The following is a 72,089-nucleotide window of genomic DNA, read 5'->3' on the forward strand; positions in this document are numbered from 1 at the left end:
TAATTCAACAAGATTGATACGATTTATGTGATATTTCACTGTACCTGAACGGTTCGATGCGTGTTTACGTGTGATGTATATCTGTGTGTAAGGTGTGAATCGGGCACCACTAATCGGGTATAGAGAGAGAGGTACTAAACCGCCTCGGTGCCCCCGAGTGGGCCACCACGAAGTGGTATGATACTGCTTTGACATTGGGTCTCGTCTATCTGGCCGAAAGTTTCCATCCGTCGTGGAATCCGCCGAGGGGCGGTGCGTTCCCGTTTGGCTTGGGGTTTCTTGATGTTCGCTCGAATCCGCTGGCCTTCGAGGCACCCTAGTTCGGCTGCGGACAAAGTGGAGCCATCCCCCACCCCCTCCGCGCGGCTGTAGATAGCGGCTGCAGATAGTGGCTGCTGATTAGCGGCGGCAATCCAATTAAGGTATTGGGTTGTACTATTAAAGGCGAAGCTTAAGCGTCCTCCAAGTTTTTCCCGCAGAGTACAAGCAAAGAGGAGAGGGTGGGGGCCTGGAGAGAGGCACCTTGAGCGTCCGGTACTCACTTGAGGGAACGAGTGTTCAAGCTTCAGTGTATGTGATAGTGGCGGAGCGAGTGGACAAGTGCGATGCGTACAGTCTTTGCGAATGTATCTTAGCCCCGTTTTCTAGACACTGAAGCTTACACACCCCGCGGTAATAGCGGACGAGCAGCGGCGACTCCATTGCCAGAACCCGTTTTGGATCGCTTCACCTAAGGAAAGACGAGCACGTAGGCCACAACAACGTCAGCCCACATCGATGGCAGACTAAACCCCATGTGTGTTGTCCTTTCTCTGCAAAGTGATAAATAAGCCCGTTGGCATGCAATATTTGCGGCGGTGGTCACCTACGGCGACAACGAAATGACATCTTCAACGAAGAAATCGCAGGATCCTTGAGTTTAAAACATAGTGACTGGCTAGTTGGTTCTGCATACTGGAAAATTGCAGCGCAGCAGTAACAAGGACGTGACAAGAAGGACGCAAACACAAGCGCTGACTAACAACTGTGTTTTATTGCTCGGAGCCAGCCTATATAAGAACTAGGTACAAAACAACAAAACAAAACAACAAAAAGGTACAAAACAACAAAACGAAAGGAAACTACGTTTCCTTTCGTTTTGAGTCTCATATTAACTGGTTGTTTTCCTTGATTATAATTCACTAGCTTTCTACATTATTCGCATCCGACAAGAAATTCTGACGAAAATAAGTAATCTGCCCACCCAGTGCACGGCAGTGCGAATCAAGTATGACAGCTCTGGTCATACCCCAATAAAGTGTGCGTATTACCCTTTGGAGGGCTGAATGGGGGGTAAATCCGACAAGAGGTGCGGAGAAATGGCTAGGCCGTGTTCGCAAGACGTAGCATTTTCGCGCGAACTGCCGGTCAGTGCGTTCTGTTGAGTGCGCACTTTAGCTGACGTCCGATATAAAGGGCCATTCAAAGAACATCTGCTCCTGAAGCGGAATGAAGAGCTGTGCGAAATTGGTTGGATTTTGTATAGCTTTTGACTTCGTGCTCCTACTGCCTTCCAGTTCAAAGACCAAGCCGGATGCTGCAGAAGAACCGGGATAATGTGCTGCCCCTGTGCCGAACAGAAGACAGGACTATAGGTCTGCCAACACAGTCTGTACGGCGTAATTATCACATCAAATTTCTCTGCATTGTATTTTTTGGCCAACGCAATGCATCAAATGTTTGGTTTCAACTCTATCACCTTTTCTAAAGCCCATGCCGCCATGGCACCAAGTATAATGAGCGGAAGAGGCGAGGTCCGTCAGCAAAAATTACTTTTCTTTTGCGTCTAGGTGCTTCAGGGAACACTATGTTAGTTTTAAAAATAGGATTTTTGGGGTAAAAATACGACTTCGAATACGGAAAGCTGTTCAATCGTACTAAGTTATGAGCTGGTTAAATAATTTCGACTAATGAACTTTTTAACTATAGCAGCTTGGCAACTGGCTGCAAATAAAGATTCGTAGCCGGTCGATGCTAATATCTTTAAGAGTTTTTAGAATTTTGAAAACGTCATTATCCTCGGCGCTGTGGCTCGACAAAATCTGGCTACATCACAAGAAAATACATACGCCTTCGAAAAGCATACAGCCAAAGCAACCTTTTCAGTGCACGTAACTAATCAAAAAAGCCAAAATTTGTTTAGCCACAGCGCCAACGGCAATCGCATTTTCAAACTTATGAAAACTCATATGGCTGTTACTAACGACCGCCTACAAATAGCTAATCGCAACTAGGTGCCTAACCGTTATAGTTAACTGTTAATTAATTAATTAATTAACCAGCTAACTACTCATATAGAATCGCAGGATCTCTGGTGTCCTCCAACACTGACTGTGCTGCAAAAGCCACATTTTTACCTTAAAAAGCTCAATTTTGTTCCCTGAAACACCGGGTATATACAAGTCAAAGCCCCGCAATGTTTCAGTGGCAGCCGTGAAATCATCATCATCCCAGCAACGTCCACTTCAGGACAACGGCCTCTCACATTCCAGAATAAACACCGTCTTGCGCCCCGCAAAGTTCCTAATCGGATCTCTCCCCGTGGCTGTGCCACATCGAGCTACGTTCGCCTTCTTTTGGAATCCACTCCTTCACATTAAGGGTTCGTCGGATTTTGAGCTCTCCTTACGAGATGCTTTCCCCTGCCCACTTCACCTTAATCTCATCTAGGCTATAATTAGCACGCATCTGTCCGCTTGGCCACTCTGCTCTCTCTGTGCCTCTTATTTCCTCTTTCTGGTTCATTTCCATAGTCGGCTGCACTCGCCTTTAGCCGCCATGTTTCTTTCCATAGGTGAGTCATGACAAGATACAGCCATTGAATTCTTTCCTCGTGAGCTGTGCTTTTGGGGGGTGCCGGTAAGATGCTGTTCATGGTCTGTGCCTACCAAGTCCACTCAAGCCTTTATTTATCCATGGTTAACGAGCGCAAAGAAGACGAAGACGATGAGAAGAAGGCGAGAACACGACGCAAGCGTCACGAAGAGCGCTTGTGTCGTGTTGTCGCCTTCTTCTCTCCGTCTTCGTTTTTTTTTGCGCTCGTTAAACATGACTACGTACCAACTAGCCTATCTTCTTACGTGAACGCATGGTTACTATCCTGTTTGCATCAGGGATCCGGATCTACAGCCTCTGTTTACCCTGGTCGTCATGTATACCGCATATACCAGTGCACTTAGGGCTACGCATTCATCCTGTGACATGTTGCTTGGTTATTTGAGATCAGCTCGCGAGCACCCTGCATGGAAGTAACAGTGGGACTCCCTCCCCCCACTGTGTTGTCATGAAGCCAGGCATGCCTCACCAGACATTGCAACTGCATAGCATTTCGGCTATCGTTTTCTCCAGGTGGCGAGTTTTGTGCTCGGTTGTGCGAGGAACGCTGCAACGAGGAGCAGTAAGCGGGCGTCTGTGAGGCGCAACTTACGGCAGCGACTGGCAGGAGCGGCAGCATCCCCTCGGCAAGGCGCACTGCGAGCTGATCGGCTCAGCCGTCATGGTGAAGACGACGACTGTCTTGGCAGCTGCCCAAGGAGTAACCGCCAAATTTTCCGAGTACTGCGTCGCTGCCTGCGCCCGAGAAGACGTGCACAAGAGTATTCACGCAAACGAAAAGACGCAAGGAATGCCGGTTTGTACACGCGCGCGCACGCACGCGCGCACGCACGCACGCACGCACGCACACACACACACACACACACACACACACACAGACGCACGCACGCACGCACGCACACCCACACAAACACACACACACGCACACACACACACACTCGCACGCACGCACACGCACGCACACACACACACACACACATATGCACACACAAGCACACACACGCGCACACGCACGCGCACACACACACTGTCTCTCTCTCTCGCACGCACGCACGCGCGCATACACACACACACACACACGCTCGCAAGTTCGCGCACGCACACACACACGCGCTCGCGCGCGCCGAACATTCGGCCGTCATATGTGGGTCAGCAATTACGCGATGATCAGAAGGTGGATGCACATAGAATTTGTGAGTTACAAAAGCTATCCTAGTCTTTGCATTGAAATTTACAACCTGCTAAAAGTAAGTGCTGATGGGTGATCCTCGAATTAAGGACACCTCTAAGTGCCCTTAACTGTACTATCCCGGTGTTAATGTAGTAATGCCTGCGGACTCAAAGTAAGATTTTGAACTCTGTCGTGATTGCACAAATTATTTCGATTAAAATGGGAAATAATGGAGAAGCAAAAGCTGTCGTCTATCTCCGGACCAAGTATAATAGTAATGAATGAATACATTGGCGGATACAAGGCCGACGGCCACACCGGTGAACATTCCGTCAAGGTTAGTTTATATACTGAAACATAAGCACCCATGAAGGGAGAAAATCGGACAGAGGCACTCATAGCTCAGTTTGTAAAACACCGCATACAGCAGGCGGAGGCCGTAGCCAGGATCCCAAAGGTTGCCATGGAGTTCTTTTTTGGTCTACTTTCCAATCAATTATAATTCAGGCAAAAAATTGCTTGATCTAATAACCCAGTGATCAAACAGCAATTAAAATAAGGAACATTCTCCAACGCTTCCCTTGCTTTAAGTGAGTGCGTTGTTGAGGCGTGCACGCGCGGTTCTATTTACGTAATCTTTTTTTATGTTGTTATTTCTACATTTTTAATGCAGGTCCATCTGTCCAATGGGCTTACATTCGCATATGCTAATCAACGTCCTAATATCCTAATCACCCAATATGACTTGAAGTTCACAGCTGGCCTGAAAAGCTGCGTACAAATTGCTGTCTCAAGTGGAAAACTCAGTTACCAGAGGAATTCTCGCTCGACTAAAGCGCCTACAGTCTCGCAGTGCGGGGCGAATGTTGCCTGAAGGCTGCCGGCTTTAAGCCGGAGGTACAAACTTTCTGTCGTATAACGTCAGTCCTACAGTCATCGTACCGTTATTTTGAGTACTAGCAGGGAGCAACCCGACTGTATTGCCTCGAGTGTCTTTTGATATCTAGTGTGGTAATATTGAACGACGATTTCCGACCTGTTGCAGTCAACACAACAAGAACAGCGGGCCTACTAAAAAGGACAGTGCATAGCTTGAGCCGCAATGAGAAAAGATTTCCCGCTCTTTGCCTCATTACCCATTTTGTAAATACAGAGGATTTTTTTCGCCCATATCACTACTCGTAGACGTTTCCCAGTGGAATTTACCGGAAAGCACTGCTTTCCCAGAAAGAAGAAACCGGCGGGAAACATCTGCCCAGTTTTCTCAAAAAAAAAAAAATGGAAAGTTAAGGTATGCGTCACCGACAACACAAGCACAAGGAGGTCAGTTTGATCCCATTTCGTTTTAAAACTGGGCACTGACCTAGCGCTGCGCCGTGATGGAAGTCAGGGCACCAATAGACAGTGGTGTGTACCACGAGAGACGCACGCCTTATTCGTATATATCGTTGGTCTGCATCATGGAGTGCCATTTTCGTGAATTCCTTCCAACCTTAGTACAGCGCCTGCTTGAACGAAGATAATTACACTGTAATTCCCAGTATAGTCTGATTTTTGTAGCTTAGACTACGGTGCTAGATTAGTCCAGACCCTCCCTGGGATTTGATGTAAGGGAAAGCGCATAATTGGCTCACTTTGCAGATGTACACCTCAGCAGCGCCGTAAGAAGAAAACACCAACGCTAGCTGGAAACAAACATTTAGTTGGCGTTCGTGTTTTTCTCTCACGGTAGGTAGAGGTGTCCACCAGAAACTGAGCCAGTTATAGGCCTTTCCTGAAATCTATGAGAGCGTCTAGGCAGCGAAAAAGGCTAGACTGGGAACTAGGCTGCCTAACCTTATTCGCGGTTTGAACACTCTTTTCTTCCCAGGTGTTCAGTTAAACCGCGCAGTGCGAAAAAAAAAAAGATTTCCTTCTTGTGCTGCTACCCCTTATAGACCGCCTTACGCGTGTGATGCTGATGCGTTACACGGCTGCCCTTGTACGTCCTATCTTGTATTCGGCTTGAGCAAAGCTATTTCAGCTTTCGCTGTAAAACCCTGGAAAGTCCACGGCCTAGTTACGAGTAAAGTACCTCTTGCTATTTGAAACGAGGAGACGGCTGCTGCCACCAGCAGCCCGCCGGACCTAACGACCAACTAGGAGGTTTTCCTCTGCATGCTATGTTCTGAAAAACTGCCTGCAAGGTGCTGGTTCCGAGCCCAAGTCGTGAAAATAAAACGTTGCCCATGAACGCTATCCGTAGTAGATTACAATATCAATAATTCTTACCTAGTGCAGGTAGGAACTGTGCGGCAGCCCGCTCAATCGTTTAGAAAACGTGCATTAATTGATTACCTTGAATAGAAAGTTCGGAGAAGAAGCTTACAGGGAAGCCCAACCAGTGCACTAAAGCAACCCGCCAGAGAAGGCCTAGAAGTAACCTCACCTCGCAGGTCGGTGGGGTGACGGCTGCTTGCTGTGCCCGGCTGGCTGTGCTCCGGCGCAAGCCTTTCTTGCAGCTTAAGCGCCCCTTGGCCTCGCCGCGACGGTGGTGGTAGTCGTCAGCGGTTCTTCCTCCGATGGCGCTGGAGCTGCGTGGCCCCGAGGGGGCGAAGCGCTTGGCGACCTCAGCGACCGATGGCTGGCCAGGTGAGCTCGTGGAATTAGCTGCGCTGTGCCCGCAGCACTCCCGGCAGCTGTCAGCTCTGTGTCCAAGCTTGTTCTGCATCGAGACCTGAATCCCGCGGGCGCTTCGATGGAGCTGAGCAACGGACAGGTCGGGAGGGACTGGGTGGACGCCCACAACATTGCAACGCCTCATGAAGGAATGGGCCTAGAGAAAAGATGGCGTGCGTTCAATATCTCGTGCAGTCCGAGCAACTGATGATGATGATGATGTCCTCAGGCTTAATGCAGCTAACTCGAGAACCTCTCGAGAGATTCTTTCTCCTCTTTCTCGTTCGCTTCACGGGTGCGCATGGAAGCGCCAATATTTCTTAGCATGCGATTAATTTCAATGCGCACGTTCATTTCTCGTCTACTGTCACGGAACTTGGCCGTCCGTCACGTCCATGGGCTTCTGTATGTTGTAGTGCCTGTGATGCCCCCGCTCCTGCCTAAGTGGATTAAAGCAGCGCACTTCCTTGACCGGGGGACCGCGGTGGCAGCGGCGAAGGTCGAAGACCGCCGAAGGCCGAAGATGCGGCGACGATGGCGGCGTCAGGTGGCCGAGTCGACCCTCGGGTCGCCGGACAAAGTGGTGATGTGCTAATTGAAAGACGGCTGTGTCCTCAACAGAGGTCCCGTGTTTTGGCCATCCGCCGGGAAAGCACGAGGATGGTCATTCACCTGCTGGTAGACTGCGGGAGATTCATTTCCAGCAGTGTTTGATTACTCAGCATCTACCCCTTCCCATCGACCGAGCTGCGAGAGAGCCTCGCAGCCCAGCACCGCCCCTGCCGTGGGTGGTATCAACAGTGTCCACAACTGTCCATCTGATTGGACGTCATTCTTCGAACTTTATTTCCCAGTCAGGGATCTGGTGAATACGAAGCCTATTTAACGTGGAGTTGTTTTGTTGACTCCAGTGCACTTCCGTTAGCGAAGTTCCCTTCCGCTGAGAGTCACTATCAGTTGCCCTTTTGGTAAATAATGTAAATATTCCTGTATAAAGTTCTCCTTTCCTGTTTTCTCCTCGTAACCCCGTCTCCCGCCTTCCTCACACCTCCTCCGGCCCGACCACGCTCACCGCGATCCTAATAATGTGTACAATGGGTGGTGAAGAAGTTCGAATGGCATTCGTGTGGGGGCTTATGAAGAGATAAAGGCGTAGATGAGCTTCGAAAAAAGATGAATTCGTGGACCAAGGAAGAAAACCTGTCTTTAATTCTTCTCTTAAACGCAACAATCTTGCCGCCTTTTTTTCTGAATGAATTATTGAGAGATCATTCATGGAGCCTTCCTTTTCGCATAATAATCACAACTGACACCTCGCAACGTAGCGAAAAGGCAAGTCTGCGAATAGTCTGACCACCCCTATATTGGTCCTTTTCTCTGCGTCTTCCGGATTACTCTACAATTTTTGAAGCAGTTTCTGCCACTAGTGCTTGCTCTACGCCAGCTGGACCCATCTCCTTCCGCAGCGGCGCCATTACTGATTCTTTTTTATAGCACTCGCTCCTCTCTTCGAGTGTTGATTTTCCATCTTCAGTACATTAATTTCGTGGCTTCCCCCACATTTGAGCTCGGTATATTTCATATGGGTACCCAGTAACAGTTATCCGACATTAATGAGGCTACTGACAACTTGCTAAAAAGGCCTTCTTCAGCGGGTATACGTGTTTCGTATATCCCCCTGTCTGCCGCACATCTCACAGCAGCTGTAGACATCAGAGATATCCGCTATTAAGAGGGCAAAACGGGCTTCTTTAAACATCTACTGACTACAAACACCGCGGAGTATACTAAAGTAGGAAACCTGTATTACGCGGCAGCTTGAAGTCATTCTTACGTGTCTGCGCAGGCGTGTCTCGCCACTAAATTTCCATCAGCACTGGTCTGGTTTAGCGCTTTCTCCGGTGGGCGCATTGTGTCTTGAACCTGAATCTGTAGACCATTTCTGGCTTTTTAGTGCAAAAGGATTGCATCACGAGTTATAACCCAACCAAGAGTCTTGTGGCGTCCCTGATCTTGAGAGTACAGAAATAAAATATTGCCGCGACTGGGTTTCGAACCCGCCGTGGCACAGCGCGAACAGACCACCTTCGCTTCTCACTGCACGAGAATAATGTGCATTTTTAACACGGTATTTATTACGATGAAATTAATTTCTATTTACATGAAGTATTTGCAAACATTTTGGGGTATGCCACAAAAGCCAAGCCGATCACTCATCGTGTTAAACTGGAAGCCTGGCCGCTGCACGAAAGCATTATGCTATCGCCGCAACCGAACACGCTGCATCTGCTTGTCTGTTATGTGCCGCAGTTCACAATTCCTTGCTGGAATATCATCGACTGCCTTGCTAAATGTTAAAATATTTTTTATATACTTTATTAAATTTTGACTTAATAATTTTTTCTCCCTCTCTCTCTCTTTTTCATCCAAGCCCTTTAGGTACAGATGAATGGCAACCTCTGCGTCCTTATTTCTGGCCGATACCCCAGTGAGGGTTGTGCCATCTTTTGAAAGGCCAACAACAACAACAACAACAAACTCTCGCGCTGTGCATTGCATATCGTCGTCATCATCAACTTTCCATCTACGGCGCGAACTGATCAGATCAGCTTAACCTCGATCAGAACTTAACCTGGGTCTAAAAAGGTCGCCAGAGGTCCCGACGACCAACCAAAGGAAAACCATGAACCAATAAGGCTAAAGACATGATTTTCACACGTCTGCTTTGTTTAACCTTACCACTTTTTTTACCACCGCGCTGCTCTTCTTTGACAGGAATTTTATAGGAGGAACACTTGCAGCAGGTTGCCCTTTATTTGGGCTGTTCGCTGTTGCTATCATTTGTATCTCTATGTAAATATCTGCTAGCCCGGATTTCTCCTCTAAATGCGCACACGAGTATCGGGGTTATCCTCATAACTCGATTAATATTTATATGAATTAACTTCGCTATCCACTATGCCGATGAAGAAGCAGATGACTCACTTACTACAGTTATCCATACAAATTATGAGAGCGCCGTGTCACTCCTGCCGCTCGACATTACAGAATCCATGCAATGGTTTCAAAAAACGCAGATATTAGTTAAATCATCCTATACACATTACTAGTATGTTTCCATGATTCCCTGTTGCCTATAAATGGTGGTTTCTTTTCACTCCCCCAAATGCTCGCCCTGGGCATGCCCTCCTCTCGTGTACATGGATTCCGTAACATACTTCGCAGTCTCCTTCGTTTCTCACTTGGCGTGGAACAAAAACCCTTTTTAATCTGCATGCCACTCTGCAACTCGATTTCATAATGTACCACTCCCAATCGCTTGTTCCTATACTTGTAAAAAAAAGAAATAATCCTCCATTCCTTCACCTATTCTGTTGCACGATACTGCGTAGCCAGTTTCTTCAATTGTTAAAACTTTTAGAAATGAAAATTTACGGACACTTATCCAGCATTCTTAAAAATATACCCCAAATATCAACCAGCCTTTCCTTGGGACCAGGTCGTTTAAGTGCCTGGAACTTCTGGATTTTGACACTCTTTCTCTCCTTCATTGTTCCCAATAAATTTTGGAATAGTGAATTCTCTCAACGACGCAGCCCATGTAGAGCTTTACGTACTAATACAGGTTTTGTAAACACTTCAATATGAACGCCTTACTGAAAAAGAACAAGACTGATGTAGATGCCCCCCCCGCCCCCTGAATCCACCACATTTTAACAGCCTTCCTAATGCAGTGTTAGAAAAAAAACGACACGATTCGGAGTAAAAACAGCTTTAATCGAACTTCAGAAATTGTTGGCGTGATGTGCTTTCCATACAGTTTTCGATACAGCTTTGGATACTTTCGATACAGTCGGTAACATCATTGCGTATATATGCAACGGCTTGGTTCAATGTGGTCAGTTTTTTTACGGGTTTATGTTTTTTATAATGAAAGAGTGTATGAACGCATGTGAACCGTTTAACTTGTTTTATATGCTTCATGAAATACTATTCGTGAGCTTTCAATGTTTTTTGCAACTCTCTGTTTATAGCATTTTATTGCGCTGAGCAATTAAATATACCATTGTTTGTGAACATAGATTATTTCCCTACTGCTGGATTCTGCATACATACCATGCAGAGTCTTTGGCAGCCCTGGCAAGATATCCCATATAAAAGAGTTTACAGCTGTTCACAGCTTACTCGGCCTCGGTCACCTGATAAAATGAAACAAAACAAAACGAAACAAAATGAGCAAGGCTAAGGGTCCTTTAGTCCGCTAGCCAACCTTTCGACCTAAGGAATTATTGTCTGGGAAAGTGCGGTCATCACGGGCGCAGATTAAATAGGGCTGTGATTGCGAGAGCCAAACACCGGTGCGGTGTCAGAAACTGCTAACTGGCTTTATAAGTTGTATCGCGGCGAGCACAGAATTAATTTATGCATTTATTATCCACATTGCCAGCAGGAATTCCAGTGGGGGAGGGCATAACAAAGACGAGAGACATGACAGAATCAGTGCCAGCCGCGGAACTAATCATTGTCAAAGAAGAATAAACGATAAAAAGAACTAATACAGCAGTCATAAAAGTACACATGGCATGAAAACATAAAAGTGGTCATTGTAACATGAGAAAAAAATTAGCTGAGGTTTAGCTCTGGTCAAACCGGGCAAGTTGCGTAAGCAAGCAGCAACTGTTTTGCCCGAGGCGAACGCACGTATTTATTCCCCGTTTCCCTCCCGCTTCCTCTCTCCTCTATCCACATTCCGACACACACATGCGTCGAGAGCGCGCGTCGAGGCGCGCGGCAGCGGCGGCGGCGCAGCGACGGTCCTGCCGCCTGGTGGAGCGCGGCTGAAACGGTCACTATGGCGACGGCGCTACATCTGTTTGATCCCGGCCACCGCCGGGAGCTACGCGACGGCTCGAAACCTGGCGCAGTATTGGTTACGCAATAACAAACCATTAGATGTAAAACATGGAGTGTTTTAGGCAAATGGTTCGAGTCGCGATTAGTTCTTGGAAAAGACAACCGAAGTACATTAGCCTTGCATACAATCTCCTGCACCGTGAACATGCGGTCCATGCGGCCGGAGACATCGTGAAATCCAAGTAAATACTTCTCCTTTTCAATACCAACAACGCGGTGATAAACCGCATGAAAGAATCCCAGTCGCAACTTACGCCGAGGGTTTTCCGAATGATCGCATCGCAGTTTTTTCTTTCAAGGTCTGCGCACCAATATCTGCTGTAATACCTTGACTGAAGCCGAGCAGCCGAATTCTGAACTCTTTACACTTTCTCTATAGCGTATTGCTGGGGTCTCCAAGCTGTCCTAGGCATATTCAAGAACAGATCTAACATTGAACATAGAGAGCAATTCTTTAGCGAGCAGTGGCATTAGGATGCAAAACGCCCAAAGCCATCCCAGCTCACGCTGCAACTTAATCAGTCTGTCTCTGTCGCCTTAGCTCAGAGGTAAAATACACTCAACTACTCTGAAACTTAATTTAAAGCTGTACTATTCACATTGCAGCTACTCACGTATGGATTGTCTTTCCTGGTAAATTTCATGCACACTTTTACTTGAATTTAAACTCGTGTGCTATTTTACACAGCATATGCTGATTCTTTCTAGGTCTTGTTGGAGAACGTGCACAGCATCCGCGCCTCTTACTTTTTGTATAGTATGCAATCATCGGCGAATAAACGTATTCGATATCGGGCTCTATCACAGTGAACAGCACATAGATTCTTGAGGTACACCGGACGTGACACTTCTGATCCGAGATCAAGCCCCGTTAACTATGTCAGAATGCTTTCGTAACGGTAAATACGATCTTACCCAAGAAATAACCCAAGGATCAATGTGATATGCTGAAGTCATTCAATTCTTCAAGAATGTGTTACGGTGTCAAATGCCTTATGGAAACTCAAGAAAGCATAGTCTGCATAGAGTCGGTGATCTCGAGCTTCCCGTAAGACGAGTGCGAACACGGTTCCTTCTGTAATACAGGAAAACCGTCACCGAAAACGATGTTCGCTTTACTTAAGCGAACACTGTTCATTAATGAAGCTAAGTTCAAGTTATCGCAGTGCCGATAAACTGCAAAGGAAGCTGAAGCGTCTCAGTGATCTAGGAGAACGCCAAATACGCCACAATACGTACGGCTAGAGACTACGAGAATATAACGAAGCCCGTGTGCGGAATGAAGTCATAACTGAAGCAGAAGGAAATAATCTTTCGGCATCTTTAAAACATGTTTCTTTAGTTTCCATGGACATCTAGGAATGAAGAAGTTTGTGTGATTTCATTTAGAAATTTTTTTTACAGCTTACTATGATCTAATCGACCATACCTCATAGTTTTGTAATTCAGCTCTCCAACTTTTTTTGTGCATTACTGAAGTGGGCTGTAATAGTGTCCGGCCATGATAAGGTCCCAGGCAGCACAACACCATTGGTCGAACGTCGGGCAATTTTTGGCCAAACGTGGCACGAACATCGGTCCTACACTGGTATTCTGGCCGAGCGCTACCATTTTGACACATTGGCCCTACTTTCATGCCAGTTTAGGGCCAACGCAGGCCAAGTGTTCGTTCTGCAGCACGGGCCAGTGAAGGTCTCATACTGGCATCCAACTTTCAAACATTGGCATTCAGCTTTCGAATATTGGTATCCAGCTTTCGAGCATTGGTTATCCTGCTGTCGAAAATTGGCACATGCAATATAACCGGCTCGCCAATGACCGGCACTGGGGATGTACATGCTACCAAGCAAATATTCATAAATTATGGTGCCAAAGAATTCCTGGAAAAAGGCCCGTTTATTGCATCGAGTTACAGGGATCACGCTTCTAGCGCACACAGGATGGCTTGCGCTACCGTCAGCCACCCTGTATAGTAAGAAAAGGTGGGCCGAAGAGCATGGTGACAGAGGCTGTGGGAAAATCATCTATTTTCAAGTTTGGTGCGTGCCGATCATTCAGGTTGGACAACGCAGCTCGGCAAGCTGCTGTGGCACGGCTAAGGCATCCTTAAAGTGCTTAACGGAGCTGTCCTCCAGTGAACTCATCAGTCATATCCGAAGTAATCGTTGCACTTCAGTTGCAAGAGGACTGTTGGACTGCATTCAAACGAATTCCTCGTCCAGCTCTTGCACGATGACCTCAAGAAATACCGAGCCTGCAAAGAGATGGATGATGTCATGATAAGCCTAGTTATGGCCGTCACAGGACAAAAACAAAGATGATTAAATAACACTGAATTTTGTGAGACAAGTCTGCATGAAGACACTAGCAACACATTTTGCAGGATAATTTTTAATTTATGCTTCAGAACTAACACCACATTAGTGGCGCTAAGTGGAAGTTAATTTACTAAACTTGCCTTGTACCAAATGGTTCATTTTTAGTTTAATGCGCCGTGTCGCACCCAAGTGCGACACTGCGATGCGACAAAAGCAAATTAATGTGACATTGAAATCAAATTAATGTATTATTTTGTTTTAATATTATAACTCGTATCTCCAAATTGCGAGCTAATTTTTTTTTCAAATAAAGATGCACACGTTGTAGTATCTCTTCCACATGGACGTCAAAACAACAGTTTTGTTGAGTTTTTTTTAATGGTGTTAAAAATACGGCTTGCCCTGAAGAAACTCAGGGCACCTTTTTTAAAAAAAAATCTAACAGTTTATCTTAGTCGCTTTGAATGCATGTTGTATGGGATACGAAACTGCGACTTGAAAACCCAACAAAAACACTCGTCTGATAGTTCAGTGTTATGCCCTTTTCTTTTTCATTGGGAGACAACTTGGGCAAAAGCTGTAACCAGAAATTGCGGATTTTCTATTGCGCCTGCAAGTGCGAAAGCCAAAAAGAAACATTACGGAAGTATTACACATATTCTTACTTACTCGTCTACAGTGGAAAATAATTAAGCGGTTCTGATTCCTGTTGTGCATAAGCGATAAATGATAAATGTATTTCCGAATGCATCCGATCTCCGGTCACATGAGTATGAACCCGCTGTTAGACAAAGTAGTAATTGTTTGGTGAATTCACCAAAGACGAAAAACGAAGTTCTTACCATTCAGTCACATTTGAACTGCTCAAGACGTCAAGCAAGGCATTTCGCATTGAGAGTAGGTACACAGAAGTCATCCTCGTGCTTTGGCTCGTTCTCTTTTCCTGCCGGAAAAATAAAGGCGCATGTAGTAAAATCAACGTTTACTCTCAAAACTACATTAACTTCCAGACGTATTTCAATATAAAATAATTTTGGTACTTACAAATAAGATCTTGCAGGCCAGGGTACAAACCGCGTCGGATTTCTCCTAACATATCAGATATGGCTTTTCGCTTGCACAGACTATGAACGGTGCCAGCACAAGTGTGCATACATTTTCGTCACGATGGTTGTGTGGTTGGGCGCCGCCGTTCCAGCCAAGGCAAGAACCGTCGAGTCAATGATGTGTCATTGTGACGCGTCGCGCGGCTCCAAGACGTGTGGCAGGGGAGTCGAAGGTGGGGGAGAGAGGTTTGGCTGGAGGGGAGAGAGTAATTATCCTTTACCCAGGTTTTGTGGTTCCGAGAAAAGGCTTCGAGCAGAAAGGTGGAGAAAGGGAGATTGTGGGAGGATGCACAAACGGCGAAGCGCATAGCTGCGCGCGCGGGAAAACAGCTTCGAGAAAGCGACAATCAAAAAGAAAAAATAGCGTTTCGCGGGATAGGGGTTAGCCCGCTACCTGGAAAAATAGCGCGGCCGGGGAGAAGAGGTGGGGAAATATAGGACTTGAAAGAGAGAGGGGACGGGGCCAAAACATGTTAAGGGGGTATGGAATTTTTGAAAAATGAGTCAAAGGCAGTACAGAATGCAATATCTATAAGAAACAAGTGGATGGGAAACTCAGAAGCGTTAAAGTATTGTTGCAAAGCCGCAACAAAAGCATGAAAGCTTTGAAGTGAAAACCATGGAGCTTCAAGATGGATTTCGCCAATACGACTTCAGATACTCGCGTATTTTGCGGGGCCGTATGATGTTCAAGGTGGCTTAAAATGTTGCCACAAGATATCAAAAATCTAAAGCAATAAAAATATCCAAGCAGGATGCGCGCTCTTTCATAGTTTCATGTAGCGTACATGTGCCAAGCAAGCTAGGTGACTACACTAATTGTCAGTCGATTTATTCGCTGGTCGTCGAAGAATCCTCAAACTTTTTATTGGTGTGGAAGTTTCACGCAAAAAAGTAAAACAAGCAAAATCATGTAAAATTGTGGTTCGCAACTACTTCCGATCGTTTTCATCAATAAAGATGATGTTCGAAAGCAAAAAAAAAAATTGGGAGTAAATATGCAAAGAAGTGTGGAAGAGCTATATAGCCCCCAATGCAATTTACGCAACAGAAGAATAAAATGCACAAAAACAACAATTTCCAACACTACGATTTGCAGAAAAGGAAGGAAATAGCAAATCAGAAAACACGGGAAAGGCCCAATCACAGGGTACGACGTAGGGAAGCGTAGGAATCTCTTAGCGCGTGTCCGCGTGTGTTTACGAAGCACCGGTCTAATATTTCACGTGCGCAGCACATAATTCTAGATGACGAGGCGCCTGCTTCGTTTCTGCACATTGCTAAAACTGGGCTCAAAGTCGGTTTAGCGAATACACTTGCACTAAGCTATTACCTTTGTATCCCGATCACTATGAAGCAGACTCCCGCTGCTCATTGTGGCAGTGATTTGATAGCGCGAATAAAAAAGTGATCTTTTAATTCAGTAATTGAATCAAATAAAACTGAAATGATTTCTGGAGAAGCCGCCTTTGGGCTGGTTTCCAGACACTTGCTCGAGCCCAGCGTGCGCGTGCAAAAACGCTTTTAAATGCATAATGTTTCATGAAAAATAGGTGGGTCATTATGCCCAGAAATCCGACAAAGGCACAGCTTGTGCTCTGTGCACTTCTCAAACAAAGCATATATTTGTTGATTAGAGACTTGGCTAGGCCATATATTATTACACGAATCATTACCACTGAGTCACGCCAGCGCACATTCTTTAATTAGTAAATTTTTCGGGACCTTTTGAAAGAAAATGTAGTGATTAGTGCAGACGCTCCTGGTTACCTAGTATTAAGAATATTATTCTTTAGATCTGTGGTCGTTGGTCTGGTTGGTGTCATCGGTCTTATGCAACAGACCGGTTCCTTTGTGGTGGAATGAGCACAGTCCACTGAGCACCACCGAAGTCGTCGTCACGTCTTTGTTCCTCTCAAAAACAACGAAGTAACAAAAACAATACTCGACCGCAGCAGCGCTATACAACGAGCGAATGCGTTTTGAATGCTTCCGAATGCGTTTGAAAATTTTTGTTAAGCACCACACAACTCCGTTATGTCCGGATGCCATTAGAAGTGTCGAATACCATACGACTCAAATGCCGCTTACAAGTCCGCGTAGCACGGGTGTAAGGACAGAATGGCAGTAGTAGTAGTCGAGCAATAACATTGCGCTACTATTTTAATACTGCTCGTATGCTATAATGTGCTCCAGGAACATAAGTTTTGATCCCAAGGATCAACGTAAAACATCTACTTTGGCAACGTATACATGCTAATTATAGTTAAACTGGGATTAGACAGATTTATACATTTTAGGCGCAGTGTATTCATTCATGCTCTTTTGTTTGCTTTCTTTTGTATTTTTGTGTAATCGAGTGCATTTAAACTTGCTGTTTGTCTTTCTATAAAACCCTGTGTGTTAGCTTTTGCTTCTTTATTCGCATTTTTACTTGCTTTGTTTTGTAGCGATGTACGATGTACCCTTGTACCACTCCTGCCTTGGCCACCAAATCGAGGCTGGCAGTATTGAATAAAATAAAAAATAAAATAAATGTCTCACACCTCTTATCGAGAGCTCAAGCGAGTTTTTATGAGTCCGAAAAGTTATAGAAACTGTTGCACTCTCTTGTAGCAATACTGAACGTTGCTATGTCGTTTTAGCAGATGCCACAAGGTTGACCGCCGTTTGCCAGAATACTTTTAAACCTCGATGAGCGATGGCAACTCTATAGGTCAATACAGACAGCCTTCTAAATGGCACAGCCAAATTTTGTAAACAGTGGTGGAACTCTGGCTAACATGGCCCGTGATAGCCATGATTTTAAGATGGCACAACCGAAAATGGCACACAGCGGGAAAATTCTGGCTAACCTGGGCCATGATAGCCAAGATTTCGTGATGGCACAACCGACAATGGCAAAGAGTGGGGAAATTCTGGCTAACGTGGCCATGATTGCCAAGATTTTGTAATGACCCAGCCAGTACTGGGAAAGCGATGGACAACCGGGGCAAGCATTGGATGCTATAATGAGTGGTTCAGCCAATATCAGATACTCATTGGGAGCCCTGGGCCTGTTTAGGGCCATGCTTTTTTCAATTTCAATTACAATTTCAATTTATTTCCCATGTACACATGGTGAGGGGCGAGGGAAAAAAGCCAGAAATTGTGGCTTGACGTGCCCCTCAGCCCCTACATTGCAGGGCAGCAGGTAACATATAAATGTTTTACACAAGTAGCATCTCAAAATGAAAAAATAGTTATCAAAAATGGTTTTGCGTATTATTAGAAAAATGACAAGGAATGAAGTGTACAACAAAAAACGGTAACAAAAAAAAGGAAACAGAAAAATACACATCATCGAACAACAGGAATTCGGTTACTCAAATCAGGTCAACACTCCACGGAAACGAAAGAGATAAAGAAGCAGTGAAGGGATAAAGAAGCAATTAATCTATAAAGTAGCACATACATCGTGTATAACTTGGCGGCATGCACGTGAAAGATCAACTTGTGCAGTTTGAAACTTATTTAAAAGACGGGGCAACGTGTTTGCTAGACTATGTGTGCCATATATTGTGCGCCAGGTGGAATAGGTAACAGTTCGCTGTGTCTGCTAGGATAAACTTGTACATTTAGTGAAAGGTGTGCTGTGTCACGCAAGTAATTCATATTTTATGTCCTTCTTGTATCTTTCAGCTAGCCTAAAATTATACATTTCAGATACTTTTATGGCATTGAACTGGTGGAATAAATCGCACGTGTTGATATGAGAACCGATATTAAGTACTGCACGCAGAGCCTTCTTCTGTAAAACATAAATCTTATTTTTATTGGTACCTGTAGTTGTTCCCCAAACTAAGTGCGCATAGTTCACTTGGGACATAAAGAGCGAATTATATAGGGGAAGTTTAACTTTGCATGGAAGTAAGTGACGATGCCGGTTAATGATACCTGTGACACGAGAAAACTTACTGATGACAGCGTTAACATGATTGTCCCAGCTTAGCTGGCTGTTGAAATGAACCCCTAATATCTTAATATTATCTACAACCTCTATCGTTTCCAAACCTAGCTTAAGATCGCATGGTAGATTAACGTTTTTATTTTTTTGGTTTGAGCATAATTGCCTTAGTTTTAGTTACATTAATTTTCAACAGATTATTAAGGGACCATTGATGGAGTGTACTTAGTGCCCTATTGGCCTCGTTTATCACATCTTCACAAGCACTTGATGAGAAAAACAGTGAGACGTCATCTGCATACATATGGCACTTCACATGCAGGCATTGATTAACGATATCATTGATATACAAGTTAAAAAGAAGCGGTCCAAGGATACTTCCCTGAGGTACGCCAGCAGGTACTTTTTTTACTGAGGACTGACAGCTATTAATATCAATAAACTGAAAGCGATGTGCAAGATATGACGTAAGAAGCGTGTGAACACGACCCCTGAAACCGTAGTCGAACAGTTTTGTCAAAAGTATATTGTGACTGATGTAGTCAAAAGCCTGCGAAAATTCTGTAAATACGCCAAGGGCAAGTTTCTTTTCCTCGAAACACTGTAAGAGGTACTCTTTTTGGCTTAGTAATGCTGTCTCGGTAGATTTATGTTTGATAAGACCAAACTGCGAATCTGTTATTACTTGGTGTTTGTCACAAAAGCGTGATATTCGCGTGTGGATAATTTTTTCCAGTCCTTTAGAAAAGATTGGCAGCACGGAAACTGGCCTATAATTTGAAACGCAAAGCTTATCACCTTTCTTATACAAAGCTGTCACCTTAGCAATTTACATGCGCTGTGGGAACACTCCGTATTCCACACTTAAATTAAATATATGTGCTAAAATTGGTGCCAGAATATCTCACACATGCTTCACAGGCCGTATCTGCAAATCATCTGCATCATGGCATCTGCTGTTCTTCATGTTCATGAATGCAGTGAATACTTCGGAAGATGTAGTTGGACTTAGACACATAGAATCGCTACTTTGACTTATGCGGGCATGGGAAGTCGCTTGCTATCACGGGAGCTTGCTATTGAGTCCATCGATATCACGAATGTTTTCTTCGCGTGCCGCTTCAGACTGCCGTTTGAAATCCGCATGCATTGAAGATTCGATGATTCTCCATTGAAAACAAACCTTTGCTCAGAATTTCTGAATATAGCATATGTGTTTTTGTGTGCACTGGATATTTCAGCGCACGATTTCAAAAAATTTAGGGGGGGGGGGGGGGTACTTTGATGACCTAAAGTGCAGTGAGGCGAAAGCCTTAAGCTCGGTGTTGCTGCTTGTGTCACTGATGTGTGGTTAAGATGTTAATTAAGTACACAGTTGTTTGTGAATCTTAACTGCTGGAGACGCTAGAAGGCGTTTGGGAGGAATCTGTCTGATTCGAGGCCTTTCTGCACTCTCCAGCGTACTAGACAAGGAGAACTACGTATGCGTTGGCAGGAAGTAGCCAACGCATATGTAGCCAAGTAACCCCTATAAACCAAACAAAACCAACCAAAGAAGATAATCTAAGGAGCGAACCCTGGGATGCTCTGGGCTGCAGTTATTTAGAACAGCACAATAGTTATCAAGGTAATGTTCTAGGCTTTAATAATTACCTGTTTCTTTAGCACCCTCCGGTGGTTTGGCCCAATGGCGCTCGAGTTCGGAGCCACGCACAAGACTTGCCATATTAGTGTTTGCGACGAAGAAAAACTCGTTCTCGAAAGCCGTGCAGTGCTAGAAAATCTGGCAATTTTTTTTTACACAAAACCGAAAAGAAGCGCACGAAAAGCACCTGGTGTTCAGTGTAACGCAGCTAACGCTAGTGATAATGTTGCAGCGCTGACGGCACCCTAATGATAGTAATTTAAAGGCTCCAAAAACTGCACACACAAGAGAGGAGAACTCCTTTAAATTACAATCGTCAGTTACCAAATTGCCAAAAAGTTCTCTTAGGCAGCCAATTCAGTCTGCTTCCGCTATTGATACCTAGGTATGCACATTAGTTTCTTTATCGATTTATTAATTGGTATTCATGCCGTTGGCGACGACAATCTTTCACTGCACCAAAGGACGACGAAAAAGAACATAAATGCCGTGATATTGCATCCCAGGCGTTTCCTGAGCACTTCATGGGCACGATATCAGTTTAAAAGATCCCATTTCCTCGCGTTTTAGTACTTCAGAGAACGGATTTTTCTTCGTTTTAGAAACTGATATCCATCACATCATCTTGTCCGCGGCTACGCACTCGCCTGTAGCCCTTACCACCAGTGCGTGCTAATTTAAACTTAGAAAATATTATTTGGCTAATAACCACGAATTTCTAAATAACTGACGCTAGCCAAGGATAACAGTTTCCTTCTGACAATAATTTGTTTTTGGACCACCTCATTCTTGCCAACTTTCGAAATTTCGCTGAAACACCCTGTGTGTTGGTGCTTATCCAAAGCTATGCGGCCCACCTAAAGCTTCTGCCAAGCGCAACAAAGGCTAGAAGCATTTACGCTTCAGCATTGAGAAAATATAGATATAAGTGTTGGCCGTGCCTTATAAAGGAAAACATTTCGGTCGGTAGTTCTCTGCTAGTGTGCAAGGGGCTTTATTCGTGACCACAAGTGTCAGCTGACAGGACAGGATCAGCAGTAAGCTTAGGGCGCCGCGCAATCGGTTGGCGAAACTCATACGACTGAATGGGCCCTCTTCCGCTCCCAAAACACAAGATAGCATTGAAGCAATGAAGCTAGGGAGCACTGTCAAGTTTGACGGGGTTGCCACCAGGTGATCGACAGGGGGATGTGCGAACAAGAGACGTGGTTTCAAGCCCTGCACCGCCTCCGGCCCGAAGGCTGCAAAGCAGCTGCATGAGAGGGGGGCAGCTAGACACCACGTCGACCTCTGCTTCTAGGGTCTGGTGGATATTCTGCAGCATGGTGTAAATCCTGAGGTTCTCGTCCATGGCAGACATGTAGGTTTTCTCCGAAGTTTTAAGGAAGCGGTGGAACCGTTCATCCAGTGATCGCAGCTCCTCCTCTTTCAGCAGCAGTTCTTTGCGCAGGAGCTCAGCCTCCAACTGCAGCTCCTGGTTGACGCAGATGGCATCCCCCAAAGAGGAGCTGCTGCGTCTTGCTAGTTGCTCCTGCATGTGATGGATCTGCTCTTCTTGGAAAGCTGAGAGCCTTCGGTTCTCCGCTTTCTCCTTTCCGAGTATCCCGAGGATACGATCCATATCTATCTCATATGTACGATCCACCAAGTCGATGTTGTCCTCAAGGCACCGCACCAGCTCGTAAGCCTCTTCCCTCTGCCGACGCAGCTTCACTCTCTCCTGGCCACACGGCGTATTATCTTCGCATACCCAGTCAAGGTTGTGCTTCATTTCTCCACTCTCTTTGCGGTCGGTGCGCAGACGTCCCTGGACGTTTTCCTTTCTATCAGCCAGTTTCTCCCCGAGCTCGTTGCTACCACTTACGGCCAAGGGACGGTCTCTACCGTCACTATCGTGAACTGCAACCCCAGAGGTTTCAGCTGGCTGCAGAACGTCATGGCTGCAATCCAGTTCGCTGTCTTCACTTTCAATGGAGGCGGCTGCGTCCAGCATTGGCGGTGGTTCAGCGAGTGTGACGTGGTCCTTGCGCGGTGGGGAGGCGGCTGGGGGCGAATGGTCATCGCCCAATCCTTCACCGCTGTCCATGATTTCGGAGAAGAGTTCGCAGTCAAGCTGTAATTGCGACGCACCAAAGAGAGCATTAGTTTTGAGGAAGGCTTGCAAATTTATTGCATGCAGGGCTTACCGGCTGCACTTAAGCTAAGCTTCCACCAAGGGCACTTGGAACACCAGCTGGAACACGAGCTGAGGGAGGAGCAGGTTTTCCAGCGAGTTACAAGCGATGAGCTCTGAAAATGTTTGAGCAAAGAGACTTCACGCAAAGACAAATGACATTCCTGGCCTTAAATTCCTGGGTATGCAATTTCGCTTGTGAGTAAACAATGGTGTGCTTGGGGTCTTATCTTGCTTAACAAGGCTCTCACTGTCTGAAACTGCATCTGCGGCATCGTGACCAAAATCTGAGAAGAAATGCTCGCGGTAGAAATGAATGAGGCGCCCCACCTGTCAAGAGCTGGGGGTTGCCGCTGTCTTGGGGTTTCGGACTGCCGCCACAGATGGTTGACTTGGGCACGGAGGAACTGCTCGTGGTGTTAGAAGTCCTTTTGATCGCCCTCAGTTATTCAGCACCAAGAAGCCACCTTGAAAGGAGGGTAAATAGAATATCCCAACAACGGTTAATGCAACGTTGGGCTAACGTCAGCGTTAGAGAACGCGCCTCACTACCGTCTTCGTTTTCTTCTCATTCCTGATTGCATGCTGCAAAATTCTATATGGTGCTTAGCTGCAACAGGAGACCGCGAAGGCATTTATGTTGCTGAACTTCTGCTTTCAGAAGTAGGAGTTTCAAGCGTTTTGTAAAGGTATATAAAACTACTAATCATGAAATGGAAATGAGGCTTCTCTGCCCAATTTCTTTCCCACCCAAATGTTTTTTGAAGCGAAAGCTTTACTAGCATAGAGGCGGCGATTTCGCTGTGTCTGCATGAATAACCTTGAAGAGGAGGAGCGGAGCTGCGTAAATAACCACGTGATGTACCAGGTGCCTGGCAGCAGCTGCAGCCGCGTGCTCCGCCGTCGCCGCGGCCGCTGCGCGCTGCCTATCTAGTGTCTCGCTATGGGCGAAGCAAGTCAGCCGGAGTCGACGTCCTCGAGAGTGGGTACTTGGAGACGTCGGGCCGAGTCTGATCATCCGGGCGACATTTCCAACCGTACGAGGCATTCAGCAATCGATGGGGAACGTAAACGGTCCAAACGGGCAGCCGAAACCGATGTAGAGCGGGAGCATCGAAAACAAAAAAAAAATGCGCATAACTAGCCCCTACGACAGTGGACACCAGAGTCGCGCTTTAGGATACGTGGTCGTAGTTACAAATGTGCGCAGCATGCTTTGGCATTCACAGTTTTGCGGCAGAAACGCAGCGCTGAAGCTATAGGCCGTCGGCTTTTATTGTGTTCATTGGCGTTGGCGGGATAACGTTCTATAGATTCCGATGATTTGGTGGAATGGAAGGGCGCATAACTGGCTCCCTGGCTCAGTGGGTGCATCAGTCAATGCTCAAACTTGCTTTGAGGTACGTGGCGGGGGTGAGATAGATGTGGGCTGAACGCCATAGCGCTGACAACTTTGTGGCAGACACGCGGCCGGCCGCAGCGTGCCTTCCCTTATAAAAATGGTCTACAGACTTTCTATAGACTTTTTATAGACTCTATAGCCATAATTTAGACTTTTCCTTTTGTCTATAGACAGTCTATAGAAAATCTATAGACTGAAGTCTAAAGCTGCTTCAATTTCCTTTTGTCTATAGACGGTCTATAGACACTCTATAGACTAAAGTATATAGCTGGCTCAATTTCCTTTTGTCTGTAGACGGTCTATATACTCTCTATAGACTAAGGTCTATAGCTGTCTCAATTTCCTTTGGTCTATAGACGGTCTATAGACTCACTATAGACTAAAGTCTATAACTGCTTCAATTTCCTTTCGTCTATAGACGGTCTATAGCTGCCACAATTTCCTTTCGTCTATAGGCGGTGTATAGACTCTCTATAGACTAAGGTCTATAGCTGCCTCAGTTTCCTTTTGTCTATAGACTCTCTATAGACTAATGTCTATAACTGTTTCAATTTCCTTTCGTCTACAGACCTTTTATAAACTAAGGTCTATAGCTGCCACAATTTCCTTTCGTCTATAGATGGTCTATAGCTGCCTCAATTTCTTTCTGTCTATAGACGTTCTCTAGACTAAAGTCTATAGCTGGCCCAATTTCCTTTCGTCTATAGATGGTCTATAGACTGTTTATTGACAAAGGTCTATAGCTGCCTCCATTTGCTTTCGTCTATAGACGGTCTATAGACTCTCCATAGACAGCGGTCTAGAGCTGCTTCAATTTCCTTTTGTCTATAGACGTTCTATAGACTCTCTATAGACTACAGTCTGCAACTACCTCAATTTCCTTTCGTCTATAGACTGTACACTATAGATAGTCTACTGTCTATAGACCAGTCTATAACAATCCAAATTTTATCTAACAATGTTCTATACACTGACTTTCGAGTAAGTCCAGAACAATGTCAATTTCTTCTTGCACTGCATGCTAAGGGGACCTGCATCTGACCTCCTTCGATATTACGGAAATTAAAAAGTATTGCGTGAGCACATTACAACACCCTCCTGTATATTGTTTTCAGGAGCCTTGATAAGCTCCTTTTCGTTTACCGTGACTTAAAGCGTAAATAGAATAAAATCTTTAATGCTAACAAGTAAACCGAGGAAAGGGAGCCGTTCTTGAAGTAAGGGCGCCCGCAAACTGTACTACATCGAGCGAATACGCTGACCCTTAAACGAATCGCTCGAGACGATTACGTTCCAACGTTCGATCGCTACTTTCCAACGAGCTGAAATCAGAAACATTTCATCAACGGCTCTATATTTCTCTTTAAAACGTCCTCAAAATACAGGGGGAAAGACGGGTGTGAGAATTCAAGCAAGCGCCCATCCCTTAGAAACACCTTAGAATAGTCTCAAAGAGCCTGGTCCTCCGTGCGAGTAACATCTGCCATTTATACCTTTGCAGTTTGTATTCACGTGAATAAGTGCTGCGACGCAGCAATCACAAAGCCAGTATTTTTTCGTTCCTAACCTTGCACCTGTTGCTTCGGAGCCGATGACACGCTGATGTCGCGCATATCAGTTTTCCAAACACGAACAAACGAAAAAAGACGTTATGCTATGCAACATTATAATTATTATTTGAGAATTGTACCACGTACTATTCGGTGGGAGATGCGGCGCGTATACGAACAAGCAGTTAGATTTCGATTCTGTTTTCACGAAAATAATAAGGTTTTTAGAGGGTAAGCGAAGAGTTTAAGCTTATCAACCAATTGCCTTCTCTGGTCTTGGATATCAGATCAAGCTGCACACGGCAAGAGTGCGAGCGATAAAGATACGACCGTGAAATGGGTTTCTGTTTCACGTTTTACCCGTTTTACCACGAGACGGCGGAAAATCATTCGGGCTGCAAACAACCCTGTTCGTGGATGGATCGGTGGCGTTGGTGTAGCGTTTGGCGTGTTTTCTCGCGGATTACGTTTTCTTCAAAATGCAAATTCATCATGAACTTCATCGTCCGCTTACGGTAAGTCTACACGTTTATATTTTATTCATTTGGTCTCCTAAACCACTATAAGGAGAGCTGTGTGTGCAGAACAGATTATGCGCGCAGCGACAAACGTCCTATCTTCGTTTCTAAGGCGGAAGCCATCGGGTTCTCGACTAATGCCGCTTATCTCTGTGCCGCTGTCTTTACTAACGCGCGGAAAGGCAGTCTGTGCGATGCCCTTGATGATAAGCCGCTCCTCGCGAGCTGTCTGCTAGACTTTTCGTGTTTCAAGGTAGATGCGCGGCCAGAAATGTCGTTTAACCTGTTAATGACAGCCAAAATGGAACTGTGCGGTAGTTAGCGCCGTGTGAGCTCAATTTATTTTGCGCCTCCGAGAACGTACTTAGATGCACTCTCGTTCTGTGGTGGATTACATTTATTTTCTAATCTTTGTGTTATCGCCTGTCAGGACCATGGCGTGCGGTTCTTTTTGAGGTGTGCATTGCTTGCTACGTGTGGACGCTCGCTCGGTGCGCGTCGTGTGCGCCGACGTTTCAGCAAAGGTGTCTTGTAACGCTATAGACTGGAGCGCGAGACGTTTGTCAAAGTTGTAGTCCAGCGGCGCTGGAGGAATGCTTATAGTGTGATGGGTGAATAAAATTCGTTGCCGGCGCGAATGGCCGGCGTGCTCAAACACCGCAAAGAACCCACGAGCTGCATCCCGTCTCCCCTTCGTTGCACACGTATGGATTCGTCCAAGTCTGTCATCAGAGCCGTTGGCCGCCGCCGCTGGCTTGCGGGCACTTCGTTTTGAAAGCTGGGTAAAGGTCGGCTCGACAAGAGGTGGCTTACATTTTGTTCCGAGTGGTTCGTTCACGAATCCCGCTCACGCGTGCACAGATTTCTCGAATACCATTTGCGCGAGAGGCAGAGTATGTGTTTCTAATTTCAAACTGCTCCGTTACGAAAGCGCCGATGTAACTCGCCGCTTATTTGCGCCTAAAATGCAATTCAGGTCTCGTGTTATTGTAGCTACGCCTGTTGAAGGCGTTAATTGTTTAATTGAAATACTTCCTACTTTGAGTGCGTTCAACGCTTTCGCTGATTTTTCTGGCAGCGTTAGGTTAGGCTATACCTTCATGCAAGAAACACACCTCTTTACGGCGCTGTTGGGGCTGCACTAGGAAAAACTAAGTGAATTTCAGACGGTATTTTATTGTGATAGTAATATGTTGTCTCAACCTTGCGACTGCTTTTGAAACGGCGCAGCTGCAGCTTCTTTGTGCTGTAGGAGTTTTCCGAATAGTGAGCGCGGCATGGAAGCACTACAACCCGCTTGTTTCTAAGAGCGCGCGCTGTTGTATGAGTGTGCTGTTCTGTCTTTGTGCTTCAAGTTATAGGCGGAAATCTGTGGTGAACTGGCTGCTTCTGCCTGCTGGTTTTGTATAGCTTGTGCCCGTTTGAGTTTCGGCTTACGTGCACCCGGCCAAATCTTTAACTGGCTCTGGTGTTGCATCGCTAAATGCACCTTGTAAAAAGGTGCCTTTCGGCTACACTGCTGGCATATTCATGATGTAATTTGACGCGTGAGATGGCATTTCATGGTTTCTTTTTGTTAATATAATGTCTGAGTGAAGTACTTGCGTGTCTAGATCAAAGTTATCAGAAATATTCATCGTCTGCCACTACGAAGAGCCGAAACATGTGGAACACGCAGCAATGGTTCTGGTGGCGCATTTGCATTTACTCTGGGTAAACGACTTGTCCGCCATGAAAGGAGTGGTAGTTTACCCAGAGGATGAGGCCATGGGGACCAGATCCACTGCTGCGTATGCCGCTTGTTTCAGCTGTTCGTAGTGGCAGACGAAAAAAGTTGGAGGCTTATCAAGGTTAAGCCCCAGTGGATGCGAAGCAGCCTTCGTTTTGCATTCTTATTATTAACGTCCTTAGCGTTTGGAGGCATCTTGAACGCATACACACCCGGCGCAAAGACGCTGGCGCGGTTGCGGGCACAGAGACTGACGCGACGGCGGGCGCGCGCCGCTTCATCCTTGGCGTGACGTCACATATCACGTGATGCAGCGATGGTGGCGCCGCCGCCGCGTCGCGCGCGACGGTGCGAACCGAAGCGTGGAGGCCTCCGCCGGCGACGTCCGACGGCGCGATATGAGGCCCCATCTGAAGCCGGTGTGACGTCATCACATGACGTCACATCATGTGATCTCACTTCAAGGTCAATGGTGGCCACCGCCGGGCGTCGCGCGAAGGCCCGCAACCTACGTTAATATGCTTCGCATAATATTTCTGATAACGTTGACCTAAACATGCAAGTACTCCACTCAAAGATTATATGAAGAAAAAGGAACCACGAAATGACATTTCACTCGTCAAATTACAGCATGAACATGTCAGCAGTGTAGCCGAAAGGCAACTTTTTTTCAAGGTGCATTTAGCGATGCAACACCCGAGCCAGTTAAAAATTTGGCCGGGTGTACCAGGCTTCACGCAGGGTATTTTAAAGCGCTTCTTCTATAGCGGTTATAAGAATAAATGCTGCAATATTCTACTTTTTGGATCCCTGTGTAAGGTGCACTGAATCTGTATTTTGTGGAGGTGCCATTCTCAACAGCTCCTTGCGAGTCAATGCAGATATGTGGAACAATTGTTCGCAGTCGTATGTTACAAATAATGTAAAATGGTTGCCGTACAGAGATCAGTATTGGCTGTAACAGTATTGCCATACAGAAATCAGTATCAGTACTCGATTCAGAGTAGAGTGCTCCAGGGATTATGGGTCTTTGTTACAATGTTTTATGAAGACACTTATAATCTGTCGTGTATTTACTGAAATGATTGAGCCGGCGTGATAGCTCAGTGGCTATCATGTTCATCTGGCAACCTGAAAGATGCAGGTTCGATTCCGGCCTAGGCGGTCGCATTTTAATAGAGGCAAAATGCTATAGGCCTGTGTACTCGACACAGGTGGCCGAAATTATTCCGCAGCCTTTCTCTTCAGCATCTCGTAGCCTGTGTCGCCTTGGGTCTTTGAACCCCATAAAGATTGCCTTTCTAGAATGGCATAGCCAGGATATGCCTTGCATTGTAAGCACATGTGTAGAGATGGAATGGGAATTTTTTTTCAGTTCCACTTATATTATTTTTTCCTTTGTGCTGTACAGGTGAACATGCCCGGATTATTGACTCCAGACAACAGGCCGCAAGAATGCTTCTGAGGAAACGAGCCGAACTGTTACTTTCAAAATTTATGTTACGGTGATGCATTCTTATGGTGCATGTATTGCATATTCCGAGCCTGGATAGCTTGGAAATAAACTAAATTTGTAAGTATATTGATTGTGTCATTTGTGAGCTCTGTCTGGTGACCTTTTTCAACGGTTGTAGACTGTCTGTCTATAGGCAGTCCATAGATAATGGTCTACTAATAGTTTAGTAGACAGAGGTCTATAGACTGTCTATAGACAAAGGTCTTTAGCACTGCCAGGCCACGCACCTATGGAATGTCTATAGACAGTCTATAGACATATGTCTACTGGACCAGTAGACTTGTGTCTGTAGACTGTCTATAGACAGTAATCTACAGGAAGTCTATGGTCATAAGTCGATAGGTCGTCTATAGTCCGTCTGTAGACAAGTGTCTATAGACAACTCTATAGGAAATGTATGACCATAAGTCTATAGATCGTCTATAGACTGTCTGTAGACCTGTGTCTATAGACTTCCTATAGACCTATAGAATTTCATAGACATTCGTCTATAGAATGTCTATAGACAAAAGTCTACTAAAAGTGTATGGCCATAAATCTATAGAGTGTCTATAGACCAGTCTATAGGATTTGTCTATAGACTTCATAAAGTCTATAGACAGTCTATGGACTGTCTAAAGAAATTTTCATAAGGGTCACGCTGGTTATGCAAGCGTGACATTCGCTTATATAATCAGTGTTAGCTGAGCTAAGCAACAGGCATTTTTTTCTTTTTCAGTGGGCACAGCGGACCGCACATAGGCATGTTGCCTTACGCTTCGTTATTCTGCTTTGCACAGGTTTTTCTGCTCGGTCCGTCCAAACTGCTTCTTCATGAGGATACCGCTACAGTCGACACGTGCCTTCAAGAATATTTGGCAACAGATGCTGGAGATTTCATTTCCTGGCGGAATGATTACCTTCTTCAAGCACCGCCCCCGTTCCATGTGACCTGCCCGGACCTTCGTTTAAAAGACCGACAGCCAGGCTTCAACTTCAGTGGGCACAGCGGACCGCACATAGGCATGTTGCCTTACGCTTCGTTGTTCTCCTTTGCACAGGTTGGTTGTTATTCTACTACAATTAGAAGTGATTGCCGCGGTCTTTTGGTCCTGCCGTGCCCACAACGCTGTGTTATCATTGCCCAAGACGTGTTTTGTGTTTGCGCGCTGCTTTTATGTGGTGACATTGAATGTAACCCTGTGCCTGATAATTCAAATGAGGACAGTACAGAACTATTAAAGCAGTTGCTTACAGCTCATTCCAAGTTAACAGCAGAGGTTGTAGCCCTCAGAACACAACAAGAAGATTTGGAAAAAACAATATCTGACTTAAACTCTCGCTTTGCGAACTTTGAAAAACAAACAGAACGTATTGATAATATGGAACGCACAATTCACGCCTTGCAGTCGAAACTGGTCTATATGGAAGAGTACAGTAGACGTTCCAATTTAGTCGTTTTTGGTGTAAGCGAGGAACCAGATGAGACAGAATCTGATCTAAAACAGAAGGTGCTGACTGAAATTTTCTCGGAAACACTTGATGTCCATTGTACTTCTGTCGGTAGAATTCATCGTTTAGGAAAGAACACTGTCAACAGGCCTGTGATCATATTTTTTCAGGATTACAATGAAAAGCAAAAAGTCCTCAAAAACGCTCACAAGCTCAAAGGAAAAAAAGTATCTATTCAGAATGACTACTCAAAGGAAACCCTCAGGAAATGAAAACTATTATGGGATAGTACTAAAACTGAGAGAGACAAGAAAATGAAGGTGACCTTAATCAATGATAAGTTGCTCGTTGCTGGCCAGATGTTTTCGTGGGATGATACCACTAGCACAAGGGTGAAACTGCCGTCGCGGAACACACGAAAAAGTGAATGACGTAGTACGCGGATCAAGAAGGAATTAAGACTTATAAACATTAATGCGCGGAGTATAATCAACAAAAGCGAACAGCTTGAGGCACTTCTTCTTGGGTACAATCCACATATCGTCATCATTACGGAGACATGGCTTCGCGATGAAATAGATAACAAAGACGTTTTCCCTCCAACTTATCAAATCTATCGGCGTGACAGATTATCAAGAGGTGGTGGAGTGGCGGTTTTGGTTAAAAACAATATTCATGCGACTTTAACTCGGCAAATTGATGACCATGAAAGCATTTCCCTAAAGCTATCTTTTAGGGGCCGTTCCATTTTTCTATTTGCTGTTTACCGAGCTCCAGATTCCCCTCCTCAGTTTCTACGCGATTTGTCGGAACACATGTCATCATTCAAACATAAAAACGTAGTTATTGTCGGTGATTTTAACTTACCTAACACTAATTGGGAGTTGGCCTCATCTAATTCACGACACTGCGCAAATGCTGAACACTTATTTGATATTATGCTGTGTCACAATTTGAAACAGGTAGTCGGACAACCTACACGTATTCAAGGCTCATCTGCTTCCATTCTTGACTTGATTTTTGTGAACCGCTCTTTTGAAATGTTTTCTGTTTCGATCCATCAAGGACTATCTGATCATGAGTTGGTGTATTTCACTTGCGATTTCGTCGCTGATAAATGTGCCGTACCGTCCAAAACCGTGTTTGTAAAAGATTTCTTGCGTGCCAGGGATGAGTATGTATTAGATTGTTTAGATCTGTGTCTCAGCACCTTTATCGGAACTGACACATCTGATCTCTGGACCAAGTTTAAAGACATATGCACATATTGTATCAACCAATTTATTCCATCAAGAGCTAAAAAAAGTGGCAAATCTAATCCCTGGATTACGCGAGAAATCTTGCATCTCAAAAGAAAACTTAAACGCTTAAGAAGAGCCCGTGTCCCTCACAACATCATTCAAATGAAGCAGGCTTCTTTGACCAAAGCTGTTGCGGCTGCTAAGCGACATTACTTTCAAAACATTTTGCCAAATTTTATTCGTAACGCTCCTCAGAAATTTTGGAATTTTTTAAGCAAAGAAAAAAATCTCTGCCTGCGATGACGCATGAGGGCACGTTGCTCACCAACAAAAAATATATTGCTGACAAGTTCAATTCATATTTTCACAGTGTGTTTTCCCAACCTGCAAATAATTTCACAACTCGTGATTCTTGTTCCCAGCCTGTGCACGATCTCGTATCTCAACCTGGTATTTTTGCAATGCTTTTGAATCTTAAAACAAAAGCAACTCCTGGGCCTGACGAAATACCTAATTCATTTTTACATCGTTATGCTGAGATGGTTTCGCACTTTCTTGCTATCATTTTTCGTGCTTCTCTTTTGTCTTCAAGTCTACCACCCGATTGGAGGGTGGCCCGTGTCGTTCCCATACACAAAACAGGTGATGCCGCATTGTTTAATAATTACCGTCCCATATCGTTGACCTCTTCATGCTGCAAACTTCTTGAACATATCGTAGCCAATTACATTAAAACATTTCTCGATGACAACAACAAATTATCGGCTTTCCAGCATGGTTTTCGCAAAGGCTTTTCTACGGTCACCCAACTTACATCCATAATTCATAATTTCGCTCAAGTTCTGGACAATTCCGGCCAAATAGATGTCATATTTCTAGATTTTAAGAAAGCTTTTGATTTAGTTCCGCACAATAAACTTATCCATAAACTTGAAAGTGTAGGTCTTCCTTTTTTATTGTTAATTGGGTTGCGGCTTATTTATCTAACCGATTTCAATATGTTAGTATCGATGGTCATTGTTCTAACAAACTTCCAGTCACTTCTGGTGTCCCGCAGGGCAGTGTCCTTGGGCCATTACTGTTTCTAATCTATATTAATGACATTACAGACATCATCTCTCATCCTGTTCAAATTAGGTTGTTTGCCGACGATTGTGTTTTGTTTAATGAAGTTAAAGTTCCAGGCGACCAAATTTTACTTAATCATAACCTACAGAATGTTAGTGAATGGTGCGTTAAATGGGGGATGGAACTAAACGCTGACAAGACAGTATTTATGCGGATCACTAATAAAAGAAACAGTCATTCCTTTTCATATAATCTTCCCACTCTGCACCTTTCAGAAGTCAAAGAATACAAGTACCTAGGAGTAACACTAACGAATAATCTTAGTTGGAATAAACATATTGAAACCGTATGCTCTTCTTCGTTTCGCAATCTCTGTTTTCTTAGGCACAAGTTAAAACAAGCTCCCCCTAACGTTAAGCAATTGGCATATTACACCATGATTAGACCAAAACTTGAGTATGCGTGCACTGTTTGGGATCCTCACACAAAGACTAACATTAATGCCCTTGAAAGAATTCAGCGCAAAGCAGTTCGGTTTTCTAATACAGCATCGCAGTCATTTCGAACTGGATGCCTGTCCACTGCAACACGTCAACAGCGGGCGCTACGTTTGCACGAACTTCGAGCGCATCATGCGCTTGTTTCTGATTCAAACAATGACATTTCCTCCCGCTGCAGGACCCATACAAACCATGGCAGGTGGCAAAGTGCAGGGAGGAGAATCCCCCTATCCACTTTTGACAGACATACGGGAGATGGAAAGAGAGAGGGTGGGAGGCAACGGTGGCTTCAAGACTTGGCAGGTTGCGGTTAAATGGGAGGAAAGCGCTGTCGGAAGGTTGTTGCCACGCAAGGAATAAAGAGGGCGGCTACTGTCGAAGCCGGATGCCATGACGAGGGCGGAGGAAAGCGCAGCCTCAGGTTGCTCCCACAGCATAATTTAGGACTATATGGCTGAACAAAAATTGGAAGAGCTTTTGCTGATTTATGCTATAAGCCGGTAACCCTAGATCTACATTTTTTTTTCTATCAGTGAAACAAACTCTTACGAAATACAGCGACACCTTTAGCCGAAATCGTGAAACTGTGCGCTATTATGTCTACTTCGCTGTCACTATGCTCGAATCAATCATATACAGGGTGTTTCACGTAACATGCACCAAGAATTTTAGACAAGTGGCTCACCACACCTAGGCGAAACCACCGACATAATGATTCCTGCCTTTCGCCACTCCCCATAGTATTTTTAAATTACGTAATTAACCTGAGAATAGTTATGTAAATTTTATATTTTCATTTTAAGGTCACGTGCGTGTCTAAAGTAGTAGAGGGGGTTAGGAAGAGCTCATCCAGTATTTTCTAGCGACGTGCTTCCTGCCTGGTCCTTATTTCCGGAATTTAAAGAGAGCCCGCAAAATATCAAAAAAGCCCTTGACTGCGCTCATGTGGTACTGCAGCACTCCAAACCGTGTTTTGATCGAACAAAACGTGCGCGCTGACCGTGGCCTGTTAGCCGCCGCCGCTCAGTTCGACGAGCCGCAGAATGATAAAAGTAAACAAAAAGTACGGAATCTACATTGAAATACCAGAGTTCACTGCTTCCTTTCATTTTCTCTTTTGCCTATGTAATGAGTAAATAGAATCTCCGTATGAATTGGCGGTCGATGGCCTGCTTATGGCAGGCCATCATTGGTTCATGTTACGTGAGACACCCTGAGTAAAGCATGATATCCAAGATTTTCTGTAAGATTACATTTCGAGATGGCTGTTGCGAGCTTGGTGTCCCCTGGCTGCTACATGCCTGCCTAAACCTGGATCACTGCAACAAATCTCGCTGCTGTAAAAACATAGCTGAAAGATGATTTTCAAGCCCTCGGTTTGTTAGCAAAAGCTGGAAATAGGCACAACTGGGCGAAGGTAACAGTGCATTACCTGCGCAGAGTGAGCCAAGACTGTCAAATCTTACACAGCAGTGGCATCCAGCTGTATACTGTTTATTAGGAGCGAGAAGACCCCGTCCGTGACCAGTTCGTTCAGCACACTGCCTGCGCCAACTGCTGGTCGGTCACACGTTCACCGCTGGTCTACGCGCAGAAACTAGTTGGCGGAAGACTCTGTCGTCAGTTTCTCGAGGCGTCACATATGGCTCGTCAGCAACGAAAACCGGCGTCGGCGTTGGCCCGCAGCAGTGGTAAAAAAAATCCCTGATGAGCTCACCGTGATATCAAATTAAATCAAGTTTCTTCATAAGGTGCGGGGAATTGAACCCAGGACTTTCAGGGTGCAAGGCGCGCACGCAACTCGACAACAAACCGGGGATGGTTCTTGGAGGACAAAGGTGAACCTAATTTATGAGGTGCCTGGAAAAGAAGAAAGATTGAAAAATAAATGAACAATAAAGATATAAAAAGCAAATAAGAAATAAAAACCGCTGCCATCGTATTAAAAGCACTTATGTAGTACAGGTATTAATTGTCCTACGTAACTTTGTTTGCATCAAAAATGAAGTGGACCCACTGTGAAGGCAGTACGTCACTCGATGCTGTCATCTCTTTCCTTTATGTAGGTTCTCACGGTTCAACAAATATTAAAGAAAAAAATGCCTGTTGCTTAGCTCAGCTAACACTGATTATATAAGCGAATGTCACGCTTGCATAACCAGCGTGACCCTTATAAAAATTTCTTTAGACAGTCCATAGACTGTCTATAGACATTAGTCTATGAAGTCTATAGACAAATCCTATAGACTGGTCTATAGACACTCTATAGATTTATGGCCATACACTTTTAGTAGACTTTTGTCTATAGACATTCTATAGACGAATGTCTACTGAAAGTCTATAGGTCTAAAGGAAGTCTATAGACACAGGCCTACAGACAGTCTATAGACGATCTATAGACTTATGGCCATACATTTCCTATAGAGTTGTCTATAGACCGTCTATAGACACTTGTATATAGACGGACTATAGACGACCTATCGACTTATGACCATAGACTTCCTGTAGATTACTGTCTATAGACAGTCTACAGACACAAGTCTACTGGTCCAGTAGACATATGTCTATAGACTGTCTATAGACATTCCATAGGTGCGTGGCCTGGCAGTGCTAAAGACCTTTGTCTATAGACAGTCTATAGACCTCTGTCTACTAAACTATTAGTAGACCATTATCTATAGACTGCCTATAGACAGACAGTCTACAACCGTTGAAAAAGGTCACCAGACAGAGCTCACAAATGACAATCAATATACTTACAAATTTAGTTTATTTCCAAGCTATCCAGGCTCGGAATATGCAATACATGCACCATAAGAATGCATCACCGTAACATAAATTTTGAAAGTAACAGTTCGGCTCGTTTCCTCAGAAGCATTCTTGCGGCCTGTTGTCTGGAGTCAATAATCCGGGCATGTTCACCTGTACAGCACAAAGGAAAAAATAATATAAGTGGAACTGAAAAAAAATTCCCATTCCATCTCTACACATGTGCTTACAATGCAAGGCATATCCTGGCTATGCCATTCTAGAAAGGCAATCTTTATGGGGTTCAAAGACCCAAGGCGACACAGGCTACGAGATGCTGAAGAGAAAGGCTGCGGAATAATTTCGGCCACCTGTGTCGAGTACACAGGCCTATAGCATTTTGCCTCTATTAAAATGCGACCGCCTAGGCCGGAATCGAACCTGCAACTTTCAGGTTGCCAGATGAACATGATAGCCACTGAGCTATCACGCCGGCTCAATCATTTCAGTAAATACACGACAGATTATAAGTGTCTTCATAAAACATTGTAACAAAGACCCATAATCCCTGGAGCACTCTACTCTGAATCGAGTACTGATACTGATTTCTGTATGGCAATACTGTTACAGCCAATACTGATCTCTGTACGGCAACCATTTTACATTATTTGTAACAGACGACTGCGAACAATTGTTCCACATATCTGCATTGACTCGCAAGGAGCTGTTGAGAATGGCACCTCCACAAAATACAGATTCAGCGCACCTTGCACAGGGATCCAAAAAGTAGAATATTGCAGCATTTATTCTTATAACCGCTATAGAAGAAGCGCTTTAAAATACCCTGCCTGAAGCCTGGTACACCCGGCCAAATTTTTAACTGGCTCGGGTGTTGCATCGCTAAATGCACCTTAAAAAAAGGTGCCTTTCGGCTACACTGCTGACATGTTCATGCTGTAATTTGACGAGTGAAATGTCATTTCGTGGTTCCTTTTTCTTCATATAATCTTTGAGTGGAGTACTTGCATGTTTAGGTCAACGTTATCAGAAATATTATGCGAAGCATATTAACGTAGGTTTCGGGCCTTCGCGCGACGCCCGGCGGTGGCCACCATTGACCTTGAAGTGAGATCACATGATGTGACGTCACGTGATGACGTCACACCGGCTGCAGATGGGGCCTCATATCGCGCCGTCGGACGTCGCCGGCGGAGGCCTCCACTTCTAGCCTCTGTACCTCCACGCTTCGGTTCGCGCCGCCGCGCGCGACGCGGCGGCGGCGCCACCATCGCTGCATCACGTGATATGTGACGTCACGCCAAGGATGAAGCGGCGCGCGCCCGCCGTCGCGGCAGTCTCTGTGCCCGCAACCGCGCCAGCGTCTTTGCGCCGGGCGTGTATGCGTTCAAGATGCCTCCAAACGCTAAGGATGTTAATAATAAGAATGCAAAACGAAGGCTGCTTCGCATCCACTGGGGCTTAACCTTGATAAGCCTCCAACTTTTTTCGTCTGCCACTACGAACAGCTGAAACAAGCGGCATACGCAGCAGTGGATCTGGTCCCCATGGCCTCATCCTCTGGGTAAACTACCACTCCTTTCATGGCGGACAAGTCGTTTACCCAGAGTAAATGCAAATGCACCACCAGAACCATTGCTGCGTGTTCCACATGTTTCGCCTCTTCGTAGTGGCAGACAATGAATATTTCTGATAACTTTGATCTAGACACGCAAGTACTTCACTCAGACATCATATTAACAAAAAGAAACCATGAAATGCCATCTCACGCGTCAAATTACATCATGAATATGCCAGCAGTGTAGCCGAAAGGCACCTTTTTACAAGGTGCATTTAGCGATGCAGCACCAGAGCCAGTTAAAGATTTGGCCGGGTGCACGTAAGCCGAAACTCAAACGGGCACAAGCTATACAAAACCAGCAGGCAGAAGCAGCCAGTTCACCACAGATTTCCGCCTATAACTTGAAGCACAAAGACAGAACAGCACACTCATACAACAGCGCGCGCTCTTAGAAACAAGCGGGTTGTAGTGCTTCCATGCCGCGCTCACTATTCAGAAAACTCCTACAGCACAAAGAAGCTGCAGCTGCGCCGTTTCAAAAGCAGTAGCAAGGTTGAGACAACATATTACTATCACAATAAAATACCGTCTGAAATTCACTTAGTTTTTCCTAGTGCAGCCCCAACAGCGCAGTAAAGAGGTGTGTTTCTTGCATGTAGGTATAGCCTAACCTAACGCTGCCAGAAAAATCAGCGAAAGCGTTGAACGCACTCAAAGTAGGAAGTATTTCAATGAAACAATTAACGCCTTCAACAGGCGCAGCTACAATAACACGAGACCTGAATTGCATCTTAGGCGCAAATAAGCGGCGAGTTACATCGGCGCTTTCGTAACGTAGCAGTTTGAAATCAGAAACACATACTCTGCCTCTCGCGCAAATGGTATTCGAGAAATCTTTGCACGCGTGAGCGGGATTCGTGAACGAACCACTCGGAACAAAATGTAAGCCACCTCTTGTCGAGCCGACCTTTACCCAGCTTTCAAAACGAAGTGCCCGCAAGCCAGCGGCGGCGGCCAACGGCTCTGATGACAGACTTGGACGAATCCATACGTGTGCAACGAAGGGGAGACGGGATGCAGCTCGTGGGTTCTTTGCGGTGTTTGAGCACGCCGGCCATTGGCGCCGGCAACGAATTTTATTCACCCATCACACTATAAGCATTCCTCCAGCGCCGCTGGACTACAACTTTGACAAACGTCTCGCGCTCCAGTCTATAGCGTTACAAGACACCTTTCCTGAAACGTCGGCGCACACGACGCGCACCGAGCGAGCGTCCACACGTAGCAAGCAATGCACACCTCAAAAAGAACCGCACGCCATGGTCCTGACAGGCGATAACACAAAGATTAGAAAATAAATGTAATCCACCACAGAACGAGAGTGCATCTAAGTACGTTCTCGGAGGCGCAAAATAAATTGAGCTCACACGGCGCTAACTACCGCACAGTTCCATTTTGGCTGTCATTAACAGGTTAAACGACATTTCTGGCCGCGCATCTACCTTGAAACACGAAAAGTCTAACAGACAGCTCGCGAGGAGCGGCTTATCATCAAGGGCATCGCACAGACTGCCTTTCCGCGCGTTAGTAAAGACAGCGGCACAGAGATAAGCGGCATTAGTCGAGAACCCGATGGCTTCCGCCTTAGAAACGAAGATAGGACGTTTGTCGCTGCGCGCATAATCTGTTCTACACACACAGCTCTCCTTATAGTGCTTTAGGAGACCAAATGAACAAAATATAAACGTGTAGACTTACCGTAAGCGGACGATGAAGTTCATGATGAAGTTGCATTTTGAAGAAAACGTAATCCGCGAGAAAACACGCCAAACGCTACACCAACGCCACCGATCCATCCACGAACAGGGTTGTTTGCAGCCCGAATGATTTTCCGCCGTCTCGTGGTAAAACGGTTAAAACGTGAAACAGAAACCCATTTCACGGTCGTATCTTTATCGCTCGCACTCTTGCCGTGTGCAGCTTGATCTGATATCCAAGACCAGAGAAGGCAATTGGTTGATAAGCTTAAACTCATCGCTTACCCTCTAAAAACCTTATTATTTTCGTGAAAACAGAACCGAAATCTAACTGCTTGTTCGTATACGCGCCGCATCTCGCTCCGAATAGTACGTGGTACAATTCTCAAATAATAATTATAATGTTGCATAGCATAACGTCTTTTTTGCGTTTGTTCGTGTTTGGAAAACTGATATGCGCGACATCAGCGTGTCATGGGCTCCGAAGCAACAGGTGCAAGGTTAGGAACGAAAAAATACTGGCTTTGTGATTGCTGCGTCGCAGCACTTATTCACGTGAATACAAACTGCAAAGGTATAAATGGCAGATGTTAATCGCACGGAGGACTAGGCTCTTTTAGACTATTCTAAGGTGTTTCTAAGGGATGGGCGCTTGCTTGAATTCTCACACCCGTCTTTCCCCCTATATTTTGAGGACGTTTTAAAGAGAAATGTAGGGCCGTTGATGAAATGTTTCTGATTTCAGCTCGTTGGAAAGTAGCGATCGAACGTTGGAACGGAATCGTCTCGAGCGATTCGTTTAAGGGTCAGCGTATTCGCTCGATGTAGTAATGTTTGCGGGCGCCCTTACTTCAAGAACGGCTCCATTTCCTCGGCTTGTTAGCATTAAATATTTTATTCTATTGACAATTTAAGTCACGGTAAACGAAAAGGAGCCTATCAAGGCTCCTGAAAACAATATACAGGAGGGTGTTGTAATGTGCTCACGCAATACTTTTTAATTTCCGTAATATCGAAGGAGGTCAGAAGCAGGTCCCCTTAGCATGCAGTGCAAAAAGAAATTGACATTGTTCTGGACTTACTCGAAAGTCAGTGTATAGAACATTGTTAGATAAAATTAGGATTGTTATAGACTGGTCTATAGACAGAAGACTATCTATAGTGTACAGTCTATAGACGAAAGGAAATTGAGGTAGTTGTAGACTGTAGTCTATAGAGAGTCTATAGAACGTCTATAGACAAAAGGAAATTGAAGCAGCTATAGACCGCAGTCTATGGAGAGTCTATAGACCTCCTTCACCCCGCGACGTCACGGAGATGCGGTGGCGCTGATGTCAGTAGCGACTTTCGCGTGGTAGGCAAAACAGGTTCCGCCTGACCGTGCCTACCGCAGTTGCCGCAGTTACCGGCGGCTGCATCATGCCTGGCACTGCAGAAGCAGCATGCACTGACCAGCTGCGTCGCTGTTGGATCCGCGCAGTATCATGAAACGAAAAATTAGATTAGCTTTAATAGTTTTCTCGGAAATAAATGCCGCAATAGGAAATGAGCCGCGGTAGTAAAAGCGCGAAGTCTGGGTGTAGACCGGCGCTGCCTGTCAACGTACTTCATAGCATGGAAATTGCCGCGCTCATTCACCTGAACAACCGCATGGTACGCTTAAAATTGCGCAAGGAAAAGAAAAAAGCATGTATGTAGCTGCTAATGTATTTGTCACCCTGAGCTGGTGTGCATGGGCGCCGGCAGGGTCATTCTCCACCCAGGAGTGCGTTATTTTGTTGATAGCACAGCATGTTTTAACGTGTGCAGAAGTTATACGAACGTGTAATGACGCATTTTAGGGCATTTAACATATACTTCAAAATATTTCTTAACATGAACGACGTAATTATTTGATTGTAGTAGAAAAGTCTCGTAAGTTGTGACAATCTTGCGCTGTCGCGTTGGCATGCTTCGAACAGCGTACTTCCATTGCATCATAAGCTTCTTCATGAAGTAGTACATGATCGCGAAGGCTGTTTGGAAAGAAGCAACTGCAGGCGGGCTACCAACAGAGGCACGTAGCGAGATTGACACGGGATGAGGCAATGAAAAGTGTTTTCTTTATTGATGCTTGAGATATGTAACCAAATTTGGTGCAAATATGAAATTGCTCTGCTAATTTCAGCAATGCGTTTTATTTTCAGCTATACCTGGTAAAGTTCTTGGATAATTATAATTAACACCCTCGTCAAGTCACCACGTGTCTTGAATAATTAAGTAGAAACTGTGGAAATTTTTTATGCCAGCACGTTGCCAACGCCCTATTCTCTATGATGGCGGTATTACTTGTTTTTTTAGATTCGCAGTACCTTTCTTATCAAAAATTACTACCATACTACTGCTCCTGTAGCAAAAAAAAGTCGAGAGATTTATTGCACTCCTCAATGTCTCTGGAATCGTTCGCGACAAATAGAATCATTCTATTTCCATTCGTTACAAATTTACGAAGGGGTGAGTGATGCCAATCAGAAAATGTGGTAGATCACAAAACAAACCTTTAAATTTTTTTCCCTCGTTTATGGCCTCTTCGCTTTCGCTTTGGTCAAAGAACGGCCGCACTGAAATCAACGAAACCTCTGATCCCTCTTCTGCGTAGTGATACTACCATTGTGGTGCTCCGTCGTCGGAAACCCGCAGGATTCGCGACGTGCCAGGACCATCAGAAACGCCATTACCTCACAATTTTTGACGACCACAGATCTAAAAACCGTAATTTTATGAATTTCTACTGAATATTTTGCTATAATTTTTAGTAACCAAACAGAAGACCCAGGGCTGAAGAAATATAATTTCAGGAATCCAAACTTTTCACCAAATCTATCAGTTTACGAAGGGGAGAAGTCAGCCTGGTGGTGCCTGATCTGACGGCTCAGTAAAAAGAGCGGCTACGCGAGACAGATGAGATCGGGACACGATCGACGCTGTCCCCACTTTTCGCACTGTGCGACACGTGTGTCAACAGACGGTCAGCGCACGTCGGCTCTGCCGAAAAACGTCAGTGCTTCCCTCAGCACTGTCCCGAGGTAAAATCATTCTTGCTAGTTTAGTGTCAAAAACTTATCATTTCATTGAATGCCTGGGGTAGAAACCAACTGCAGCGCTTTCTAGCCATAATACAATACACACCGTGTCGAAATACGCCGTACATGGCCAACGCGAGCCCGTGTACTTCGAGGAATACTAAGTTGAAAGCATCAACCATTGTTATGATTCTCAGAAACTCAAAACGCGCATCCAAGCCTTAAAAACCGGCGCTGCACCACCTCAACTCAACGCCACTCCCTGGCCTCTTGCCTACCGCGAGCCCGTTCGCGACTGCAGCGCCACCTTGCTTGTTTGCAAACATGGAGGAGGTCTATAGACCGTCTATAGACGAAAGCAAATGGAGGCAGCTATAGACCTTTGTCAATAAACAGTCTATAGACCATCTATAGACGAAAGGAAATTGAGCCAGCTATAGACTTTAGTCTATAGAACGTCTATAGACAGAAAGAAATTGAGGCAGCTATAGACCATCTATAGACGAAAGGAAATTGTGGCAGCTATAGGCCTTAGTTTATAAAGGGTCTATAGACCGTCTATAGACGAAAGGAAATTGAAACAGTTATAGACTTTAGTCTATAGAGAGTCTATAGACAAAAGGAAATTGAGGCAGCTATAGACCTTAGTCTATAGAGAGTCTATACACCGCCTATAGACGAAAGGAAATTGTGGCAGCTATAGACCTTAGTCTATAAAGAGTCTATAGACCGTCTGTAGACAAAAGGAAATTGAAGCAGTTTTAGACTTTAGTCATAGAGAGTCTATAGACAAAAGGAAGTTGAGGCAGCTATAGACCTTAGTCTATAGCGAGTCTATAGACGAAACGAAATTGAAGCAGTTATAGACTTTAGTCTATACAGAGTCGATAGACCGTCTATAGACCAAAGGAAATTGAGACAGCTATAGACCTTAGTCTATAGAGATTCCATAGACCGTCTACAGACAAAAGGAAATTGAGCCAGTTATATACTTTAGTCTATAGAGTGTCTATAGACCGTCTATAGACAAAAGGAAATTGAAGCAGCTATAGACTTCAGTCTATAGATTTTCTATGGATTGTCTATAGACAAAAGGAAAAGTCTAAAGTATGGCTATAGAGTCTATAAAAAGTCTATAGAAAGTCTGTAGACCATTTTTATAAGTGAAGGCACGCTGCGGCCGGCCGCGGGTCTGCCACAAAGATGTCAGCGCTATTGCGTTCAGCCCATATCTATCTCACCCCCGCCACGTACCTCAAAGCAAGTTTGAGCATTGACTGATGCACCCACTGAGACACGGAGCCAGTTATGCGCCCTTCCAACCCACCAAATCATCGGAGTCTATAGAACGTTATCCCGCCAACGCCAATGAACACAATAAAAGACAACTGCCTATAGCTTGAGCGCTGCGTTTCTGCCGCAAAACTGTGAATGCCAAAGCATGCTGCGCTCATTTGAAACTACGACCATGTATCCTAAAGCGCGACTCTGGTGTCCACTGTCGTAGGGGCTAGTTATGCGCCTTTTTTTGTTTTCGAAGCTCCCGCTCTTCATCGGTTTCGGCTGCCCGTTTAAACCGTTTACGTTCCCCATCGATTGTTGAATGACTCGTACGGTTGGAAATGTCGACCGGATGATCAGACTCGGCCCGACGTCTCCGAGTACCCACTCTCGAGGACGTCGACTCCAGCTGACTTGCTTCGCCCATAGCGAGACACTAGATAGGCAGCGCGCAGCGGCCGCGGCGAAGGCGGAGCACGCGGCTGCAGCTGCTGCCAGGCACCTGGTACATCACGTGGTTATTTACGCAGCTCCGCTCCTCCTGTTCAAGGTTATTCATGCAGACACAGCGAAATCGCCGCCTCTAGGCTAGTAAAGCTTTCGCTTCAAAAAACATTTGGGTGGGAAAGAAATTGGGCAGAGAAGCCTCATTTCCATTTCATTATTAGTAGTTTTATATACCTTTGCTAAGTGTTAAAACGCTTGAAACTCCTACTTCTGAAAGCAGAAGTTCAGCAACATAAATGCCTTCGCGGTCTCCTGTTGCAGCTAAGCGCCAGATAGAATTTTGCAGCATGCAATCAGGAATGAGAAGAAAACGAAGACGGTAGTGAGGCGCGTTTCGAACGCTGGCGTTAGCGCAACGTTGCATTAACCGTTGTTGGGATATTCTATTTACCCTCCTTTCAAGGTGGCTTCTTGATGCTGAATAACTGAGGGCGATCAAAAGGACTTCTAACACCACGAGCAGTTCCTCCGTGCCCAAGTCAACCACCCGTGGGGGCAGTCCGAAACCCCAAGACAGCGGCAACCCCCAGCTCTTGACAGGTGGGGCGCCTCATTCATTTCTACCGCGAGCATTTCTTCTCAGATTTTGCTCACGAAGCCGCAGATACAGTTTCAGACAGTGAGAGCCTTGTTAAGCAAGATAAGACCCCAAGCCCACCACAGTTAACTACTCACAAGCGAAATTGCATACCCAGGACTTTAAAGCCAGGAATGTCATTTGTCTTTGCGTGAAGTCTCTTTGCTCAAACATTTTCAGAGCTCATCGCTTGTAACTCGCTGGAAAACCTGCTCCTCCCTCAGCTCGTGTTCCAGCTGGTGTTCCAGGTGCCCTTGGTGGAAGCTTAGCTTAAGTGCAGCCGGTAAGCCCTGCATGCAATAAATTTGCAAGCCTTCCTCAAAACTAATGCTCTCTTTGGTGCGTCGCAATTACAGCTTTACTTCGAACTCTTCTCCGAAATCATGGACAGCGGTGAAGGATTGGGCGATGACCATTCGCCCCCAGCCGCCTCCCCACCGCGCAAGGACCACGTCACACTCGCTGAACCACCGCCAATGCTGGACGCAGCCGCCTCCATTGAAAGTGAAGACAGCGAACTGGATTGCAGCCATGACGTTCTGCAGCCAGCTGAAACCTCTGGGGTTGCAGTTCACGATAGTGACGGTAGAGACCGTCCCTTGGCCGTAAGTGGTAGCAACGAGCTCGGGGAGAAACTGGCTGATAGAAAGGAAAGCGTCCAGGGACGTCTGCGCACCGACCGCAAAGAGAGTGGAGAAATGAAGCACAACCTTGACTGGGTATGCGAAGAAAATACGCCGTGTGGCCAGAAGAGAGTGAAGCTGCGTCGGCAGAGGGAAGAGGCTTACGAGCTGGTGCGGTGCCTTGAGGACAACATCGACTTGGTGGATCGTACATATGAGATAGATATGGATCGTATCCTCGGGATACTCGGAAAGGAGAAAGCGGAGAACCGAAGGCTCTCAGCTTTCCAAGAAGAGCAGATCCATCACATGCAGGAGCAACTAGCAAGACGCAGCAGCTCCTCTTTGGGGGATGCCATCTGCGTCAACCAGGAGCTGCAGTTGGAGGCTGAGCTCCTGCGCAAAGAACTGCTGCTGAAAGAGGAGGAGCTGCGATCACTGGATGAACGGTTCCACCGCTTCCTTAAAACTTCGGAGAAAACCTACATGTCTGCCATGGACGAGAACCTCAGGATTTACACCATGCTGCAGAATATCCACCAGACCCTAGAAGCAGAGGTCGACGTGGTGTCTAGCTGCCCCCCTCTCATGCAGCTGCTTTGCAGCCTTCGGGCCGGAGGCGGTGCAGGGCTTGAAACCACGTCTCTTGTTCGCACATCCCCCTGTCGATCACCTGGTGGCAACCCCGTCAATCTTGACAGTGCTCCCTAGCTTCATTGCTTCAATGCTATCTTGTGTTTTGGGAGCGGAAGAGGGCCCATTCAGTCGTATGAGTTTCGCCAACCGATTGCGCTGCGCCCTAAGCTTACTGCTGATCCTGTCCTGTCAGCTGACACTTGTGGTCACGAATAAAGCCCCTTGCACACTAGCAGAGAACTACCGACCGAAATGTTTTCCTTTATAAGGCACGGCCAACACTTATATCTATATTTTCTCAATGCTGAAGCGTAAATGCTTCTAGCCTTTGTTGCGCTTGGCAGAAGCTTTAGGTGGGCCGCATAGCTTTGGATAAGCACCAACACACAGGGTGTTTCAGCGAAATTTCGAAAGTTGGCAAGAATGAGGTGGTCCAAAAACAAATTATTGTCAGAAGGAAACTGTTATCCTTGGCTAGCGTCAGTTATTTAGAAATTCGTGGTTATTAGCCAAATAATATTTTCTAAGTTTAAATTAGCACGCACTGGTGGTAAGGGCTACAGGCGAGTGCGTAGCCGCGGACAAGATGATGTGATGGATATCAGTTTCTAAAACGAAGAAAAATCCGTTCTCTGAAGTACTAAAACGCGAGGAAATGGGATTTTTTAAACTGATATCGTGCCCATGAAGTGCTCAGGAAACGCCTGGGATGCAGTATCAGGGCATTCATGTTCTTTTTCGTCGTCCTTTGGTGCAGTGAAAGATTGTCGTCGCCAACGGCATGAATACCAATTAATAAATCGATAAAGAAACTAATGTGCATACCTAGGTATCAATAGCGGAAGCAGACTGAATTGGCTGCCTAAGAGAACTTTTTGGCAATTTGGTAACTGACGATTGTAATTTAAAGGCGTTCTCCTCTCTTGTGTGTGCAGTTTTTGGAGCCTTTAAATTACTATCATTAGGGTGCCGTCAGCTGCATTATCACTAGCGTTAGCTGCGTTACACTGAACACCAGGTGCTTTTCGTGCGCTTCTTTTCGGTTTTGTGTAAAAAAAATTGCCAGATTTTCTAGCACTGCACGGCTTTCGAGAACGAGTTTTTCTTCGTCGCAAACACTAATATATGGCAAGTCTTGTGCGTGGCTCCGAACTCGAGCACCATTGGGCCAAACCACCGGAGGGTGCTAAAGAAACAGGTAATTATTAAAGCCTAGAACATTACCTTGATAACTATTGTGCTGTTCTAAATAACTGCAGCCCAGCGCATCTCAGGGTTCGTTCCTTAGATTTTCTTCTTTGGTTGGTTTTGTTAGGTTTATAGGGGTTACTTGGCTACATATGCGTTGGCTACTTCCTGCCAACGCATATGTAGTTCTCCTTGTCTAGTACGCTGGAGAGTGCAGAAAGGCCTCGAATCAGACAGATTCCTCCCAAACGCCCTCTAGCGTCTCCAGCATTTAAGATTCACAAACAACTGTATACTTAATTAACATCTTAACCACACATCAGTTACACAAGCAGCAACACCGCGCTTAAGGCTTTCGCCTCAATGCACTTTAGGTCATCAAAGTGCCCCCCCCCCCCCTAAATTTTTTGAAATCGTGCGCTGAAAAATCCAGTGCACACAAAAACACATATGCTATATTCAGAAATTGTGAGCAAAGGTTTGTTTTCAATGGAGAATCGTCGAATCTTCAATGCAAGCGGATTCCAAACGGCAGTCTGAAGCGGCACGCGAAGAAAACATTCGTGATATCGATGGGCTCAATAGCAAGCTCCAGTGATAGCAAGCGACTTCCCATGCCCGCATAAGTCAAAGTAGCGATTCTATGTGTCTAAGTCCAACTACATCTTTCGAAGTATTCACTGCATTCATGAACATGAAGAACAGCAGATGACATGATGCACATGATTTGCAGATACGGCCTGTGAAGCATGTGTTAGATATTCTAGCACCAATTTTAGCACATATATTTAATTTAAGTGTGGAATACGGAGTGTTCCCACAGCGCAGGCAAATTGCTACGGTGACAGCTTTGTATAAGAAAGGTGATAAGCTTTGCGTTTCAAATTATAGGCCAGTTTCCGTGCTGCCAATCTTTTCTAAAGGACTGGAAAAAATTATCCACACGCGAATATCATGCTTTTGTGACAAACACCAAATAATAACAGATTCGCAGTTTGGTTTTATCAAACATAAATCTACCGAGACAGTATTACTCAGCCAAAAAGAGTACCTCTTACAGTGTTTCGAGGAAAAGAAACTTGCCCTTGGCGTATTTATAGATTTTTCGCAGGCTTTCGACTGCATCAGTCACAATATACTTTTGACAAAACTGTTCGACTACGGTTTCAGGGGTCGTGTTCACACGCTTCTTACGTCATATCTTGCACATCGCTTTCAGTTTGTTGATATTAATAGCTTTCAATCCTCAGCAAAAAAAGTACCTGCTGGCGTACCTCAGGGAAGTATCCTTGGACCGCTTCTTTTTAACTTGTATATCAATGATATCGTTAATCAATGCCTGCATGTGAAGTGCGTTATGTATGCAGATGACGTCTCACTGTTTTTCTCATCAAGTGCTTGTGAAGATGTGATAAACGAGGCCAATGGGGCACTAAGTACACTCCATCAATGGTCCCTTAATAATCTGTTGAAAATTGATGTAACTAAAACTAAGGCGATTATGATCAAACCAAAAAATAAAAACGTTATTCTACCATGCGATCTTAAGCTAGGTTTGGAAACGATAGAGGTTGTAGATAATATTAAGATATTAGGGGTTCATTTCAACAGCCAGCTAAGCTGGGACAATCATGTTAACGCTGTCATCAGTAAGCTTTCTCGTGCCACAGGTATCATTAACCGGCATCGTCACTTACTTCCATGCAAAGTTAAACTTCCCCTATATAATTCGCTCTTTATGTCCCAAGTGAACTATGCGCACTTAGTTTGGGGAACAACTACTGGTACCAATAAAAAGATTTATGTTTTACAGAAGAAGGCTCTGCGTGCAGTACTTAATGTCGGTTCTCATATAAACACGTGCGATTTATTCCACCAGTTCAATGCCATAAAAGTATCTGAAATGTATAATGTTAGGCTAGCTGAAAGATAGAAGAAGGAAATAAAACAAAATATGAATTACTTGCGTGACACGGCACACCTTTCACTAAATGTACAAGTTTATCCTAGCAGACACAGCGAACTGTTACCTATTCCAACCTGGCGCACAATATATGGCACACATAGTCTAGCAAACAAGTTGCCCCGTCTTTTAAATAAGTTTCAAACTGCACAAGTTGATCTTTCACGTGCATGCCGCCAAGTTATACACGATGTATGTGCTACTTTATAGATTCATTGCTTCTTTATCCCTTCACTGCTTCTTTATCTCTTTCGTTTCCGTGGAGTGTTGACCTGATTTGAGTAACCGAATTCCTGTTGTTCGATGACGTGTATTTTTCTGTTTCCTTTTTTTTGTTACCGTTTTTTGTTGTACACTTCATTCCTTGTCATTTTTCTAATAATACGCAAAACCATTTTTGATAACTATTTTTTCATTTTGAGATGCTACTTGTGTAAAACATTTATATGTTACCTGCTGCCCTGCAATGTAGGGGCTGAGGGGCACGTCCAGCCACAATTTCTGGCTTTTTTCCATCGGCCCTCACCATGTGTACATGGGAAATAAATTGAAATTGTCATTGAAATTGAAAAAAGCATGGCCCTAAACAGGCCCAGGGCTCCCAATGAGTATCTGATATTGGCTGAACCACTCATTATAGCATCCAATGCTTGCCCCGGTTGTCCATCGCTTTCCCAGTACTGGCTGTGTCATTACAAAATCTTGGCAATCATATCCACGTTAGCCAGAATTTCCCCACTCTTTGCCATTGTCGGTTGTGCCATCACGAAATCTTGGCTATCATGGCCCAGGTTAGCCAGAATTTTCCCGCTGTGTGCCATTGTCGGTTGTGCCATCTTAAAATCATGGCTATCACGGGCCATGTTAGCCAGAGTTCCACCACTGTTTACCAAATTTGGCTGTGCCATTTAGAAAGCTGTCTATATTGACCTATAGAGTTGCCATCGCTCATCGAGGTTTGAAAGTATTCTGGCAAACGGCGGTCAACCTTGTGGCATCTGCTAAAACGACATAGCAACGTTCAGTATTGCTACAAGAGAGTGCAACAGTTTCTATAACTTTTCGGACTCATAAAAAGTCGCTTGAGCTCTCGAGAAGAGGTGTGAGACATGTACAAATCTGTCTAATCCCAGTTTAACTATAATTAGCATGTATACGTTGCCAAAGTAGATGTTTTACGTTGATCCTTGGGATCAAAACTTATGTTCCTGGAGCACATTATAGCATACGAGCAGTATTAGAATAGTAGCGCAATGTTATTGCTCGACTACTACTACTGCCATTCTGTCCTTACACCCGTGCTACGCGGACTTGTAAGCGGCATTTGAGTCGCATGGTATTCGACACTTCTAATGGCATCCGGACATAACGGAGTTGTGTGGTACTTAACAAAAATTTTCAAACGCATTCGGAAGCATTCAAAACGCATTCGCTCGTTGTATAGCCCGGCTGCGGTCGAGTATTGTTTTTGTTACTTCGCTGTTTTTTAGAGGAACAAAGACATGACGACGACTTCGATGGTGCTCAGTGGACTGTGCTCATTCCACCACAAAGGAACCGGTCTGTCGCATAAGACCGATGACCCCAACCAGACCAACGACCACAGATCTAAAGAATTCTATTCTTAATACTAGGTAACCTGCAGCGTCTGCACTAATCACTACATTTTCTTTCAAAAGGTCCCGAAAAATTTAGTAATTAAAGAATGTGCGCTGGCGTGACTCAGTGGTAATGATTCGTGTAATAATATATGGCCTAGCCAAGTCTCTAATCAACAAATATATGCTTTGTTTGAGAAGTGCACAGAGCACACGCTGTGCCTTTGTCGGATTTCTGGGCATAATGACCCATCTATTTTTCATGAAACATTATGCATTTGAAAGCGTTTTTGCACGCGCACGCTGGGCTCGAGCAAGTGTCTGGAAACCAGCCCAAAGGCGGCTTCTCCAGAAATCATTTAAGTTTTATTTGATTCAATTACTGAATTTAAAGATCACTTTTTTTATTCGCGCTATCAATTCACTGCCACAATGAGTATCGGGAGTCTGCTTCATCGAGATCGGGATACAAAGGTAATAGCTTAGTGCAAGTGTATTCGCTAAACCGACTTTGAGCCCAGTTTTAGCAATGTCCAGAAACGAAGCAGGCGCCTCGTCATTTAGAATTATGTGCTGCGCACGTGAAATATTAGGCCGGTGCTTCATAAACACACGCGGACACGCGCTAAGAGATTCCTACGCTTCCCTACGTCGTGCCCTGTGATTGGGCCTTTCCCGTGTTTTCTGATTTGCTATTTCCTTCCTTTTCTGCAAATCGTAGTGTTGGAAATTGTTGTTTTTGTGCATTTTATTTTTCTGTTGCGTAAATTGCATTGGGGGCTATATAGCTCTTCCACACTTCTTTGCATATTTACTCCCAATTTTTTTTTTGCTTTCGAAGATCATCTTTATTGATGAAAACGATCGGAAGTAGTTGCGAACCACAATTTTACATGATTTTTTTTGTTTTTACTTTTTTGCGAGAAACTTCCACACCAATAAAAAGTTTGAGGATTCTTCGACGACCAGCGAATAAATCGACTGACAATTAGTGTTGTCACCTAGCTTGCTTGGCACATGTACGCTACATGAAACTATGAAAGAGCGCGCATTCTGCTTGGATATTTTTATTGCTTTATATTTTTGATATCTTGTGGTAACATTTTAAGCCACCTTGAACATCATCCGGCCCCGCAAAATAAGCGAGTATCTGAAGTCGTTTTGGCGAAATTCATCTTGAAGCTCCATGGTTTTCACTTCAAAGCCTTCATGCTTTTGTTGCGGCTTCGCAACAATACTTTAAAGCTTGCTAGTTTCCCATCCACTTGTTTCTTATAGATATTGCCTTCTGTACTGCCTTTGACTCATTTTCTAAAAATTCCAAACCCCTTTAACATGTTTTGGCCCCGTCCCCTCTCTCTTTCAAGTCCTATATTTCCCCACCTCTTCTCCCCGGCCGCGCTATTTTTCCAGGTAGCGGGCTAACCCATATCCCGCGAAGCGCTATTTTTTCTTTTTTTATTTGTCGCTTTCTCGAAGCTGTTTTCCAGCGCGCGCAGCTATGCGCTTCGCCGTTTGTGCATCCTCCCACAATCTCCCTTTCTCCACCTTTCAGCTCGAAGCCTTTTCTCGGAAGCACAAAACCTGGGTAAAGGATAATGACTCTCTCCCCTCCAGCCAAACCTCTCTCCCCCACCTTTGACTGCCCCGCCACTCGTCTTGGAGCCGCGCGACGCGTCACAATGACACATCATTGACTCGACGGGTCTTGCCTTGGCTGGAACGGCGGCGCCCAACCACACAACCAGCGTGACGAAAATGCATGCACACTTGTGCTGGCACCGTTCATAGTCTGTGCAAGCGAAAAGCCTTATCTGATATGTTAGGAGAGATCCGACGCGGTTTGTACCCTGGCCTGCAAGATCTTATTTGTAAGTACCAAAATTATTTTATATTGAAATACGTCTGGAAGTTAATGTAGTTTTGAGAGTAAACGTTGATTTTACTACATGCGCCTTTATTTTTCCGGCAGGAAAAGAGAACGAGCCAAAGCACAAGGATGACTTCTGTGTACCTACTCTCAATGCGAAATGCCTTGCTTGACGTCGTGAGCAGTTCAAATGTGCCTGAATGGTAAGAACTGCGTTTTTCGTCTTTGGTGAATTCACCAAACAATTAGTACTTTGTCTAACAGCGGGTTCATACTCATGTGACCTGAGATCGGATGCATTCGGAAATACGTTTATAATTTATCGCTTATGCACGACAGGAATCAGAACCGCTTAATTATTTTCCACTGTAGACGAGTAAGTAAGAATATGTGTAATACTTCCGTAATGTTTCTTTTTGGCTTTCGCACTTGCAGGCGCAATAGAAAATCCGCAATTTCTGGTTACAGCTTTTGCCCAAGTTGTTTCCCAATGAAAAAGAAAAGGGCATAACACTGAACTATCAGACGAGTGCTTTTGTTTGGTTTTCAAGTCGCAGTTTCGTATCCCATACAATTGACATGCATTCAAAGCGACTAAGATAAACTGTTAGATTTTTTTTTTAAAAAAGATGCCCTGAGTTTCTTCAGGGCAAGCCGTATTTTTAACACCATTAAAAAAAATCTCAACAAAACTGTTGTTTTGACGTCCATGTGGAAGAGATACTACAACGTGTGCATCTTTATTTGAAAAAAAAATTAGCTCGCAATTTGGAGATACGAGTTATAATATTAAAACAAAATAATACATTAATTTGATTTCAATGTCACATTAATTTGCTTTTGTCGCATCGCCGTGTCGCACTTGGGTGCGACACGGCGCATTAAACTAAAAATGAACCATTTGGTACAAGGCAAGTTTAGTAAATTAAATTCCACTTAGCGCCACTAATGTGGTGTTAGTTCTGAAGCATAAATTAAAAATTATCCTGCAAAATTTGTTGCTAGTGTCTTCATGCAGACTTGTCTCACAAAATTCAGTGTTATTTAATCATCTTTGTTTTTGTCCTGTGACGGCCATAACTAGGCTTATCGTGACATCATCCATCTCTTTGCAGGCTCGGTATTTCTTGAGGTCATCGTGCAAGAGCTGGACGAGGAATTCGTTTGAATGCAGTCCAACAGTCCTCTTGCAACTAAAGTGCAACGATTACTTCGGATATGACTGATGAGTTCACTGGAGGACAGCTCCGTTAAGCACTTTAAGGATGCCTTAGCCGTGCCACAGCAGCTTGCCGAGCTGCGTTGTCCAACCTGAATGATCGGCACGCACCAAACTTGAAAATAGATGATTTTCCCACAGCCTCTGTCACCATGCTCTTCGGCCCACCTTTTCTTACTATACAGGGTGGCTGACGGTAGCGCAAGCCATCCTGTGTGCGCTAGAAGCGTGATCCCTGTAACTCGATGCAATAAACGGGCCTTTTTCCAGGAATTCTTTGGCACCATAATTTATGAATATTTGCTTGGTAGCATGGTACATCCCCAGTGCCGGTCATTGGCGAGCGGGTTATATTGCATGTGCCAATTTTCGACAGCAGGATAACCAATGCTCGAAAGCTGGATACCAATATTCGAAAGCTGAATGCCAATGTTTGAAAGTTGGATGCCAGTATGAGACCTTCACTGGCCCGTGCTGCAGAACGAACACTTGGCCTGCGTTGGCCCTAAACTGGCATGAAAGTAGGGCCAATGTGTCAAAATGGTAGCGCTCGGCCAGAATACCAGTGTAGGACCGATGTTCGTGCCACGTTTGGCCAAAAATTGCCCGACGTTCGACCAATGGTGTTGAGCTGCCTGGGACCTTATCATGGCCGGACACTATTACAGCCCACTTCAGTAATGCACAAAAAAAGTTAGAGAGCTGAATTACAAAACTATGAGGTATGGTCGATTAGATCATAGTAAGCTGTAAACGAAATTTCTAAATCAAATCACACAAACTTCTTCATTCCTAGATGTCCATGGAAACTAAAAAAAAAACATGTTTTAAAGATGCCGAAAGATTATTTCCTTCTGCTTCAGTTATGACTTCATTCCGCACACGGGCTCCGTTATATTCTCATAGTCTCTAGCCGTACGTATTGTGGCGTATTTGGCGCTCTGCTAGATCACTGTGACGCTTCAGCTTCCTTTGCAGTTTTTCGGCACTGCGATAACTTGAACTTAGCTTCATTAATGAACGGTGTTCGCTTAAGTAAAGCGAAGATCGTTTTCGGTGAAGTTTTTCCTGTATTACAGAAGGAACCATGCTCACACTCAACTTACAGGAAGCTCGAGATCACCGACTCTATGCAGACTATACTTTCTTGAGTTTATAGAGGGCATTCGACACCGTAACACATTCTTAAAGAATTGAATGACTTCAGCATATCACATTGATCCTTGGGTTATTTCTTGGATAAGATCGTATCTACCGTTACGAAAGCATTCTGACATAGTTAACTGGGCTCGATCTCGGATCAGAAGTGTCACGTCCGGTGTACCTCAAGAATCTATGTGCTGTTCACTGTGATAGAGCCCGATATCGAATACGTTTATTCGCCGATGATTGCGTACTATACAAGGAAATAAAAGGCGCGGGTGATGTGCACGTTCTCCAACAAGAACTAGAAAGAATCAGCATATGGTGTGTGAAAGGGCATACGAGTTTAAATTTAAGTAAAAGTGTGCATGAAATTTACCAGGAAGGAATATCCATACGTGTTTGGCTGCAATCTGAATAGTACAGATTTAAATTATGTTTCAGAGTAGAAATACTTAAGAGTTTATTTTATCTCTGAGCTATGTTGAAATAAACAGACTGATTAAGTTGCAGCCTGAGCTGGGATGGCTTTGGGCGTTTTGCTCTCTATGTTCAATGTTAGATCTACTCTTGAATATGCCTAGGACAGCTTGGGGACCCCCAGCAATACGAGACAGAGAATATGCAAAGAGTTCAGAATTCAGCTGCTCGGCTTCAGTCAAGGTATTACAGCAGATATTGGTGCGCAGACCTTGAAAGAAAAACTGCGATGCGATCATTCGGAAAACCCTCGGCGTAAGTTGCGACTGAAGTTGTTTCATGCGGTTTATCACCGCGTTGTTGGTATTGAAAAGGAGAAGTATTTACTTGGATTTCACGATGTCTCCGGCCGCATGGACCGCATGTTCAAGGTGCAGGAGATTGTATGCGAGGCTAATGTTCTTCGGTTGTCTTTTCCAAGAACTAATCGCGACTCGAACCATTTGCATGCCTAAAACACTCCATGTTTTACATCTAATGGTTTGTTACTGCGTAAGCAATACTGCGCCAGGTTTCGAGCCGTCGCGTAGCTCCCGGCGGTGGCCGGGATCAGACAGATGGAGCGCCGTCGCCATAGGGACCGTTTCAGCCGCGGTCCACCAGGCGGCAGGACCGTCGCTGCGCCGCCGCCGCTGCCGCGCGCCTCGACGCGCGCCTCGACGCGCGCTCTCGACGCATGTGTGTGTCGGAATGTGGATAGAGGAGAGAGGAAGCGGGAGGGAAACGGGGAATAAATACGCACGTTCGCCTCGGGCAAAACAGTTGCTGCTTGCTTACGCAACTTGTCCGGTTTGACCAGAGCTAAACCTCAGCTAATTTTTTTTTCCCATGTTACAATGACCACTTTTATGTTTTCATGCCATGTGTACTTTTGTGACTGCTGTATTAGTTCTTTTTTATCGTTTATTCTTCTTTGACAATGATTAGTTCCGTGGCTGGCACTGATTCTGTCATGTCTCTCGTCTTTGTTATGCCCTCCCCCACTGGAATTCCTGCTGGCATTGTGGATAATAAATGCATAAATTAATTCTCTGCACGCCGCGACGCAACTTATAAAGCCAGTTAGCAGTTTCTGACACCGCACCGGTGCTTCGCTCTCGCAATCACAGCCCTATTTAATCTGCGCCCGTGATGACCGCACTTTCCCAGACAATAAGTCCTTTGGTCGAAAGGTTGGCCAGCGGACTAAAGGACCCTTAGCCTTGCTCATTTTGTTTCGTTTTGTTTTGTTTCATTTTATCAGGTGACCGAGGCCGAGTAAGCTGTGAACAGCTGTAAGCTGTTTTATATGGGATATCTTGCCAGGGCTGCCAAAGACTCTGCATGGTATGTATGTAGAATCCAGCAGTAGGGAAATAATCTATGTTCACAAACAATGGTATATTTAATTGCTCAGCGCAATAAAATGCTATAAACAGACAGTTGCAAAAAACATTGAAAGCTCACGAATAGTATTTCATGAAGCATATAAAACAAGTTAAACGGTTCACATGTGTTCATACACTCTTTCATCATAAAAAACATAAACCCGGAAAAAAACTGACCACATTGAACCAAGCCGTTGCACATATACGCAATGATGTTTCCGACTGTATCGAAAGTATCCAAAGCTGTATCGAAAACTGTATCGAAAGCACAGCACGCCAACAATTTCTGAAGTTCGATTAAAGCTGCTTTTACTCCGAATCGTGTCGTTTTTTTCTAACACTGCATTAGGAAGGCTGTTCAAGTGTGGTGGATTGAGGGGGGGGGGGGCATCTACAGCAGTCTTGTTCTTTTTCAGTAACGCGTTCTTATTGAAGTGTTTACAAAACCTGTATTAGTACGTGAAGCTCTACATGGGCTGCGTCGTTGAGAGAATTCACTATTCCAAAATTTATTGGGAACAATGAAGGAGAGAAAAAGTGTCAAAATCCAAAAGTTCCAGGTACTTAAACGACCTGGTCCCAAGGAAAGGCTGGTTGATATTTGGGGTATCTTTTTAAGAATGCTGTAAGTGTCCGTAAATTTTCATTTCTAAAAGTTTTAACAATTGAAAAAACTGGCTACGCAGTATCGTACAACAGAATAGGTGAAGGAATGGAGGATCATTTCTTTTTTTTACTAGTAGAGGAACAAGCGATTGGGAGTGGTACATTATGAAAACGATTTGCAGAGTGGCATGCAGATTAAAAAGGGTTTTTGTTCCACGCCAAGTCAGAAACGAAGTAGACTGCGAAGAATGTTACGGAATCCATGTACACGAGAGGAGGGCATACCCAGGGCGAGCATTTGGGGGAGTGAAAAGAAACCACCATTTATAGGCAACAGGGAATCATGGAAACATACTAGTAATGTGTATAGGATGATTTAACTAATATCTGCGTTTTTTGAAACCATTGCATGGATTCTGTAATGTCGAGCGGCAGGAGTGACACGGCGCTCTCATAATTTGTATGGATAACTGTAGTAAGTGAGTCATCTGCTTCTTCATCGGCATAGTGGATAGCGAAGTTAATTCATATAAATATTAATCGAGTTATGGGGATAACCCCGATACTCGTGTGCGCATTTAGAGGAGAAATCCGGGCTAGCAGATATTTACATAGAGAGCACAAATGACAGCAACAGCGAAAAGCCCAAATAAAGGGCAAGCTGCTGCAAGTGTTCCTCCTATAAAATTCCTCTCAAAGAAGAGCAGCGGTATTAAAAAAGTGGTAGAGTTAAACAAAGCAGACGTGTGAAAGCATGTCTTTAGCCTCGTTGGTTCATGGTTTTGCTTTGGTTGGTCGTCGGGACCTCTGGCAAAGGTATTAGACTCAGGTTAAGTTCTGATCGAGGTTAAGCTGATCTCATCTGTTCGCGCCGCAGATGGAAAGTTGATGATGACGACGATATGCAATGCACAGCGCGAGAGTTTGTTCTTGTTGTTAGCCTTTCAAAAGATGGCACAACCCTCACTGGGGTATCGGCCAGAAATAACGACGCAGAGGTTGCCATTCATCTGTACCTAAAGGGCTTGGATGAAGAGAGAGGGAGAAAAACAATATTAAGTCAAAATTTAATAAAGCATAGAAAAAATATTTTAACATTTAGCAAGGCAGTCGATGATATTCCAGCAACAAATTCAGAACTGCGGCACAAACAGACAAGCAGATGCAGCCTATTCGGTTGCGGCGATAGCATAGTGCTTTCGTGCAGCGGCCAGGGATCCAGTTTAACACGATGAGTGATCGGCTTGGCTTTTTTGGCATACCCCAAAATGTTTGCAAATACTTCACGTAAATAGGAATTAATTTCATCGTAATAAATACCGTGTTAAAAAATGCACATTATTCTGGTGTAGTGAGCAGCGAAGGTGATCTGTTCGCGCTTTGCCACGGCGGGTTCGAAACCCAGTCGCGGCAATATTTTATTTCTGTACTCTCAAGATCAGGGAGGCCACAAGACCCTTGGTTGGGTTATAGCTCCTGATGCAATCCTTTTGCACTAAAAACCAAGAAATGGTCTACAGATTCAGGTTCAAGGCAAAATGCGCTCAGCGTAGGAAGCGCTAAACCACACCAGTGCTGTTGGAAATTTACTGGCGAGACACGCCTGCGCAGACACGTAAGAATGACTTCAAGCTGCCGCGTAATACAGATTTCCTACTCTAGGATACTCCGCGGTGTTTGTAGTCACTAGATGTTTAAAGAAGCCCGTTTTGCCCTCTTAATAGCGGATGTCTGTGATGTCTACAGCTGGTGTGAGATGTGCGGCAGACAGGGGGATATACGAAACACGTATACCCGCTGAAGGAGGCCTTTTTAGCAAGTTATCAGTACCTCATTAATGTCGGATAACTGTTACTGGGTACCCATACGAAATATACAAAGCTAAAATGTGGAGCAAGCCATGAAATTAATACACTGAAGATGGAAAATCAGCACTCGAAGAGAGGAGCGAGTGCTATAAAAAAGAATCAGTAATGACTGCCGCTGCGGAAGGAGATGGGTCCATATGGCTTAGAGCAAGCACTAGTGCTAGAAACTGCTTCAAAAATGGCCGAGTAATCCGGAAGACGCAGAGAAAAGGACCAATATAGGGGTGGTCAGACTATTCGCAGACTTGCCTTTTCGCTACGTTGCGAGGTGTCAGTTGCTATTATTATGCGAAAAGGAAGGCTCCATAAATGATTTCTCAATAATTCATTCAGCAAAAAAGGCGGCAGAATTGTTGCGTTTTAGAGAAGAATCAAAGACAGGTTTTCTTCCTTGGTCCATGAATTCATCTTTTTCGAAGCTCATCTACGCCTTTACCTCTTAATAAGCCCCCACACGAATGCCATTCGAACTTCTTCACCATCCATTGTGCACATTATTAGGATCGCGGTGAGCGTGGTCGAGCCGGAGGAGGGACGAGGAAGGCGGGAAACGGGGTTACGAGGAGAACACAAGGAAAGATAACTTTATACAGGAATATTTACATTATTTACAAAAAGAGCAACTGAGAGTGACTCTCAGCGGAAGGGAACTTCTTCGCTAACGGGAGTGCACTGGACTAAAAAAAAACAACTCCCCGTTAAATAGGTTTCGTATTCCCCAGATCCTTGACTTGGGAATAAAGTTCGAAGAATGACGTCCAATCAGATCGACTGTTGTGGACACTGTTGATACCACCCACGGCAGGGGCGGTGCTGGGCTGTGGGGCTCTCTCGCAGCTCGGTCGATGGGAAGGGGTAGAGGCTCAGTAATCAAACACTGCTGGAAATGAATCTCCCGCAGTCTACCAGCAGGTGAATGAGCATCCTCGTGCTTCCCCGCCGGATGTCCAAAACACGAGATCTCTGTCGGGACACAGCCGTCTTTCAATTAGCACATCACCACTCTGTCCGGCGACCTGAGGGTCGACTCGGCCACCTGACGCCGCCATCGTCACCGCATCTCCGGCCTTCGGCGGTCTTCGACCTTCGCCGCTGCCACCGTGGTCCCCGGTCAAGTAAGTCCGCTGCCTTAATCCACTTAGACAGGAAGGGAGGCATAACAGGCACTACAACATGCAGAAGCCCACGGACATGACGGACGCCCAATTCCGTGACTGTAGACGAGAAATGCACGTGCGCATTGAAATTAATCGCATGCTCAGAAATATTGGTGCTTCCATGCGCACCAGTGAACCGAACGAGAAGGAGGAGAAAGAATCTCTCGAGAGGTTCTCGAGTTAGTTGCATTAAGCCTGAGGACATCATCATCATTATCATCAGCTGCTCGGGCTTCACGAGATATTAAACGCACGCCATCTTTTCTCTAGGCCCATTCCTTCATGAGGCATTGCAATGTTGTGGGCGTCCACCCAGTCCCTCCCGACCTGTCCGTTGCTCAGCTCCATCGAAGCGCTCGCGGGATTCAGGTCTCGATACAGAACAAGCTTGGACACGGAGCTGACAGCTGCCGGGAGTGCTGCGGGCACAGCGCAGCTAATTCCACGAGCTCACCTGGCCAGCCATCGGTCGCTGAGGTCGCCAAGCGCTTCGCCGCCTCGGGGCCACGCAGCTCCAGCGCCATCGGAGGAAGAACCGCTGACGACTACCACCACTGTCGCGTTCGAGGCCAAGAGGCGCTTAAGCTGCAAGAAAGGCCTGCGCCGGAGCACAGCCAGCTGGGCACAGCAAGCAGCCGTCACCGCACCGACCTGCGAGGTGAGTTTACTTCTACGCCTTCTGTGGTGGGTTGCTTTAGTGCACTTCCTGGGCTTTCCTGTAAGCTTCTTCTCCGAACTTTCTATTCAAGGTAATCAATTAATGCACGTTTTCTAAACGATTCAGCGGGCTTCCGCACAGTTCCTACCTCCACTAGGTAAGAATTATCGATATTGCAATCTACTACGGATAGCGTTAATGGGCAACGTTTTATTTTCACGACTTGGGCTCGGAACCAGCACCTTGCTGCCAGTTTTTCAGAACATAGCATGCAGACGATCAGCTCCCAGCTGGTGGCTAGGTCCGGCGGGCTGCTGGTGGCAGCAGCCGTCTCCTCATTTCAAAGAGCAAGAGGTACTTCACCCTTAACTAGGCCGTGGACTTTCCAGGGTTTTACAGCGGAAGCTGAAGTAGCTTTGCTCAAGCCGAACACAAGATAGGACGTACAAGGGCAACCGTGTAACGCATCAGCATCACACGCGTAAGGCGGTCTGGAAGGGGTAGCAGCACAAGAAGGAAATCTTTTTTTTTCGCATTGCGCGGTTTAACTGAACACCTGGGAAGAAAAGAGTGTTCAAACCGTGAATAAGGTTAGGCAGCCTAGTTCCCAGTCTAGCCTTTTTCGCAGCCTAGACGCTCCCATAGATTTCAGGAAAAGCATATAACTGGCTCACTTTGCTGGTGGACACCTCTACCAATCGTGAGAGAAAAACACGGACGCCAACTAAATGTTTGTTTCCAGCTAGCGTTGGTGTTTTCTTCTTACGGCGCTGTTGAGGTTTACATCTGCAAAGTGAGTCAATTATGCGTTTTCCCTTTCATCAAGTCCGACGGAGGGTCTAGACCAATCTAGCACCGTGGTCTAAGCTACAAAAATCAGACTATACTGGGAATTAGACTGTAATTACCTTCGTGCAAGCAGGCACTGCACTAAGGCGGGAAGGAATTCACGAAAGGGGCAGTCCATGATGCAGACCAACGATATATACGAATAAGTCGTGCGTCTCTCGTGGTACACACCGTTATCTATTGGCACCCTGCACTCCACCACGGCGCAGCGCTAGGTCAGTGCCCGGTTTTAAAACCAAATGGGATCAAACTGACCGCCTTGTGCTTGTGCTGTCGGTGAAGCATACCTTAACCTTCCAATTATTTTTTTTTAGAAAACTGGGCAGATGTTTCCCGCCGGTTTCTTCTTTCTGGGAAAGCAGTGCTTTCCGATAAATTCCACAGGAAAAGGTATACGAGTGGTGATATAGGCGAAAAAAATCCTGTGTATTTACAAAATGGGTAATGAGGCAAAGAGCGGCAAATCTTTTCTCATTGGGGCTCAAGCTGTGCACTGTCGTTTTTAGTAGGCCCGCTGGTCTTGTTGTGTTGACTGCAACACGTCGAAAATCGTCGTTCAATACTACCACACTAGATATCAAAAGACACTCGAGGCAATACAGTCGGGTCGCTCCCTGCCAGTACTCAAATTAACGGTACGATGACTCTAGGACTGACGTTATACGGCAGAAAGCTTGTACCTCCGGCTTAAAGCCGGCAGCCTTCAGGCAACATTCGCGCCGCACTGCGAGTCTGTAGGGGCTTTAGTAGAGCGAGAATTCCTCTGGTAACTCAGTTTTCCACTTGAGACAGCAATTTGTACGTAGGTTTTCAGGCCAGCTGTGAACTTCAAGTCATATTGGGTGATTAGGATATTAGGACGTTGATTAGCATATGCGAATGTAAGTCCATTGGACAGATGAACCTGCATTAAAAATGTAGAAATAACAACATAAAAAAAGATTACGTAAATAGAACCGCGCGTGCACACCTCAACAACGCAGTCATTGAAAGCGAGGGAAGCGTTGGAGAATGTTCCTTTTTTTAATTGCTGTTTCATCACTGGGTTATTAGATCAAGCAATTTTTTGCCTGAATTATAATTGATTGGAAAGTAGACCAAAAAAAAACTCCATGGCCACCATTGGGATCCTGGCCCACGGCCTTCGCCTCTCGCATGCGGTGTTCTACAAACTGAGCTATGAGTGCCTCTGTCCGATTTTCTCCCTTCATGGGTGCTTATGTTTCAGTATATAACCTAACCTTGACCGAATGTTCACCGGTGTGGCCGTCGGCCTTGTATCCTCCAAAGTATTTATTGATTAGTATTATTCTTGCTCCAGAGATAGACAACAGCTTTTGCTTCTCCTATATTTCGCATTTTTATGGAAATAGTTTGTGCAATCACGACAGAATTCAAAATCCTATTTTGAGTCCGCAGTCATTAATACATTAGCACCGGGATAATACAGTTAAGGGCACTTAGAGGTGTCCTTAATTCGAGAATCACCCATCAGCGCTTACTTTTAGCAGGTTGTAAATTTCACAGCATCGACTAGGATAGCTTTTGTAACTCACAAATTCTATGTGCATGCACCTTCTGATCGTCGCGTAATTGCTGACCCACATATAACGGCCGAATGTTCTGCGCGCGCGCTCGCGCGCGCGTGTGTGTGTGTACGTGTGTGTGCGCGACCTTGCGAGCGTGTGTGTGTGTGTGTACGTGTGTGTATGCGCGCGTGCCTGCGTGCGAGAGAGAGAGACAGTGTGTGTGTGTGTGTGTGTGCGTGTGCGTGTGCGTGTGCGCGTGTGAGTGAGTGAGTGTGTGTGTGTGTGTGTGTGTGCGTGTGCGCGTGTGAGTGTGTGTGTGTGTTGTGTGTGTGTGTGTGTTTGTGTGTGTGTGTGTGCGTGTGTGTGTGTGTGTGTGTGTGTGTGTGTGTGTGTGTGCGCGTGCGTGTGTGTGTGTGCGTGTGTGTGTGTGTGCCCGTGTGTATGTGTGTGTGCGTGCGTGCGTGCGTGCGCGCGCGTGTACAAACCGGCATTCCTTGCGTCTTTTCGTTTGTGTGAATACTCTTGTGCACGTCTTCTTGGGCGCAGGCAGCGACGCAGTCCTCGGAAAATTTGGCGGTTACTCCTTGGGCAGCTGCCCAGACAGTCGTCGTCTTCATCATGACGGCTGAGCCGATCAGCTCGCAGTGCGCCTTGCCGATGGAGGGCTGCCGCTCCTGCCAGCTGCTGCCGTAAGTGGCGCCTCACGGACGCCGGCTTACTGCTCCTCGTTGCGGCGTTCCGCGCACAATCGAGCACAAAACTCGCCAACTGGAGCAAACAATAGCCGAAATGCTATGCAGTTGCAATGTCTGTGGAGGCATGCCTGGCTTCATGAACACACAATGGGGGAGGGAGTCCCACTGTTACTTCCATGCAGGGTGCTCGCGAGCTGATCTCAAATAACCAAGCAACCTGTCACAGCATGAATGCGTAGCCCTAAGTGCACTGGTATATGCGGTATACATGACGACCAGGGTAAACAGAGGCTGTAGATCCGGATCCCTGAGGCAAACAGGATAATAACCATGCGTTCACGTAAGAAGATGGGCTAGTTGGTACGTAGTCATGTTTAACGAGCGCAAAAAAAAAAAAAAAACGAAGACGGAGAGAAGGCGACAACACGACACAAGCGCTCTTCGTGACGCTTGCGTCGTGTTCTCGCCTTCTTCTCATCGTCTTCGTCTTCTTTGCGCTCGTTAACCATGGATAAATAAAGGCTTGAGAGGACTTGGTAGGCACATACCATGAACAGCATCTTACCGGCACCCCCCAAAAGCACAGCTCACGAGGAAAGAATTCAATGGCTGTATCTTGTCATGACAAGCGAGTGCAGCCGACTATGGAAAGGAACCAGATAGAGGAAATAAGAGGCACAGAGAGAGCAGAGTGGCCAAGCGGACAGATGCCTGTTAATTATACCCTAGATGAGATTAAGGTGAAGTAGGCAGTGGAAAGCATCTCGTAAGGATAGCTAAAAATCCGACGTGCCCTTAGTGTGACGGAGTGGATTCCAATAGCAGGCGAACGTAGCTAGATGTGGCACAGCCACGGGGAGAGATCAGATTAGGAAGTTGGCGGGGCGCAAGACGGGGTTAATTCTGGAATGTGAGAGGCCGTTGTCCTGAAGTGGACGTTGCTGGGATGATGATGATTTCACGGCTGCCACTGAAACATTGCGGGGCTTTGACTTGTATATACCCGGTGTTTCAGGGAACAAAATTGAGCTTTTTAAGGTAAAAATGTGGCTTTTGCAGCACAGTCAGTGTTGGAGGACACCAGAGATCCTGCGATTCTATATAAGTAGTTAGCTGGTTAATTAATTAATTAACAGTTAACTATAACGGTTATGCACCTAGTTGCGGTTAGCTATTTGTAGGCGGTCGTTAGTAACAGGCATATGAGTTTTCATAAGTTTGAAAATGCGATGGCCATTGGCGCTGTGGCTCAACAAATTTTGGCTTTTTTGATTAGTTACGTGCACCGGAAAGGTGGCTTTGCCTGCATGCTTTTCGAAGGCGTATGTATTTTGGTGTGATGTGGCCAGATTTTGTCGAACCACAGCGCTGAGGATAATGACGTTTTCAAAATTCTAAAAACTCTTAAAACAATTAGTATCGACCGGCTACAAATCTTTATTTGCAGCCAGTTGCCAAGCTGCTATAGTTAAAAAGTTAATTATTAGAAATTAGTTAACCAGCTCATAACTTAGTACGATTCAACAGCTTTCCGTAATCGAAGTCGTATTTTTAACCCAAAAAAGCCTATTTTTAAAACTAACATAGTGTTCCCTGAAGCACCTGGTATATGGGCGGCAAAAGAAAAGTAACTTTTGCTGACCGACCTCACCTATTCTGTTCATTATACTTAGTGCCATGGCGGCATGGCCTTTAGAAAAGGTGATAGAGTTGAAACCAAAGATCTGATGCATTGCGTTGGCCAAAAAATACAATGCAGAGAAATTTGATGTGATAATTATGCCGTACAGACTGTGTTGGCAGACCTATAGTCGTCTTCGGTTCGGCACAGGGCACCACATCATCCCAGTTCTTCTGCAGCATCCGACTTGGTCTGTTGAACTGGAAGGCAGTAGGAGCACGAAGTCAAAAGCTATACAAAATCCAAACAATTTCGCACAGCTCTTCATTCCGCTTGAGGAGCAGATGTTCTTTGAGTGGCCCTTTATATCTGAAGTCAGCTAAAGTTCGCACTCAACAGAACGCACTGACCGGCAGTTCGCGCGAAAATGCAACGTCTTGCGAACACGGCCTAGCCATTTCTCTGCATCTCTTGTCGTATTTACCCCCCATTCAGCCCTCCAAAGGGTAATACGCACACATTATTGGGGTATGACCAGAGCTGTCATACTGGATTCGCACTGTCGTGCATTGGGCGGCCAGATTGCTTATTTTCGTCAGAATTTCTTGTCGGATGCCAATAATGTAGAAAGCTAGTGAATTATAATCAAGGAAAACAACAAGTTAATATGAGAATCAAAACGAAAGGAAACGTAGTTGAACCGATTATAACAAAGACTCAAGGACCCTGCGATTTACTCGTTGAAGATGTTGTTTCTGTCGCCGTAGGTGACCTACGCGGCAAATATTGCATGCCAACGGGCTTATTTATCACTTTGTAGAGAAAGGACAACAAACATGGGGTTTAGTCTGCCATCGATGTGGGCTGACGTTGTTGTGGCCTACCTGCTCGTCTGTCCTTAGGTGAAGCCATCCAAAACGGGTTCTGGCAATGGAGTCGCCGCTGCTCGTCCGCTATTACCGCGGCCTTTGTCAGCTTCAGTATCTCGAAAATGGGGCTAAGATACATTCGCAAAGACTGTACGCATCGCACTTGTCCACTCGCGCCGCCACTTTCACATACACTGAAGCTTGGACACTCGTTCCCTCAAGTGAGTACCGGGCGCTCAAGGTGCCTCTCTCCAGACCCCCACCATCTCCTCTCCTCTTTGCTTGCACTCTGCGGGAAAAACTTGGAGGACGCTTAAGCTTCGCCTTTAATAGTACAACCCAATAGCTTAATTGTACCGCCGCCGCTAATCAGCAGCCGCTATCAGCAGCCGCGCGGAGGGGGGGTTGGATGGCTCCACTTTGTCCGCAGCTGAACTATAGGGTGCCTCGATGGCCAGCGGAGGCGTGCGAACATCAAGGCACCCTAAGCCGAACGGGAAAGCACCGCCCCTCGGCGGACACCACGACGGATGGAAACTTTCGGCCAGATATACGAGACCCAATATCAAAGTGGCGGCCGACTCGAGGGCACCGTGGCGGTTTAGTACCTCTCTACCTATACCCGATTAGTGGTGCCCTATTCACACCTTACACACAGATATACATCACACGTAAACACGCATCGAACCGTTGAGGTACAATGGAATTGAGGTTTATGGTTTATGGAATCGTTGAGGTTTATGGAATCTCATAAATGGAATTAATCTTCTTAAATTACCTAATCACTAATTAGGAAAGTCATAATTAACAAAGCACACACTACTACATATCATTAAGACACCACAGCAAGTCATAGACCGCAACGCATTCACCAGGTACGCCCCTACCCCCTCAAATTGACGAGCGTTTATGGCCGCTGGGTGCAGTGCCCGTTTCTCAATCTAAGAGTCGTGGGTTTAAATCTAACCAAATTCATCCCAGTTTACTTTTCATCGCGATAACATTTCTTACCATATATAAACATCCGCAAGACGATTGATACTAATCCGAGCACGCTAGCACCATTCCGTCTTTCACACGATGCAGAGCAGGATATATGGAAAGAGAGAATGTGATCGCACGAGTTTTTTTTTTTTTTTTTAATTACTGGCGCGGAGTCATGCAGCCATGGAAAGGAGGCTTCATTCACTAAAAGCGCATTAGCTGGGAAAGCCATAGAAATGAAACGGGGGTGTCGCCATCCCCGGCCATTTTCGCAAACAATGTACGATGCCTGAGGGCTCTCACTGAGAGGTGGTCCTTGAGGTTAGGCAACACAGCTATTTGTTCCCGAACGGGGATGACGGAGTCATTTTTGGTATTTGATTATCGCGGCGAGTAAATTTTTAGATTGGATTTTCTCAACAATAAATGTGTCTTGCTGCCGTAAAAAGATCAACATATCCAGGAAGAGCCACAAGATCGGTCTTCGCTTGGAACAAAAATTGGATGGGGTTTTCTTCACTGCCTCTTTAAATTACTGAGAGCTTACTCAAGCACCTTTAAATATGACACGCATCCAGAGCGACAGGGCCAGTGAAAATAAAATTTTCGTGAGGGGCGAAACATTTACCTGCGTCACCTGCTCCTTTTCAAGAGTTTACTCGTTTTTATAAGCGTACGAGATGGCTGCAAGCATCGCCTGCTTCTCACATCAGTTATTTAACGGCCGTGTAAACTACCGGCGAAAATAACCCCGACATACAAAGAAGAAACAGTACTCGTATACCTGCGAATATTTTCCTTCCTTGTGGGCGCAGTGTGCAAATGCAAAGACTGTGACTTTAGAAACCTACTCCTTTGTCGCATTACGGTAGGGTGTCAATGAAGAAGCAGACGGCATTTCTCAGTATGCGTCACTCTGAATGGAACTGTACCTCAGTGTCTCACTTTGTATGACGACGCATAGGCCACAGCGGTCACTGGGAAACAATTTGCTGCTTTGAACTCGATTTCTTAGTCACCGCTGTATGTCTCCCTGGTTGATTCACTACCCTCATTCCCTCTTCTCTCGACTACGCAGGCTGCTGCAGCTCATGTTGGCGGGCATCCTGCTCCTGTTCCGAGAGCCCTGAACAGCCGCGGAGGGGGGTGGAGAATATTTCGATTTTATTTTTAAATCTTTTTCGCTATTAATGAATTGGAGGCACTTAACAATTCTGTTATAATTAATAAATCAAACGAACGCAATAGCCACCTCATCATTCCTTTAGCAGCCTAGAACCGCTCTGTGAGCGTTTATCCGTCGCTGTTCACTGAGGGGTTGGCCACTCTTGAGAAGCTGGTAAAACTGGAGAGAGAACTGCACTGAAAGTGCCTTCAGGAGCTATAAAAAAGCCTGAGTCCGTATCGCACACTCTGGACAAATTATTGAATGGAAGCGAGTTCAGGGGAAGGAGAGTCCTTACTGACAAGTTAGTTGCAGTACCTACTCCTAGGCCATGTAACCATCGGTGGTACGCTCTCGGCACCGCCGACAGCAACGGAGTGCGGCAGTTTTCGCTTAAGACGCGCTACGCTAACCCCACTAAATAGTCCTGGTTTGCAGTTGGCTCTTTTTGCGGAGTGAAAAAGAAACTACATATGAGATAAATGACTGCGCCTGTGAATGCGACTGTGGGAATGCAAGCGCTGCAATGCATAACACGTCCTAATACGGTTGCCTAAGACCAGTTGCCGAAATTTCGAGGCATTGCTGAGACATTCGTTTCGAAGCTCTCAAACTTAGGGAAGAAGCAATAGCTGTGGCTGAGGTGAAGAAGCGATCCATTACACTTCAAACCTTTCTTGTGTACTGTAATGGTGTGGTTGAGAAGTTGTCTGTACTGAATGAAGTACTGAGCGCGCGTTGCAGAATTCGGCCGAGCCATTCTAGTGCCACCTGAAACCCCAACTCCATATGTAAAGGCAGCATGTAGCCAAGAATGTGAGGAAAGTTGTTGGAACATGCAAATACAATAAATACAAAATCGTTGAAAATAAAACCTAGGACTTGTCATGAGGTGGGACGGGTGCGAAACTGCGTCCAAAACCCAGCTGCACTGCACTTTCTCTTGCTGGCATTTCCCGCAACGGAAGCATTGTTCCGTTCCGTTGTATTTTAACCTGACTATAATGTGAACGCTTCTTAAACTATTTACGCCGAGTATACTCAGGGTAGGCTAACAATCTTGTAGTTAAAGACTAGAAAAGCTGAAATTCCACACCAGGAAAAGCTTGAAGCGCCCGTCTAGTCTTTCTCCCTGTGTCTTTGTCTCTTTAGCACTATGTGGCAACAGAAATAGATCTACCTGTAAGGCAATCGAAGCACTGGAATTTCCACTCATGTAGTATCCCAATAGGCTCAATCACAAAGGAGTTGCTTACGCACTTTTCTCCACAATCTCCTTAAAGCGCTGTCAACGAGAGATTTACCCTTGCAAGTCTTAGTTTGGAGTACAAGAGCTACTTGGCGTGCGAGAGCGCGCCAACTAGCTGACCTAAATACCTTCGAACTAAAAAATCGCTCATCCTCTAGTTAAATGACCCGTTGTCAACCCCTGGTTTAATTTTTAAAAGAAGCGCATTGTGAAGAATGTCATTGAGCTGCGTAGCTTCGAGACTTTCCGGACAAGCGCATTCAAAGCGCTGGAAAATATACCTTGCTCGAAGCTCCAATTTTCCAATCAGTGCATCTGCTTTAGTGGTAAATGCCAGGACGTCATGCTGCGATGAGCGTCGAAAATTTCCTGCTCCTGAAAATCCCCCTGCGTAGTTCGAACTAAATGCACTAACATTCTGATGCGCGCTCCTGCGCGGAGCGAAATACTGTCATTACAACAGACGGTGACAGACGAGTCCCCTGAAGCGCTGATCACAGCTTAAGTTTCTTTCAGATAAGCACACTATGTTAAAGGCTGTAAAGATAGCGACCGCAGAAGAAAAGAAAAAATTCAGGGGGTGCACTTTGACTGTCTAAAGTGTGTAGAGGCGAAAGCGTTTTCCGCACCACTTTGCCTATGCGACACTGGTGACGTCACACATAATTGATGAAGAAGTACTGAAAAATTACTAATTAATAACTAATTACTGATTAATCACTCAGCACTAATTTACTGCTAATTAATGGCGCTTAAGCTTCGCTTTTAGGAGTGGAACGCGACAGCGTGTTGTAGCGCTGCCGGGGAGTCCACGGAACGCCGCCATCCGTTCGGCGCGATGCCTTGCACTTTGAACGCAACGCTTTTTGAGGAAAGGAAATTGTGCTGTAATTCTCTGTCGTATATCTCGGTAGACACCTTAACCGCACCGTACATGAAGAGAGGAATTGGCAGTGAAAGAAGAGGGGCCGTAATGAAGACGCTGAAAATTGTATTTGAGGAAAGAAAATTACGCAATAACTGTCTCACATATCTCGGTGGACACCCGTCAAAATGCGGACACATCTGAAGACACGGCTGCCGACACGGCTGTTGACACGGCTGCCGACACGGACGCAGACACGGAATGCTAACGACGGCATGAGGCATTAAAGGCTTTCGACTTAAAAATAAAACTAACGAAGAATACAGCGTTCCTGAAGGCGTGTTGCGCCTAGATAAATAATTTTTTTTCTTTAAGGAAAGGCCCCAAGGGTTGAATTTGGAGACATTTTTATTTTTTTTCGATATAAAACTCATTACAGAGGTTCCAGAAGCATTTCGTATTTAAAAGAATAAGAATATTGGCTTATTCAGCATTCTGTGGCCGTTTGTTTAGAGATTCGCTCACCTGAATACTATAAGGAGCTGATTGTGCGTGCGCTCTATTTTCTCTTGTATTTTTTCTTCTACTGCTCTCGTTTTTAGCTATTGAAAGTGTG

The sequence above is a fragment of the Amblyomma mixtum genome, chromosome 3, assembly GCF_055824585.1.
Source record: "Amblyomma mixtum isolate Tamu chromosome 3, ASM5582458v1, whole genome shotgun sequence".
Classification (NCBI taxonomy): Eukaryota; Metazoa; Arthropoda; class Arachnida; order Ixodida; family Ixodidae; genus Amblyomma; species Amblyomma mixtum.